This window comes from Miscanthus floridulus, chromosome 18 (genome assembly GCF_019320115.1).
Source record: "Miscanthus floridulus cultivar M001 chromosome 18, ASM1932011v1, whole genome shotgun sequence".
Lineage (NCBI taxonomy): Eukaryota > Viridiplantae > Streptophyta > Magnoliopsida > Poales > Poaceae > Miscanthus > Miscanthus floridulus.
The window spans coordinates 120,796,068-120,866,354 of record NC_089597.1 but is presented as its reverse complement, the minus strand read 5'-3'; the positions used below and the strand labels follow the sequence as shown (position 1 = coordinate 120,866,354).

Sequence of the window (70,287 nt, the reverse complement as noted above, 5' to 3'; positions counted from 1 at the left end):
AGGTATTTCCCTAACCCCCAAACCCCATCTCTCAAGTTCTTTTTGGATTTGCTTAGATCAATCTAGAGTAAATCAATCTGAGCTGAATCACCTCTGCAGCCGGTTCATTCTAAATGTGCCCAAGGAGGAACTGGAGTCATTCGAGCGGATCCTGTTCCTGCTGGAGCAGGCGCACTGGTTCTACGAGGACAACTCTGTCGAGCACAACCCCAACATCAAGTCCCTCTCCTTCAAGGACTTCACCTCCCTCAGTAAGCCCGCCTGTGCATGGATGCATAGGAGATTATGGTTGGATTGGTCGCTGACGCCAGTTCCGTTGCGTTGATATGGTGGATTGGATTGGTGGTGTGTGCAGTGTTCAAGAGCTGCACTGCTCTCAGGCCCTACATCGCGCACTTGGATGATATCTACAAGGACTTCAACAACTACAAGTTCCGTGTCCCCGTGTCCGGCGCCATCATCCTAGATGACACTTATGAGAGGGTAATTTACTGTTTTTTTTGCCCCAACTATTGCATTTTAGGAGTTCCCTGATTGGGATTTGTGAATTAGGAGTCTGAATGTAGGTTGCACCAATAGCATAATCGGTAGGCATACAGTATCCTCTGAGTTATAGTTGGCCTTATATTTTGAAGGAAAAACTGTGACTTCTGATGCTAGGATGTGGTGTTTTCACTGCAAATCTCCTATATATTTTCTTACACATACAATTTCACATGATATTCTGCAATAAAATTATAAACATACATGAATTCTAGATTTTTTTCTGACCCTTTGGAGCTCAATTTTGTTTGGGTGGGGGTGGGGTGGGGTTGTGTTGCTTCTCAAGACCAATTAACTTCTTCCCCTTCTGTACAGTGCTTGCTTGTTAAGGGATGGAAGGCTGGGGCCAGCTGGAGCTTTCCTCGTGGAAAGAGGAATAAAGATGAGGAAGATCACACATGTGCCGTTAGAGAAGTAAACTTCTGCCTGTATCATCTTCCTGCCTGCAGTTTAATTTCCTTTCTGAGTGCACCCTGCAATTTCTTTGAAGCATATTGTACTTGCAGCAATGAAATATATATTAGATACCATTCAACACCATTTGCTGCTTTTATACGAATAGTATTCCCTGCTTGGTTTGAGTTTACAAATTGCAATTTTCATATCGCTAGATCTTTGAATACTTTCATCTCGTCTTCGTGGCAAATGTCTGTTTGGTTAAACATGTATACATTTCATTCGCAGAGGGCATCCTTGTGGTCTGCAGGAGCAATCTTTGTCCTTTATGCTATCAGCAAAATGTATCAATGTTAAAGATAACAAGTGAATCACCTGTCTAACATTTTTTTCCACATGAAGGAAAAAAGTTGATTAAAATATTTAGTTTGTTAAAGGCATTTCCTCTTGAATAGTAGAGTGGGTTTTCATACGATAAAGCCAATACTTTGCATGAGGTACTCGAAGATCCGTGTTGATAATATTTCATCCTTTCTCCAATCTGGAGCACTTCTAATGCTTATATTCGTTAGTTCCTCCTGTTCAGCATATAGTAGTTTTTTGCTAACTAACATCTACTTGAATAACAATGCAGGTTCTAGAGGAAACTGGGTGTGATGTTTCTACATTTTTAAATTTGGATGATTACATTGAAGTTTCAATTGGACAACAAAGGGTTCGTCTCTACATCATAACAGGGGTTAAAAGAGATACTGTGTTTGCACCTCAAACCAAGAAGGAAATCAGTGTATGCGTAGTTCTGAATCTTGTTCGCATCGCTTTTATTGGCAGTGATGCACCTTTACTTTGCAAGGCTTATTGCTGCTCTCCTTGGCCGATTGTCCTTCATTGTACCTTTTCTGTTTCTGTTGTTTTCTTTTCCCTTTTAAAAAGGTATGAAATGATCCACTGAGCTATCTTCCTCTGCAAATTTGTTAGGAAATCTCATGGCACAGAATTGATGAACTCTTACCAGCTAGTGATGACGCAGTATCTCGGGCAGTGAATGGAATGAAGCTGTACATGGTTGCTCCATTTTTGACGTAAGTACCTTGTGATCCACGTTCTACTTTATTTGTTGGGGGAAGATGCTGTTATGGGGGCATTGCCATTATTATAGATGCTCTCAAAAAAGAAGGAAACCAAAAATGTGCTTTTTTTATTCTGTGGCTTGATCTACTTCTAATTATCCAAAGCGTAAAATTGTTGCTTAAACATTGTTGTCTCCTGCCTTGTTCTCTTTCCAGGGGTCTTAAGGCTTGGATTGCCACGCATCCTCCACCACTGCATCAGAAACCAGAGACATCTGCTAGAGGTTTCTTCTGCTCCCCTTTAGGGCACGTTCGGTTTCCAGGTATTCAAGGCCTGGAACGGATCCGGCCAGGAATACTATTGAATTTTATACGGCCATGCATCAGCATCACCAGGATACGTTCCGGCCAGGAATGGCCTCAACCGAACGGGCCCTTACCCATTCTGGCCAAGATTACAAAAATGGAAAAAAAAAACTTTGAATTATTCGTAATAGTTCTTGCTACAAATTCGCCTAGTTTTGATGTCAGAAGTCAGTCAGTTGACGTCTTACTTCAGACTAGCCTAGGTTTTCTCCCTAAAGTCGTGGCATTCATTTGGTTATTATGTGGTGTCCGACAGGTACTGTGTGGAAGGCGAAGAATTCGTCAAGTGGCAGTACCCCAGTGGAGAACCCTGTTGCTAAAGCAGGATCTGACGTGCAGGCGCATCATGTTGACAACCGCCCCGGTCGCAGCTTCAGAAACTTCAGGTTTGACACGGCAAGCATCCTGCAGTCCATGGAGGCTTCCTTCCAACGCACCTAGGATCCTGACGAAGCATGATGAACCCTGCATCCTTGATGTGTTTCATCATCCTTGATGTGTATAAACTGAGGACCAGCGCTATCGGTGTTGTCAATCTGTCTTGGTTTCGTCTCTCTCACTCGTTCCTTGCACCTGTAATCTTCCACAGCAACAGATGTTTCGTCTTGCACGTGGAGTGTGGTATATATATGTGGCGTCCTGCCAGACGGTTGAATCTGATTTTTTTCTGCTGCCCGGTTTCGTGGTGGTTGTCCATAAAGTTCTTTTTTTTTTGAGAAACCGGGAAAACTATATTACATAAATTTCTTAATGTTTACACCAAATCTTACAAAGACCTTCTCAAGAAAAATGAAACTACAATCCAGTCCTTGCAAGATCATGGTCCCCCCCGGTTGACCTTGTCGCCGGTGGTCGGAGCAATCTGCAGCTTGAAGCCGACCCCCTTCCGGACGATAGCTCTTCACAATTTTTTGGATGCCACCATGAGTCGCATATCGAGAGCATCGACATGCTGTAAGCTCATTGAACGTCTGGCCGGTAAAACAAGGAATCTGGCACCTCAAAGGCCACCAGCAGCCCTGACTCACCGGAGAAAGATACAACCCGAAGGGAAGCAAAACCACCAAAGAAGGTGGGATCCAAACCCAACCCGGTTTCTCTACAAGTTGGTAGACAAACCTTCCAAAATTTCTCCATATATCCATTGCCGTATTCTGGATTACAGGTACAACACTATCATTGGCACCATGGGCACCAAGAAAATCACAGAAACCAAACACCAATGCAGAAGATAAAATCGATGACATACCCATCGATGTTGAGATCCTCGCAAAAGATATCACCATCAATCACCACATGCACCTCAGACAGCACCAGGACTCACCCATCACGAACACAGGCAATAGTAGAGAAACTCTAGAAGGGACAAAAGCTTACCGACGACATCTCCACTGGTAAAAAATCCAAAGGTAAAACTACTCTAATCCGCCGTTCCCCAAGCACATCGGCGCCAAAAAGGCCACCGACGGCGAGGAAAAGCAGCGAATCCGGCGGAGAGTCGAGAAATCGCCAGCGCGTCGCCTCTCTCTCTACCAGCTTATTCTCCCTCACAGAACACTATTAAATGATACAAAATCAGCTGAGCTACAGTGCCCGAGTGTACCAGCCGAACACAATGAAAGCTGCAAGATGTGTCTCAGTTTGGCACTCGAAGGGAGCTAGGTGGTGTCTTTTTTTTTTTTTTTTTTGCCATGGCAGCGTCGTCGCGTCGTCTCTAAGGAATCCCGCGGTTTCTCCAGGTAGTTTGTTTAATAGCGTTATGCCACTACTCAATTGCAATGGTTTTGTGCCATCATAGTGTAGCTTCTCCAAAAAATATGCCAATTAACTTCGAGGAGTATACTAGTTGGTTGTGCAGTGGGCGTTAGAGATTCTGTGGTCCATTGTCAGCTATATAGTTCATACTAGTATAACTCTCACAGTCTCGCTATACTTGTTAACAGAGACATGATACCCATCAGAATTCTTATATGATTATATCCTGATTGAATTTAGTGGCATATCTGAGATAGAGTAAAGTCCAATTCAATTTGGCCTCTGAACTTATCGCTGAATTTAAAAGACATCTTTGAATATCGGACAATTTATTCCCCCACCCTTAATTTTAAAATTAAGATAACTTATTCTACTTAAATAGTTTAGAGTGATTTCGATGGTGGTTTTGGCTGATGTGGCATGTGGGACCCACATATCTTCAATTTTTTTAGTCATGCTATCTTTTATTAAATATTTAGGTTCCTAAATAATTCCAAATGAAAAAAAATCAACTAGAAATTTTTAGATCTCTTTAAGCACTAAAAATTTTGTATAGAGCGTGTCTCCATCCCATCGAGAATTTTAAAATTTTGAATTTCATAAGTAGAGAACTTAAGACTAGTACACTGGGGTTTGAAGTTTTGGCAGTATTCTATGTGGATTCAAGTAGTTTTGAATTGCTCGATTCAGTTGGAATCAGAATGATTGATTGCATGAATGTTGCTTCGTTGGATATTCTTCTGCAGAAGCGCTCTGTCCTAAAATATAAAGAATTTAAGTCTGTCCTAAGTTAAACTATGTAAAGTTTGATCAAATTTATAGAGAAAAGTATTAATATCTACCATATCAAAGATGTAAATTATGAAAAAAAATAATTTGTAATGTGTCAATAATACCAATTTAATGTCATAACTATTATTCTTTTTTCTTATTTTGGTCAAACTTAACACAATTTGACTTAGGACAGACTTGAATCCCTTGTATTTCAGGACAGATGGAGTATAAGTTTGTGTAAAAAAAAAGGCCAATATATGTGGTACTATCAATCGGTCCATTTGGCTTCAAAGTATCACTGTACTAATTCTGATGACCTTGCCTGCAGTGAGCACCAATGTTGAACGGGATGTAAGAAAAATCCAGCCCAAAAGCGACCCAGCTAGCGGTTTTGCATAAAAGAAAAAAGAAAACAAAAATAAGAGGCGGTCATCAAGAAAGCAAATCCACTGCAGTACGGTGGAGAAGGGGAAAAAATCAGTTAGAATGGTTCTCTTGGAGTAGCCATAGGTTGGGAGCAAGGGGCACAGGATCGGAGTAGAAGACAGCATGCCTTTGGGCCGTGTCATTAAGATTCCAGTGTTTACACTATGTACCTAAGGATCCCTTCCTACTCTCTCTCTCTCTCTCTCTCTAATCATTTTTATATACATATACGTTTCCGCCAAATTAAGTGTACAAAGCCTGGTCGGTTCGACTTGTCTCGCTTGTTTCAGCTTATTCTCTCTCACAGAACACTATTGAATCAGCTGAAACCAGCCAGAACCAGCCGGTACACAGTAGTTTTGTGTACCAGCCGAACGGAAGCTGTCAGTTTCCTCTTGAAATATATATGCAACACTCTCCTGGTGGGCTTGTCGTTGAGCCTAGTGAAGCGGTGAGCACTCTGGATGACCTGCGGGGAGGCTTGTTTCGTCGGCGTTGCGAGCAGCCCCTACCTCTGCTCTATGGCCCCAACATCCCCATGCACTACAAGAACGTACACTCGACAACGAAGCAAAATCTATATCTTGCTGGCAGACGTATACATCCATCGATCTTGCAGACTTTCGTGCATGAAATCAACTAGCTAGTAACTTGTGTTCAGGGAATTGGCAAGGATCTGTTTAGTTTTGGATGTAATTAACAGTCTGTTGTTGTCTTGAGCGCTTGCACTGTTGAGGCTGAATGGCTGATGTCGATCGTTGCCATGATCACCACCTACTAGTTCTCCCTGTTCGATCTGGGTCAAGTTCGTTTTAGGCTCTTCTTGAGGTGTTTCCTTAGTTTCGTTCTCCTTGTTGTCATTCCGGAGCCTTGGCTGGCGACCGACTCTACGACTCAACCTTGGCGCAGTCTAATCAAAATTCCAACTCTACGTGACACAGGTTTTATATCTTGTGTGATAATAAGTAGTAGTAGAACTCTCTATATGTCAACAAAAAGTTATCAAAAAGAAGCCCATGGACCCTATTCAATAGCCCTTCTCTTCCTCTCCGGGCTGTAGGAAAGTTATCACAAATAAATTGCAGCCAAGGTCTGTGCATCTAATACCTTTGATCGGGCACCAAATCTTCCCCAAAGTCTGAGCAATGCCGTTTGCATGGCCTGGTTTCTCCGCGGATAGCTTCCCACCACATGGAGTTCTTTATCCTTGAAGGTGGCTGGCCCTGAGCAGCGGCGGATCCAAAGGGGGGGGGGGGGGGGCTGGGGGGCTCCAGCCCCCCCCTAATTTCTTGATTTTAAGCCTAATTACTGTAGCAAAAGCTTGATTTCACCATTAAATCTTCATGCAAATCAACATCTCCATTGTTTTAGCCCCCCTTATCCCGCATCGTGCATCCGCCACTTGCCCTGAGGACATAGTCAGGAACATTCCCCACACGGCCGTGCAGCCCGATATGCGCTGGCTTGGAGCCACCACAAGATAAGCCAGGTGCAGCCTAACCTTTTCTTTTTTTTTTTTTGAGATCCGCCTAATCTTTTTCTTGCCCAGTTTAAGAACCTGCGTAGAATGCCATGTCGGGGCAAAAAAACAACCCTGGGTTGTCGACAGAGAAACTGTCCCTGCTTCAAAGAGTCCATCCTGATAAAGAGTTTCAAGATTATTCTTTTAAGAATCTTCATACGACAGTCTAATTTTATGGTATTCCTTCATTGTGAGATCCACAAAACGCCTAGAGAATCTGCTATATGAGGTTGGTGCCATTTAATTTAGACCCGATTTCACCAAATCACCGGCCGACATCTATGGGTTTTGAGCAATTTTTGTATGTTCAAGCCAAACTTGACATCACCAAGAAGGCGGTCGATAGAGTCCAGGTTGAAAGTTTCAAGCAACAAGTGCGAGATGAAGCTCCCCACCCGACTCGTCTGGATCAAATCCCTCAACAAGAGCTCAACGGGGATTTGCTCCTGACGAGTCAACGAGAGGCTTTTCGGCGGAGCGTGGTCGACACAGATTCCGCGCAGTTGTAAACCGACTACGTTACCGGCTGCCCATCAAACAGGCAACTGTTTCCATCAAGCAGCGGCGGATCCAAGGGGGGGGGGGGGGGGGCGGGGGGGCTCCAGCCCCCCCCTAATTTCTTGATTTTAAGCCTAATTACTGTAGCAAAAGCTTGATTTCACCATTAAATCTTCATGCAAATCAACATCTCCATTGTTTTAGCCCCCCTTATCCCGCATCGTGCATCCGCCACTTGCCCTGAGGACATAGTCAGGAACATTCCCCACACGGCCGTGCAGCCCGATATGCGCTGGCTTGGAGCCACCACAAGATAAGCCAGGTGCAGCCTAACCTTTTCTTTTTTTTTTTTTGAGATCCGCCTAATCTTTTTCTTGCCCAGTTTAAGAACCTGCGTAGAATGCCATGTCGGGGCAAAAAAACAACCCTGGGTTGTCGACAGAGAAACTGTCCTGCTTCAAAGAGTCCATCCTGATAAAGAGTTTCAAGATTATTCTTTTAAGAATCTTCATACGACAGTCTAATTTTATGGTATTCCTTCATTTGTGAGATCCACAAAACGCCTAGAGAATCTGCTATATGAGGTTGGTGCCATTTAATTTAGACCCGATTTCACCAAATCACCGGCCGACATCTATGGGTTTTTGAGCAATTTTTGTATGTTCAAGCCAAACTTGACATCACCAAGAAGGCGGTCGATAGAGTCCAGGTTGAAAGTTTCAAGCAACAAGTGCGAGATGAAGCTCCCCACCCGACTCGTCTGGATCAAATCCCTCAACAAGAGCTCAACGGGGATTTGCTCCTGACGAGTCAACGAGAGGCTTTTCGGCGGAGCGTGGTCGACACAGATTCCGCGCAGTTGTAAACCGACTACGTTACCGGCTGCCCATCAAACAGGCAACTGTTTCCACATTCTAACATTAGACCATTGATGTCGAATACTTTCGGCGAACCATTTCACGTCGTAACACATTGTCTTTAATACACATCCCTGAGGGGTGCCTACCAAGTATACAATCACAAAACCATTTTCCACAATGTGCCCTGAAACACACATACACTCTGCATTTCACCCCAAATGGTACCCTACAAACTGCAGAATAATGGGTTTTGACCCTACTAACAACTACAATCGAAAGCTCCGGTATCTGTTTGATCGTCATCCCCTGGTTCCTTCTTGGCACGTGCAACTTCATAGCATCTGGCTTTGTCATCATCAGTCAAGTAAAGAGCTGAGTAGAACAGAATGATCTTGTGATGGCCAGCTATGATGGAGGGCTCACTGAAGGTCTGATCCTCGCAGGCATGCTGCTGAACTCACTGTTTGTAGCCAGTGGATGGTAGAACGTGCGGTGCGGTGTTATGGACATCTTATTCATCGAATACTCAATGTCATCGTCATCGTTAAAATCTATTTCAAAGTGATCATCCAAGCTGCCCACATTCATTCCGGGTGCGTCAATGTCGGCAAGCTCGTCGTCGTCCTCGTCGCTGTTGTTGTTACTGTATGTCGTCTTGACCAAGGACCAGAACTCAAAATTTGGGCGTATATATCTGCAAGGATACAATGGATCATCAGGCAGGAAACACTAATATACTACCTCCGTCCCCCAAAAGAATGCAATTCTAGCACAATGTCACGTTTTAGTACCTTAAGTTTGATCAATTATAGATAAAAAAATATCCATGTTTATGATACCAAATAAATACCATCAGATTAATTATGAAATGTATTTTTTATAATAAATGAATTTAAAGACATAACTATGAATATTATTTACTAAAAACTTGGTCAAACGTGAACCATTTTTTGTGGCACACAACCATAGTTGCATTCTTTTCAGGACGGAGGTAGTACACTAATTACAAGGACAATTAGCTTCTGAATTAAAACACCATTCTGCCGATGCTGGTTGAGCTCATAATAAGGAGAAAAAAGAGGACCCAACAATAGGAATTAAAATTTCTAGCAATATCTGGTATAGATGTTATAGCAATGGTATGACAACAGTTTTATAAAGTTCAGGATTGAATGATATGCAAATAACTATCCTCCAAGAGCACGCACTAGAAGTAGAACATAATGACACTACAACTGGCTAAAAAGGCACTCTTATTGATATTCAAACCTGTCAGACTCTTTAAGCAGATATGGGTCAAATGGGAAGAACATGTCAAGCCTATTAAGTCCTCCAAATGCCTTCGATAGATCAGATTCAACTGCATCTTCATGTGTTGAATTCACAGATGCATGGAACAGACTTGCAGCCCTAGCCTGTCTCAAGAACTCAATCACTATTGAAGGCAAGCACACCTAAGCATCAAAAGGCATACCAGTTACCACTATGTATTTATATAAAGGCAAAACACAAGTGCGTGGCTGCTAAAAGATACAGTGAAAGTGGTAGGGAGTGTGATCCAGACCTTTAATGGCTCCAATGGGTGGGCCAAGATATTTTGGATTCGCATTTGAAAAAGTTGTAGTTTAAGATTTGGGTAGTCCATAATAGATCTTAACCGAAAGCATAGGACATACATCACAGCCTGCAGGTTAAGAAACATGGCAGATAAAACATTCAGAAAGCATATGATGCTAGAACAGGAACAGGGGTGATTGAGTAATAACATGCATTTGACCAACTTCTTCTCTTGCTTAGTTAAATATACATAAAGAATATGGCATAACAAACCTGGCAGCTAGCATAAAATAGTTGATGTTTTATAGGATTGGCTGTCACCCCTTTGTCCAGCTGACAGCCACAATAGTCCCCACACCACTCCACTAACCTAAGCACATAACGTAACATAAATCTCAGATGTACAAATGCATAAAATGTAGATACTGTGTGAGGTGTTCAAAACAAAAATTTTGCAAGTTCAGAGTGTAGCCACCTTTTGAGTACAGCAACAACTTTATTTACGGAAATGAACCTTGCCCGGGACAGATAGCTTCCAACATATGAAACTGCAGACATTCTGCACATAGAGAAACAAATGTGGTCATTGGCATTTCTTTAATCGTCAATTCACACAGGTTGTGTATTAGGTTAGCAACAAATCGATCTCAGAACAAAATATGCTAGTTATTTCGATCACTGAATCTCCTCCAATGATTATATTTGTAAGCCCAGACCTTTTTACCACAGTGCAGTAAACTTTAGTGAAGATAGTATGTCTATAATAAATTATTCACACAGCTACGATGCCAAAATCTCCTAACTCTGTAAGGCAAAGTGTCAAAACAGAGCAAATAGTCAAGGCATGATTACAAGTTTACAACATGCAATGGTCATTATAGAGGTAAGGTTCAAACACTGGTGCCTCCAATCACCTAGATACACGACAGAAAGTTTCCTTACTGGATGTACTCCTTGCATAGCAAACAAGAGGCTTACCTAGTTATTGCATCCTCCTTTTTGTCCTTGTCAATAAAAATATCGGCAAGAAAAACAGCAAACCCATCACCGCAGATCTCTGGATACAGGGAACAAGCATAAAACATGATAAACTGCAAAAGTCAAAATAAATGTGTCAATCCAAGAGGGCAAGGCAGAAAGCAGCTGAAAATACAAGTTGGGTACTAAACATTGTGAATCTACTTTACAGAAGGTTAATCCTTAACCTGTGCAAATTTGGATTTGTGCACCCTTAGCACATGTGATTTAAATATAGCCTTCAAAGTGTTAAATTCCTGTCCAAGTCAAGATAAAACATGAGCAATATCACGACAGAAGTGCTTATATGTGTTTACTTATCATTCACTCGTAAGTCATGAACTACCACAAAATAGAACATTTCTCAGACAGCATTAGATGAGTTGCAATTGACAATTATAAAAACACAATCTCGAAAGAATCAACCCTAAGGATAGAGCACAAAGTTAAATGGCTGTACACAGCTCAGCTCTACAGCGTGCCTTTGTTTTGCATCCCAATCTGCATACCTTTACCTGGTTAGGGCCTTGGTTCCACTCAGGATGGTGCCTCTTGGATTATCTTGTGGGGTTGGGTTGGTCTGGTGGTCCTGACAGTTTCTACTAGCCAGGTTAAGTCAAATACAGGACCAAGACAAAGATCAAATTCCTCAGGGCCTGTTTGTTTCTGCTTTATATTGAGGATTCTGGTTCAAAAAGCTGAAGCTAAATAAATGGGTGCTTTCTAAATGCAGATGTTAGAATCCAACCACATTTACACCACAATCCACAAGTGCATCCCACCAGCTTACAACTTTTAACAACCCACATCTACAGCTAACTTTTAAGAATCCAAAGCTTAAAGACCTTGGATCACACCATATTAAGACTAATAATCCTTAGTGAAAGAAGCTTTGGGTCAACAAACAAAGGCAGCAAAGGGAAGAGAAGCTTGAGCACAAAACACGATGCATCAATAAGCTAGAAAAGGAGAGAAAGCTAAACAAAACTTCGAACGGTTATGAAATACATCTCGTCAACAAGGTGATGGCTGTTGCCGGTCACAGGATAGCCACTGTGTTAAGCTTCAAGCTGTCAGAGAAGCACATCCTGAGATGTCATGAAGCTACTGGCCATTGTCGAAGAAGACAACCATCCAGGAAGCCAACATCTAATACCCCTGAAGGAGAAGCTACCAGCCATACCCTTGAGGCCTTGTTTGGTTTGGTGGGGATTGGAGGGGATTGAAGGGGGTTGAGGGCGACACCAAACAAAACTGAAGAAGCTGCTGCCAATGCAGTCCATGCCACAAAGTAGCTGATGTCCCACTTTCTTTCTCCAATAACACTTTATATGGGATTGAGGGTCCCTGAGTTCCACTGGACTCCTCAGATGGGTTCGGCGGTTTATAACCACATCTAAATAAATTATAGCATCTCTTTCTCAAATTGGATCAGCCCTGTGTCGTAACTGCATACGCATGTTAATTTTGGTTTGGGTTTGGTGAGGGTAGCCAGGTTAACCCTGAGGTTCTGAACCATGAACAGTCATACAAAATATTTTGTGGCAAATTTACAAGGGGGGAAACAAAGAAACCATGCATACCTACATGGGCATATTCATATATTTAACTAAAATTGCCATTAATAAATGACTGTAGTCCTTATTAACTTTTTGTGGCGATGTATCTATCAGTACTATAATTATGTTTTCATATTCCCAAATAGCGTAAGTTATACAAAAAAAGATGACAAATGAAGGTTCAGTTTTTGAGTTAAGATTCCAGCCATGTGCTCACCTTAATTAGGCGATCAGGTTCTTCTGCGCGTGACTTGAGGTGCTCGCACACAACCACCATTAAACCATCAAGTTTCTCGGCACACACATTTCCTCCAAAAAAGACCTAACCAATCAAAGTAGGCCTTAATTTACTCACAGTTAATTATGTAATAAAGTGCATACATTTCCTATTAGAAGTACTCAATTAGTAACGCAAAGAACATTCTAAATATGACAAACCTTTGTTCCTTCTTGACCAAGGTTATCTTCATCCTCATCCAAATCCTCAAGCTCCATGTCAAATATACCTTTGTTGTGTTCATCTTGAAGAATATCTTCCCATGTTATATTAACCTGCATAATTCCAATCAATCAATAAGAGAAAAAACCAGTTCCAAGATAGATTACCTCACCATACAAAAGGAAAGGAGCATACATCCAATTCCGTAAGTAGATAAACAACTTTCTCCAACAATGATGGTCCAATGATGTCCCAAACGTCAGCATCAAGACCCAACATGCACTCGACAAATGATACCATCTTCTGCAAAGACAATCCCAGAAGGTAAGATTGATTGCTCATGAGCAGTGTAAGTGGTGTATGTGTAAAAACTGCACATCAGGAGTGTATGGACATGGTATTATTAAACAAACAGGCCCTCAGCAAGAAAACAAGTTTGTAAGATAGCAGACTGAAGAAAACATGTTAAGTACTAAAAACTGCATAAAGGCATCAAATCAAATAGCTATAACAGCACATAACTTTACACTATGTTCAAACCGGGCAACTTTAGTTTGCATCCAATTTTTTAGTTCCCCCCCCCCCCCCCCCCCCCCCCCCCCCCCTCAACTCAACCCAATAAAGAATCAGAGGAAAGAATGGAGCCAAGGACAAAAACAGAGACATGGAGAGAGGTTATAGTTTTTGTGAACCATACGCATGTCAACTGTCTATCAAGAATTCAAGTAAGTTGGGACTATCTGTAAACAGACATAGCAGCTAATGAAAAATTAGAATAGCCTACAGAAATAACACTTACAGCTTTGTTATCAAACAACTTTGGCATACTCCTATCTATTATATCCTTTAACATCCTTGGTGCTAAGGGCACAGTGTCAGAAATCCTTTTCAAACTCGCTTGCAACTGAGAGTAGATTTCTTCCTTCTTTGCACACCACCTTGGCTCCTCAATGTAACGAATAAGTGGTCCAGGTGGAGTGAAATTATTCACAAGCATCTGCAAACATTCTCTGAGGTACTGGTCTGCCACAGCAGCCTACACAAACACAGATCAATTAGAAACACACACACACACACAAATGCAGAAAACTCTGGATATACAACTGAGGAAGTATACCAATCTGGTTATTAAATCTAAAAGCGCTGCCCTTGTGTAGCTGTTTAAGTACCAGACGCACATGGTAAATATCTGAAAAAGAATAATTTTAGTAACATTTCATTCACTCGACAAAAATAAAGGAATGAGCACTATGGATTACATTACATTGTGTAGAAGTGCGTGATGATACATGGTGTCTATCTTGGATACTCCTTCAGATAGTGCCTTCAAAGTAGTCTGGAAAAAAGTAGGGCATAAGCATGAAACAGAACTAACGAATCAAGTGCGGAAAGGTGGACAGGCTAAAATAGGGCTAAGAGTTAAGAACTTACAACAAACATAGCCTCCTCATCACTACTCCGTTTCTTGGTAGGGTCTACAAGGCCTAGCAGGAAATCATATCGATCTTTGTCCCTTAGGTCAATTAAAAATGGATCCTAAATGATAGATCGACATGTTAATACATTTACATTGTACTATTCTATAAGTAACTCGGGAATTCATTAAAGTAGACAATAGAAGTTTGCTCTGAAGTTCTCATAAATCCTTGTTTGGATGACATCAATAGCAAAATGAGAAATGGAATGAATTCCTTAATGTAGGGGACTGAGTAAAGGCAGTGTACTCAAATCAGCAGACTGAGCTCAGACAAGAAAGGAAAATTTTACACGACATACACTGTTGCTAAATAATTTATGTATTTTGGGTTCTATTTTTTTAAATGACAAGGCATTACTCCAGTCTCCAAGAAGTACATAGCTACAAGAAGCAAAAAGAACACGACTATTACCTACTCTCTAAGAAAGGCAAATAAACACTGCAGATACTTTCATTTGTCCACCTGTTAAAACGTGTATTGTGTACAAGCTTCCTTAATATAGTGGTTTTGAGGTGTAAAAAACAGAAGAATCCTGCATTTGCTAATTAAACACTCGCAATTTGAAAATGATCACCTTTCAATTTCCCTAACTCCACACCTCACATGCATCTGGCGAATTTGGCCATGCCTTCACCAGCAAGCTTTAGTTTCGAACTTGAAAGCAGGAATATAAAGTTCACTGCAAGTCTCGGCTTTGTTCTGGAGAATATGTTTTCCATAACACGATAAGTGAATGCATTATTGCTCTTGTTATTCAGACCGCAAAACTTTAATGTTTAACAAATCTATCAACAGAAACTGGCAAAAGATGTATGTCATTTAATTAGTTGTTAACTTCTAGCAGATAGGAGCAATTTAGACCAGAGATCTACAGAACTGATACACAGGGGCGGAGGCTCATGAAGGGGAAACTGGGCCTCCCCTCCCTCCTCTGGGAGGGCAGTAACTCTGACATTAACTATGACATCCTATAATCCTCATGGATGCTTTGTAGGACTGCACCTATAGTCAAGATTTGAGAAATTTGATAGGTAATACAGTAGTAGCTTTTGTAATTGCCCCTCCTTGCTTTTGGTCGCCCTCCGCCACTGCTGATACGAAACAAAAGCAGAGCCAGAGGGTAACAATTGGTGAATTTCTGGACTTGATAACAAACATACCAAATCCTCACTTGGTTCTGCTTTAGTGTGGTTATCCAGGGGATGCTTAGAAATTCTGAAGATCATGCCCTCCTTTCAAATTTGCAGGAGATACAATGGAGTCAGAAACTGCATCAGTAGTTTTTTGGGGGGTGCTTTCTCAACACAAGGTTTGGATACTGCACTTCTCTATATCACATTCTAACGTCCTAAATCCTAAGAAACCTTGGTGGGAGCACAAGCAGAGCTAGCATATTGCATTTGAATTTATAGTCCAAGTTCAGGGGGTGCAGGTGCACCAATTTACTTGCCAAGCTCCAAAATGAATGCTCAATAATTGAAGCAATGAAGTAAAGTATTGAAAGATTGAAGCTACAGAGTCTTAAGTACTCCCAACTTCCAAGCCCAACGAGAATACTAATCGTCCAAAAGCAAATAAGTCATATTGCACGGCGACGAGCTAAGGATGGAAGGTCCGCACCTTCCGCACGGACTGCAGCACCCCCCCGACATAGTTGAACGCCTCAGAGTCGCTGGTCACCTCCATATCGTCGTAGCCCTGTTCCGCCCCCATCGCCAGCTACCCCCAACACCTCCTCACAGGAAGAATCTCAGCGATGGAACCTACAGAAAACACAGACCGAATCAAGACGAATCCGGGGAAGGAGTGGAAGAAATTCGAGAGGAGGCGATCGGGGACACCCACCGTCTGTCTGTGAGGAGGGAGGCGGCGGCTGGCGGCGGCGTGGCGGGAGGTCTAGGGTTTTTTGTCGGAGCGAGTGAGAGGGGGAGCGCGTGGAAGGGGACGCAAAGTTTATCCGCGGCCAGTGAAACGCCGCGTCGGGGCTCGGGGGCGGTTCCGCCTCGCGGATCCTGGACGGGTTACGGATAATTGCCCGTGATCCCTGACCCGATTTGCTTAATTATGGGCCGGGCGAACAGCGGTCCGGACCAAACCGGCCCATCACGTAATGGAACGAGACAGTCTATTTGGTCGGAAAGGCGATGTGAGCTTAACGGTTTTTCTTTGGAACTCCGTGCAGTGTGATGAACTGATAATTATGGAACGCCACATGATGTTCAGGCCCATGAACAACTACTTATCAGGGTTCCTCGATCAGAAAGAAGCTTTAAGATTGTTCCCGGGGGTGCTTGATCTCAGGACTAAACTTTACTCTCTGTCACATCACATGTTTAGATATTAATTAGGAGAATTAAAAATGAGTTAATTATAAAACAAATTACATAAGTTGTAGCTAATTCACGAGACGAATCTATTAAGCTTAATCAAGCATCGATTAACACATGTTTACTGTAGCATCACATGAGTTAATCATGGGTTGATTAGGCTTATCGATTCGTCTCCCGAATTAGCCACACTTACGCAATTGGCGGTTGTGGACCAGTGAGGTTGTCGACGATCTCTGAAGTCTGAACTTGTTTGACTCGAGCGGGTTGGGTTGGTTCGCCGCCTCGCGGGAGGTGATAAATATCCTAGCATGCCAATGCCAAGTAGACCCACACCACGTAGAGGCTTGTACTTTTTAAGAAAATAGAAAAAAAATATTGTTTTTCATCACAGAATCAGACTAAAATTATTACAAGAGTCACCATCATCCTCACTCAACTCAATCACGATCAAAAATGGATATATAATTTTGCACGGCAACCCACAAAATTAAACCTATATACGGATTTGTAGGCTATCCCACTTACCTCCCTACTTCTGATTCAACCCACGTCTAGCTCGTTTGCTTTATTTTTAAAAAAAAATAAAGATTAGAGGTACAAAAGGATATTCATTGAGAGCTTACAAGTGCATCGCACATAAAAATTGCTTTATTTTTAAAAATAAAGATTAAAGGTATAAAAAGAATATTCATTGAGAGCTTACAACTGCATCGCACATAAAATAGATTAGAAGCTAAAGCATCACAATAACAAGGACAAGACATAATTTCCCTAAAAAAAACAAGGACAAGACATAAAGACGTAGATGTAGCGCTCCCAACAAAAGAACATATGTAATTGATGATGATTTGTAGTCATGGATGGACAAAACATAAATACAGTCGAGGATTTAATCAATCTTATGTTCCATCAAATATATACAGAACACTAATATTTACGATGTGTAATAAGTATTATTAGATTAATCATGAAATGTATATTTCTTTAATAAACCTATTTTGGGGATACATATGTTGAAATTGGTATCAATAAACTTAGTATAACTTGAGATTGATTTACTACTCGAAAAATAAGATTTGTATTTTTTGGATGGAGGGAATATGTATGCTAGCTTGTGATGAGTCTTGAATTTGGTGAACTTACGTACTCCATTCCTTATACTAATATTAATTATTAGCTTGTTAGGAATACGATTGTGACGAATCAAAGTATAAATAAAAAATGAGTGGGAAAATGATGACACTACTAGAGAACAAACTTTAGAACGATGTCCCAATTTGGCATTAACCTCGGCATTTTTTGCCCCCGGGACTAGAAGGCCTTTAGTCCCGGTTGGTGTCTTCAACCGAGACTAAAGGTCCCTGCCCAATGGCTAAACCGGGACTAAAAGTCCTCCAACCTTTAGTCCCGGTTGGTAATACCAACCCGGACTAAAGGTAGACCCTTTAGTCCCGGTTGGTAAAGGTCCCCGGATGGGTTAGTTCAAAAGGAAAGCATCCCATCCATTGTTAGATGTGTTGTGTAGGTGGGGTGGTAAGCTACGCGCGAGACAGTGCATGAGGTCTTGGGTTCGAATCTCACAGGGATGGACTAACACGTACTCACGTTAAAAAAAGAGAGAGAACCCACAGACGATTGATGTATAGTCAAAGCTCAAACAACTACTTAGTACATAACCGTTCCTTGCATTACCCCTCGCAAATGAGCTAAGTTTATTTATTTAATTTATGTTACATATGGTATTATCTCACTCACAAAATAGAGTATATATAAGTGTATTTACTACACAAAGCCTTATTGATATCTTTTCTATGTTCGTATACGTACACACCCATGTACACGCGGGGCAAAAGATGCCAAGTGTAGATTTGATATTCCACAATCAACGATTCAACACCAGCGTCAACTAGTGTATCAGGCAATTAATAGCAAGGGGCATTTCACATATGACGTGGATGACCTGCATGTTTACGCCAGAACCATCTCTAGCTCCAGCACAGACTGTGCAGTCCTGTACGCCCTGGGGTGATTCTTGACCGGGTAGTAGGTATCCATGGCGATGCCGCACTTGCCCGTGGGCGCGGCCACGTTGCGCCTCATGCGGATGTAGCCGGCCTCGCCCCATCTGGTGCCCCACGAGTTCTTCACGATCCAGTAATCCTTGTCATTCTCGCTGCCATAGCCCACCGCTGTGACGCCGTGGTCTAGCTTCGTCCCGCATACGCCGTCGAAGACACCCTGTTGTGTGAAAGTGCGAGGGTAGAAATAAAGTTGAGGGCCGGGGAAGGGGCAAAGTTGCTAGGCTGTTTCGAATGAGTTTCCCAAAATACATTTTTTAAATAAACAAACAAATGGCCTATATGCATGCATGTTGTTTACCTAGTCGTGGCATGCATTATAAGCGACGTTTTTTTTTATTTTTACCGATTTATAGAGCTGGAATGAACGGCCGCCAGCCTCGATGGCGACGCTAACAGGCTGATTGGCCACCGCCGCCTGTAACGCCTTCTCATTGTTGGCTGGCAACACCCTCTTGTACGAACTTATGGACACAACCTTCTTCTTTATCTACATAACAAAACATGTACAAATATCCATCACCATCGACGCAGCGAGCAGGTTAGGTGTTCATGCAAATTTACTGCAGAAACAGAAACTTTTAATTACTTATCATGACAGTACCGTACCGACCTTGTTGGCATCACAAGTGCCGTCACGTCCGGTGAAGGGGTAGTCGGCCTCGGTGTCGATCCCGCCATTGCTGATAACCCACTGGAAAGAGTAATCCATGCGTCCGCCGCTGCAGCCATGGCTCTTGTGATCGCAGTCGATCAGCTCCTGCTCCGACAACTCCACGAGCTTACCTGTAACGATCTTGTTGATGCCCTCCATTGCCGCCACTGCCGAGAATGCCCAGCACCCACCTGCGCGCATCTCCCAGGGGCGCAAAGATCATCCATCAGTCAAATACATACCTAGCTCCATATTCTTACCGGAGATGAGAACTTCATAGCTCGATCGAGCTATGGAGCAACGACGAGCCGACGATCGTGTTTACCGACCGCATGCGCCTTGGTTCCTGACGCTGGTGACGGCGCCGCTCTTGCGCCAGTCGACGGCGGCTGGGACGGGCTGCGGCTCGCCAGCGCTGTGCAGGTCGAAGCGGGTGCTCCGCCCGTCGGCGGCGTCGTCTGCCGTCGTGTCGTTGCGGCGGCTCTGCTGGAAGCCGAGGACGCGGCCGCGGAACTCCTCCAGGGTGAGGTCGGCGAAGGGGGTGAGGCCGAGGCGGAAGCCGTGGAGCCCCAGGTCGGCCTCGGCGTTGTGGGCGTCGATGTAGCGGAGGTTGTCGCGGAACACCTCCAGCCGCAGGAGGTCGTCGTCGTTGCCGCGCGGCGGCCACGGCGGGTGCTTTGACTTCCACGCCTCGTACAGCTGCCGCACCTCCTCGTCCACCCGCTCCCACGGCGCCGCCGAGTGGATGCTGCGGGGCGCAGCGGAGACGTCGACGGCGGCCAGTGCCACGGCCAATGCCACCGCGAGCATTGTGGCCGCCATCGCCGTGGGCGCAGGGGAGCGTGCTGGGTGCAAGGGATGCATGGGCGCTCGAGAGCCGGACTGGTCTCAACTCTCAAGTCTCAAGACATGTGCTGTCGTACGGTCGCGTGGGTCGGCTCGGTGCCTCAAGCGAAAGGGTCAATTTATAGCCACGCGGGACGCCAAGTGGACCATCCGGGCCCACCCACGGCGCCAACCAACAACCGTTGACGCGATTTGTAGAGATAAGCACCACTAGAGCTACGAGTCTACGCCGATGCTTGTTTTGGCACGGTTTCTAGTTAGTTTTTTAAGTAAAAATAAATTACACTATCATTTTCTAAAATATTAAACAATTCTTATCTAGATCCCCAAACTATGAAATTGCATATCTAGGTCCTGAACTATTTAAGTATGTCATCCAGGTCCAAAACAACCACGTCATGGTCCATTAATTAACGTGTCGCTCGCATGAAATTGACATGTGGGTCCATAGCTTATAATTACAGGGACGGTGCCTTAACTATCATGCGATCCTCACATAGGTCCTAAACTATAAAATTACCCATCTCGGTCCCTAATCTGCCAATATAGTTGGATCAAGGGACGCGCCAGGGCAGGCATTGTTGTCAAGTGTGTGCTAAAACACCTCACTCACTCATTGTGAATTGGTGACAGGGAACAACCGGTCAGCAACAACTTCGCGGGTATGTTGGCCGGTTGTTCCATGTCACCGTAGCGAGTGATGTGTCTTACCGCACACTTGACGATATCCATGGTGATGCCGCACTTGCCCGTGGCCATGGGCACCTTGCGCCTCATGCAGATGTAGCCGGCCTCACCCCAGCTAGCGCTCCACGAGTTCTTCACGATCCAGTAGTCCTTGCTGTTCTCGCTATAGTATAGCCCACCGCTGTGATGCCATGGTCTAGCTTCATCCCGCATATGTCGTCGAAGACACCCTGTTGTGTGTGTGTGTGTGTGTGAGCGTAAGTGTGGGGGTGGGGGCAAAGTTCTTCGGTTGTTTTGAATGAGATTCGAAAAATGCATTTTTAAATAAATGGCCAGATGAGTAATTTTATAGTTTGACACCTATATAAGAATCACATGATAGTTTAGACGGTTCCTATAATTATGAGATATGGACGCACATGTTCGTTTCACGCTGGAACGCCACGTCGGCTAATGAACTGTGACGTGGCTATTTTGCACCCGGATGACATACTTAAGTAGTTTAGGAACCTAATCTGCAATTTCATGGTTTGAGGACCTGGATGAGAATCATGTAATACTTTAGGGACCACCGGTGTAATTTACTCTTAATTTTAGTTGCAATAGAGAAAAGATAGGGATCTACGTCAAACTTAAAGAATATTTATATAGAAGATATAACTGGATAACTGAGAAGCGGATGATGTTGTTTTGCTTCTTCTGGAATTTGACATAGCCTAATTGTTTTGACCCCGGCTTCTGCTACATTTTGTTTAAGTGAAGTGCCGTCGTTGTCGTAGTTGCATAAAATTGTGATTATATATATAGGAGCTGACTTTGTGCAAAAACAAAATGTGGCCAAATGATGAAAGCATATATAATAGTGAATTTAAGCCTTTTTGCTTTTAGAAATCAAACATCTTCGATTGGATGGAACCGGATTGCAAGATATGTTAATGGGATCGGTGATGTAATCTTCAACTTTTGTATTATGCATTTGCATGTTTGCTTATTGGAGAAGATTAAGGAGGCGAGAAGATGAACCAGCCAGTATCGCATTCCTTCTAAGACGTGCATATAGCCAAAATCTCTAGAAGCCCTGTTCGTTTCGCTGAAATTTAGCTTATACTAATTTATTGTGAGAGAAAAACGTTGTTCGTTCGCTGAAAAATACTGCTGAAGTAGCATAAGCAACAACATCCACTAGCGATGTGTCTCAACATGCAAACTGTCCACTTTAGCAATACACTATCACATACAATTAAAATCTACTAGCACATGCAATTGTGATATCCACATCAGCAAGACACACAAAGCATTTTGTTGTCCATGTCAACATGACACGCAATCCACTAGCATTATTTTATAATAGTTTATTTCTTCATATAAGTAATTATATATAGTCTAATTTTATTCTAAATTATCCACAATTTATGCAGCAACGAGCGGGCTATGCTTCTAGTTTGTTATATATATATATATTTGGATATACATCGATAATAAAATCTCTAATTTATGGAATTCCTTGAACAGTTGGACCTCAGAAGCAATCCAAACCATCTCATTTAATTCCAACTTCACTGTTGAACGCCAGCCAGCAATCCAGCATCAATCTACATCGATCCAAAGTTTTGTTGCTTGTTTGCGACTGCATGAATGAGAAGTGTACGCCCACTCCATTGCAAAAATATTAAGTGTATTTTAGTTTTATCATATATCATATTTATAACAGATTTGTTCTAACTTTGACAGAGTCTATTAAAAAAATACTGGCATGCACTATGTCAAATAAATGCACTATTGAGGTATATTTCGTAGTGATTTAATGAAACTAATTTGGTGGTGTCCAAGACTCCAAGTTGATGGATTTTTTAGTTAAAGTTAAACAAAATTTAAGTTAAAACACCTTACACTTTTTTGAAGGAGCGGAGTAGGCGAGTACTCACGTGCATGCGTGATCCGAACATTGTTTGGGTTCTGTCGATCCAGGGGCGGTGCATGCCGGTTGGCTTCAAGTCTGACGGCGATTTGTCCACCTCTTCTGACCCAGTGTTGTTCTGTTGGAGAAGCTACCCGAGAGGAGACCATCTCTCCGCAGTCCGCACCGCAGATGTGAGCTAGTTCAGCGAGGGCAGGGCGTCATGGGCTCATGGCTGATTGGTTGCATTCACATTCTTTTTTTTTGTGGGTGCATCATACACACAATCTAATCTAATTGGAAACAGTCGTGGAAGGTGGAACTGAAAAAATTGTTTAGTTGTACTCTCTGGCTAGGCAGAGCAGAGCAGAGTTTCCTTTTGGTTGTCTTATGAGAGAGGGCTGAATGCATTTCAGAACTCTTACAAGCTTTTTTGTTTTTGTTTTGTGTTTATTTTTTCTTCATTTCACAACAACAAGATGCGAGCTTAATATATTTCCATAAAAGGCAAGTACTAACCTGGAGTGTTACCTATTTTTTCCTGATTTTGGATTTAACCACAGTATGCATTAAAAAAATTAGAAGGAAAAAACAGCGCATAAAAAGTCCTCAATGTTCCATCTTAAATTTCTGGATGCCTATGATAGCTGTAGAATTTTTCACAATTTTGGTCATTTGAAACGGTACGGAAATAACGATTTAACAAACTAAATCGCCCTAATAGATAACAAAACACAAAGAATCATGCATGATCCATATCACTATACCAGCATTACGGTGCACCTTTGGTCATAACCTATAGTTCCATACCAACAGACTAATTTAACAAGGAAAAAATCTAATTTACATCCATCAACTATCGTAGTTGTCCGATTTTGCTTCTGCACTACAAAACCAGTAACTTTTAAGAGAGAATTCCTTATTTGACACCAAAGAAATGACCCGTTCCTTTCTTGGCCCTCGAAAAATTTTCGTTCCCTATTTGACACCGAGTTCAACTTTCGTTCCTTCCGTGACACTCGGTCGCGTTTTCCATCCGGCCACCGTTAACTACGCTATGAAAAGACAATTTTGCCCCTGTGGCCCCCACCACCCTTCTCCCTCCTCTCCTCCAGGCCGCTGTGTCCTCCCCCAGTCCGCGGCAGCGCCACCTGAGGAGAAGGCCGCCAGCCGTCCCCGCCACACATGGGCCCGCCGAGCCCATCCACGGGCAGCCGTCGACGCTCGCTGGATCCGCCACCGGGGTGCATCCTCCACCGTCGAGCCGAATCCAGCTTCCCCACCAACAGATCCAGCCGCTGCCACGCCCGTGCCCGCCCTCGATTTGCCGCCGGCGAGCTCGCCAGATCCGTGGGTGGATTCGCGCGCCCCGAGGCCGGATCCGCGCGCCCTGAGGCCAAATCTCGCCGGACTCCATCATCGTCGTCGCGGCCGCCTGCTCCACCGCGCCACCGTCATCGCCGCTTCTAGTCCACCGCCGGTCGCCCGAGGCCGGATCCGCGCGCCCCGAGGCCAGATTCTTGAGCCCCGAGGCTGGATCTGCTGGATCCGCGCGCCCCGAGGCCGGATCCGCGAGCCCCGAGGCCGGATCTCGCCGGACTCCACCATCGTCGTCGCGGCCGCCTGCTCCACCGCGCCACCGTCGTCGCCGCTTCTAGTCCACCGCCGGTCGCCATCGAGGAGAGGGAGGAGCGCGGAAGGGAGGGGCGCCACCGCGCCTAGGGAAGGGAGGAGCGCCGCCGCGCCATGGGAAGGGAGGACCACCGCCGTGCTCGAGAGGGAGAGGGGCTCGGAATGGAGAGTTGGAGGGAGGGAGAGAGAGTGGAGAGAGGGAGAGAGTGGAGGGCGCCATCGGGAGGGACGGGCGCGTCTGCGCGACTGCGGGGAGACGGAGGGAGCGAGGCGACTGCCTGGAGGAGGAGAGGAGGGAGAAGGGCGGTGGGGCCCACAGGGGCAAAATCGTCTTTTCACAGCGCAGTTAACGGTGGCCGGATGGAAAACGCGACGGAGTGTCACGGAAGGAACGAAAGTTGAACTCGGTGTCAAATAGGGAACGAAAATTTTTCGAGGGCCAAGAAAGGAACGGGTCATTTCTTCAGTGTCAAATAAGGAATTCTCTCAACTTTTAAAACCGTTTGTTTTTGCACCTTGAGTGGTTTTGCTAATGTGCTATCACATCAGAGGAGACAAATCAAACTAAGTTGAGAGTTTAAGGAGGTAAACCAAACTAGAAATATTTTTTAAAATCATTAAAAAAATTACCTAAATATTTTTGGATGGAAAAATAATGCAATTAAAATGCTAAAATTTGGTTTATTCTAAGAAAAATTGTTTACCTCAAAAGTTAAATCATGTTCTATCTTATGGTGCCTACCTTAAAATTGTTTGAATATTTATATACTCATTTTGGTGCTTATTTGCATGCGAAAGCTCTTGTTATCTATTATAATTAGTTGATACTGATCATCCGAACTACGTAGAAGAGTTAGTGGAGCATTGTCACGACCATAGTGGGTGTTGGTCCCCTGCCCTAGCTCTTCCGCCTGTTTGATTGGCTGGTTCGTATCGTTGCTGGTTCATGAAGAAGTACTGCTAGCTGGTTTGTGTGAGAGAAAAATATTGTTCCGATTGTAAATTTACGATCATTTACGACAAGCCACAGCCAAATGAAGAGGCTGCTTGTCACACATATGCATGCTCTCATTTGTCTATTATAATTGGTCTACGTTAATGACCAAGTAACTTTGATGACAAACAAGTGATGTAACCACGTCATACTCAATACTATTTAGTAGTTGTGCGGCAGGGTTCATGCAACCACGTAGGTTAGCACATCTACTTTAAAATTTTATCTAGGATATTGAATTGTGGCAGAACCATTCGAAATAGCACGTTTCTAGATGCGCTCGTCTTCCACCAGACACTAAGCACCCCGAAAGCTGGCTACATCAGACGGTTCCGTCGAGCACACTCTAAAGGAGAACTCGAACAATCCACATTTTCCCTCCAGGATCCAATAATGAGAACAAGTTTATAATACTTAATCTATTTCATACATCAAGAGTTCTCAGAAATACATTATTACAATACCAAGTTCAGAGTGCGGAATTTATACAGCGGAATTTAAAATAAACAACTGTCGATAAGATACAAGGATCCGTATATGCCTACCAGAAGAATCCTCCACACAACAGCTACTCCTTAAAATGCACCTGCAACAGGGGTAAATAAACTCTGAGTACACAATGTACTCGCAAGACTTACCTGACTAGTGGGAATAATTTCCCGACTCCAAAGGATATAATAAGCTTTATGGTTTGCTGGGTTTCCTTTTTGCGAAAAAACATTACTAATAGTGAATCCTTATGTATGTGTTTTATTAGCAGTCATGATTAGATCATTAGCTAACCATTCTATGTAAGCATCTGTTCTACTTTCAAGCAAGAGTTGAGCAATCAGATCCATTCTACCATCTTTCATCTTCCAGTTCTTACTACGGTGCTAGATCGTACACAAGTCGTACCGTATTACACGGCGATTCACGAATCAATGTAGCTCAGCTGGGTACCCCAAAACACACGCCCCGTTTGTACCCCAGGTATAAGCAAGACCAACCCACCGCTCTCCTATCAAGGGGTCTAGGTCCCCATCTAAACTTGGACTCTAAGCCCCCACTCCTAAGTCTGGACTCAGTGTGGTGCTTAGACCTCCACCATCTCCGTCTCCAATCAGTCGGTCCGGAAAGAGCCAGAACCCACGACAAGAGAGCAACGAGCCTTCCCGCTCCCATAAGCAAGTATGTGCTCAGGATAAGAAGTATGTGTCTAACTAGAATCCAATGCAATGGTCGATCCTTAACCAACACGGACAGGGAAAACAGTGTAACCAAGCTATGTCCCGTTGGCCATGGGACACAACCTATTACACCCACCAATACCCGTACCATATCCCAACCCGTCTCTATTTCCTTTCACCATTTTATCATGAGAGTAATAATAATGATCACCTATTGCGAGTGACGACAAGTTACTCACGCTACCGAAAAACCTAAGCATAGCAGCTACTCGCGCCTGTACTAGTAGGACTCATAGGACATATATATTTATGCAGGTGGTTTCCATAAAATGCTTGTAACATAAATGCACATTACACACACACACACACACACACACATATATATATATATATATATTCAGAGATTATTCAAAATAAGGGTTATGCACCGGGCTTGTCTTGGACAGGCGCGGTGTCAGTTCAGTCAGTCAGTGGTGGCTCCGAGACCTTCTCCTACACGAGGATCTCCTCCTCGTACTCCTTGATCACCTCCTTGAACTCGTGATCTCCGATGGTCACGATCTTCGCCAACTCGTTCTCTACATGCATGCGGTGATGATGCAACACTTAGCATTTCGACAACAACAACTCTTAAAATAAGAATACACATGGTAAACTACTAAGCTAGCTCTAATGACTAAGATACTAAGCTAACTATCATCTTCATCAAGTAAAGTGTTGGGTTCAACTAACAAACACCTAGCTTTACAAATGAAGGATATATCTTTATTTCTACTAATGATTTAATGTAAATTTGAAACAAAGAGCATTTAACTACCCTTATGTTAAGTCTATTCTAATGATTCCACGACGGCGGGCACCCTGTGGCAATGGCGATGGCGTTTTGGTGAGCCATCGCAACAACAAGGCAGTAGGGTAGTGGGTGAGCAACGACAAATCACTAGTGACCTTACCGAGAAGCCGACTTGGCCGAAGACGACCTGAGCGAGGCTGGCCACATGCATGCTGTGAGGCGAACAATGGACCACAAAGGCACGGCCACATCAGCGGCGACTAGCATGCATATGACGAAGAGGGAGCCAAGGCGAGCTAGTGGTGCAAAGGAATTGGCATGGGGTGAAGTGGTGGAGGCTGGCCATGGCACGGGCGGTGACGGGCCTTAACGGCACTACGGTGGGCAAAGCTTGAAAATTGGAGCTCGGCGTGACATGAGTCAAGGCAGGGTGGGGACGGCTGGAGAGGGGGCATGAAGGCGGAGACGCGAGCATGAGGAATTGGTGAGAGGTGCTCGCTCTCTGGCTTCACCGTGACGCGACACGACGGTGATCAAAAGCAGACGAGAACAAGAGACGGCAAGGCAGGTGGGCTTAGCTCGTCCACGCCTTGGCGGGATGCGAGCGACGAGAACAGGAGACCCATGCACTGGCGCTATGGACAATGTGCGTGCGCGTCCGACCGGCGTGGCCCACGCGACGCAGTGCCATAAATGGCATGACGACGGTGCTCGTTCACGTGCGCGCAGTAGAGGCGACACGCACAGGGACGGCAACAACACAGAGGTGTAGCGGATCAGCGTGGACGCGATGATGATGTGACGACAGCGGTAGCGTCGCGACACGAGTAGTGTCAGCAGTGTGGACACGATGGCAGCGTAGCGCGGCCGCGACGGCACCCAAGATGGTAGTGTGAGGCAGAGCAGCAGGGCGCGGGGCCAACGGCTCACTACGGCCGGCCTTGGCCAAGCCTAGGCGGCTCAACCGGCCAAGCGCGGCGGCACGGTTGACCGCGCGGGACGTGGCCATGTACGTGGCGTGAGAAGGCCATGCGGTGACCGTGCACCCGGCGCCAACCAACCCGAGATAGTGACACTCATGAATTTTAAAGCGTTCAACACGACCAAATGATTGCTTTAGGACCTAAACCATCTTCGCCATGCTCAAGATGGCACATGAGACTACCAAATCGAACTATAACACTACCCCACTCCTTAACCCAATCTGTCACAATAAATTGCTAAACATAGCAGTGTCTAACTGTTGGCAGACTTCAAAATTCCTAACGTTTTGAGCTGAATTTGATTTCTATTTGCGATTTCTAAGCTAGTGGAAATATTAGCTAGTAATATCATTTTTCGACCGCAAGTATTTCATTGTCATCTATAAAGTTTGTACTTCAAACTTTATTTAAGTACCACATACATGTTCTATAGCATTTTTGCTTAATAAAAATTGGTCTTAAACCCTAAGTGATATAACATGTCTATCGAATCAACTTTCGTTTCGCATTCTAGTTGATCGTTTTGAGTTATAGAAATTGATCTACACACTTTATCACGTGCATTAACACATATACATGATGCTCCTGACATATTTTAGTCAATGATTTATGGTGTAACACCAAGGGTGTTACAGGAACCGATCAGCAGCGTCCAATACAGTCTTGATGATGCTCTGTCGGCGCTTCTATGTGGCCCAAATGGTCAACATCGATTAGACATAATAGATAACGAGAGCTTCTACTTGCAAATAAGCATCAAAATAAGTTTCATAAATATTCAAACAATTTCAAGCTTGAGAGAGATAAATTGGACCTTTTTCTTATAGGGAGCGAGTATCAACTAATTGCATTATTTCAAACTCTCACTATCTATTACAATTAGTTGATACCATAAGATAGAGCATGATTTTAGAAAATATCTTTAACTAGTTTCATAATTTTCTATGGCAAAGGAAATTTTCTATTGATTTTCTAAGATTAAATTAGATTTTAGGATTTTTAGTTGCATTGTTTTCCATGTAAAAGTATTTGGGTAACTTCTTGAAAATATATTTTTGAATTTTTGGATAGTGTCGGGTTCATAAACCCGGGGTCCCTCATAGACCTGCTTTCCAATAAAAGCTCGGCCCAGCAGACGATGTTGCGAACGACGCGCAACTCCTGGGCCGGCCCAAAAACCTAACGACTAGCCAGAAGGGCGATCCAGTCTCCGACCAGAAGGCCTAGCCAATGAGAAACGATGCTCGCTTCCATCGCTTCTGACTCTGGCCCGCCTCTCCAACCGGAAGGCCAGGCCAAGGAGGAATGGCGCTCGCTTCTGTCGCTTCTAACTCCGGCCTGCCTCTTCGACCGGAAGGCCTGGCCAAGAAGGAATGGTGCTCACTTCTGTCGCTTCTGACTCTAGCCCACCGCCTCTCTGACCAGAAGGCCTGGCCAAGGAGGAACGACGCTCGCTTCCATCGCTTCTGACTCTGGCCTACCTCTCCGACCGGAAGGCCTGGCCAAGAAGGAACGGTGCTCGCTTCCATCGCTTCTGACTCCGGCCCGCCTCTGTGACCGGAAGGCCTGGCCAAGAAGGAACGGTGCTCGCTTCCATCGCTTTTGACTCTGGCCCACCTCTCTGATCGGAAGGGCCAAGGAGGACCGATGCTCACCTTTGACTCTAGCCGGCCTCTCCAACTAGAAGGCCTGGCCGAGGAGGAACGACACTTGCTTTTGACTCTAACCCACCTCTTCGACCGGAAACACACTGAACCTCTGCTTACAGCTCTTCTTCGATTGGGAGGCCAGAGCCGACTAGGGAAAGACTGACCGGGGACACCCGCTCGGTGAAGACCTAGGAAACAGATAGAGCAAGTAAGGCAGGAAGTTCTAGTCAACCGCAATACCAAGGATCATACCCTGCACACTTGCAGGAGAGTACTATTAGGTCATGTCGGAAGGGTACTTTATAACCTTCCAGACATGTCAGAACATAAACAGTGTTGTAGGCGCCGACATTTATCCTACTATATGGTAGGCGCCGACATTGGCCATACTAGAAGAACGTAGTAGAACCGACCACATGCATCCAGACATCAATAGTGTTGTGGGCACCAACAAACCGCCTTGTATCCAACGGCGTAGGCAACAAGACTAGGTAGCACACACACTCTCTTTCTCTCACACTCTCTCTTGTAAAGCTGTCCCCTTCATCTATAAAAGGGGATGCACTCTCTCCAAATAGAATGATCGATTCACATAGACGATGAGTTGGACGATCGATTCGGATCGAGTCAAACAACCAATGATTCCAACAAACAACATAAGGATCATTCCGATTCTCTCTGCTTGGCTCTAGAACTCTAAAGCCAAATAGAGCAACACTTAGCACATGTCGGAACTCCCATCACTCTTGGCCCTTCGGTTCAGAGTCCGACCAGACCTCTGATACCCCCCATCTTACTCCTTCTTGTTTGTAACCCCACAACAAACTTCAAGCACCTAGGCTCAGGAATAAAGTCACTGACCGACTCAAACTAGACATAGGGCATGTTGCCTGAACCAGTATAAACCCTGTGTCATTGAGTGCTAGGCCACATCCGATCATAATGTACAACAAAACTACAAATATTTACATGTTGGTCACTTTTCGCACCGACAGTTGGCGCCGTCCGTGGGGAAGACACCATATGTTCACACTTTTGGTCATCAGATGGCCCACCTTTCTGCCATCTTTGGCATGGCAGGCTCAAGTGATATGACTCACTTTGGCTCACTGGAGTTTCCCATGCTCCCACCTATTGGGATGTGGGTTCCTCCTATCTTCGAGCCATCCTAGGCCTTCCTCTTCGGAAGCCTGGACTACATCATTGACCGGCTCAGCGTGCTTCGCCTCCGCGAGGAGGCACTTGTCCTGATGCCCATTGAAGGAGGAGCATCCCCCGTTGACTCTAGGACACCCGACGACTTCAACGATGAGGTGCCCATGCTTCACTCCGAGCCTACGCTGGGTTCAAACCCCACTATGAGTAACATACATACTGTTCTTTACTCGCTTCTTTATATTTACCACCGACTCTTTGGAGGAACCCCATCATCCCTGCCATGACCGCCATATGATCGGTTCCCCTATGGCCTCACGTCCCCCATAGACACATACGCATGGGGGCTCCAGAAGATGCTGGCGTCGCCCCCTCTCACATCTGCATTCGTGGGGATGGCGAGCTATGCTCCTGCCTCTTTCCATGACCTTCTAGATGATGATGTCAAGAGCGACGGCTCCAGCATCGGCAACATCATGGCACCTAGCCACCCTCTATCCTAGGAGTGCACTATGGTAGATGCCCTGATATAGCCGCCGGTGATAGCGGAGTCTCTACAGACCCACACCCCTTTGGACCCTTGCGCAGAGGTCGTCGTGTGTGCGTAGGAGCATGGTGAGGAGCTATGACAAAGGCAGCAGAACCAGCCGCCACCTACGCCGATGCGCTCGACACACCACGTTGTGCCCCGCGCGCGTAACCCAGCAAGCGGCACTCGGGGTCGCACCCGCCAGGTTCAGCGCAACATCATAGATGGGGGGAATGATCCCCCACAGTTCGCTCGGGCTGGCCAGAACATCGCCGCGGCAGCGATGCTTCTGCGCGACCTTCCCGAGCCTGTCGACCCACAGGAATAGGCGGTCCACTAGAACCTCCGGGTGCTAGTGGAGACCGCCGCCGTTCAAGTGGCAGAGAGCTCCACGTCGTGACACCGACTCATGGCCTCTCTCCCCACCAAGAGAGTGGGGACACACCAGATAAATCGCTCCATCCGCTCACCACTATAGTCGTCGAGCGTGGAACAGGAGGCCGCAGCGGCACCATAGGCTAACTCGGTGCCCGCTCCACACCGACCCCCTATGCGCGAGCGGCTTGGGCCAAACCGAGATGCTCGCAGTGTCATCAGCAACCGGCGTCGGGCCCGACATGATGATGACGTCCATCGGGTGGCGATGAGAGCATGCAACATAAGCCCTAGCTGGACCATTGAGGGGAGCAGTGAAACGTGTCCCAGGCATGGTCGCTGACCCGATGACCAGAGTCCTAGCTCAGATAGCTCGAGAGACGAATCCTAATATATGGCTCAAAGACTTCCAGCTCGCCTGCTGAGCCAGAGGAGTGGATGATGACCACTTCATCATTCAATACCTCCCCATCTATGTGGGGGAACATGTTCGAGCATGGCTCGAATTCCTCCTGCATGATAGCATCCGCGACTGGGCAGACCTCAAGAGGATCTTCGTCGAGAAAATTTCCACGGGACGTATGTCTACCCTGGGAACTCCTGGGACCTCAAGAGTTACCAGCTAGAGCCCAATGAGTCCCTACGGAATTACATCCATAGGTTCTCAAAATGATACAACTCCCTTCCTGATGTCATCGACGCGGACATCATCAGCGCATGCCTCTCCGGGACAACCTGCGAGTCCCTGACCCACAAGCTTGGCTGCCTGAAGCCTCATACCACCCGCGACCTACTCGACATCGCCACGAACCACACCTTCGGCGAGGAGGTGGTTGGAGCGGTCTTCAATGGATGCTAGGACAAGGGCAAGGCCAAGGGCGAGGGCCCCTCCATGTAGAGGGGCAAAAAGAATAAGAAGGATCAGCGCCGATCGGCCAACTCTATGTTGGTCGCCATAGCTGATCTGTGGGCAAGCAGCCCCAGCAGGGCCAGCCTGACCACTTAAACAAGATCATGGATAGTCCATGCACCAACCATGCCTACCCCATCAAATACCTCTACAAGGATTGCGAGCTCCTAAAACGCTTCCTGCGATAGGCCGGCGGGCCGAAAGAAGGAAAAGACAAGGAGGCAGTAGCCAAGAAAGAAGGCGCAGCGGGCAAGGATAGAGATGGCTTTCCCAACCCCAAGGAATGCATCATGATCTTCAGGGGAGCCGATGCCATCTACTCCAAACGCCACCACGAAGTGCGATATAGAGAGGCATGCGTCATCGAAACGGTCGTCCCCTCCTTCCTTCGTTGGTCAGAATCTCCGATCACTTTTGATCAGAGGGACCATCCATCCCACATTGCTAGACTAGGTCGCTACCCACTCATCATTGACCCCATCATCCACAAGAAGTGCCTCACCAAGGTGCTGATGGACGGAGGCAGCGGCCTCAACATTCTCTACGTCGACACCCTCGACGCCATGCGCATCCCCTGGTCGGAGCTCTGCCCGGTGAGCTCTCCCTTCCACGGCATGATCCTGGGAGCATAGGCATACCCACTCGGGCAGATCGACCTGCCCATCACATTTGGCGACTGAGCCAACTTCCGCTCAAAGGTACTTACCTTTGAGGTGGTGGACTTCCCGGGGCCTTAACACACCATCTTGGGGCGACCATGCTACGCCAAGTTCATGGCAGTCCCCAACTACACCTACCTAAAGTTGAGGATGCTAGGACCGAACAGCATCATCATTGTGGGTAGCACTTTTTGCACGCCTACACATGTGACCGCGAGCATTATGAGCTTGCCACTGCCGTCATCAACTCTTCTGAGCTCCCGCGGCTCGAGGAGTTGTCGACCCCAGCAGTTCTGGACTCAACAAGCCAACCTCCTCAACTGCCTTCAGCCCACTCGAGGAAACTAAGGCAGTGGGGATTGACCCTACTGACCCTACCAAGATGGTGTGGATCGGGACCCAGCTCCCGACCAAATAGGAATGCGAGCTCGCTGACTTTCTAAGCGCCAATCGCGATGTCTTCGCATGGAAACCTTCCGACATGCCAGGCATACCACGGGAGGTTACCGAGCATGCACTACACCTCATCCTAGGCTCGAAGCCCACCAAGCAACGCATGCGTCGCTTTGACGGTGAGAGGCGCAGGGCCATAGGTGAGGAGGTCGTCAAACTTCTGGCAGCCGGATTCATCAAAGAGGTATTCCACTCCGTCTGGCTTGCCAATCCTGTTCTTGTTAAAAATAAGACTAGGAAATGAAGAATATGTGTTGATTATACTGGCCTCAACAAGGCATGTCCAAAGGACCATTTTCCTTTACCACACATAGACCAGATAATCGACTCCACCTCAGGATGTGAAATCCTCTCCTTTCTAGATGCCTATTTAGGCTATCACTAGATCACAATGAAAGAGTTCGACCAGCTTATGACTTCGTTCATCACCCCATATGGTTTATACTGTTACGTAACCATGCCTTTTGGTCTGAAGAACGCTGGCGCCACCAATCAACGGTGCATGCAGCAATGCTTCGCCGATTAAATCGACCCACTCGATCAGCCTGACCAAGTCAAATGGCCAAAAGCAACAATCGCTGTCTATGTTGATGACATATTGGTCAAAATGCCTCAAGCTTGCGACCTGATCGCAAACCTAGCTGTGATGTTCACGAACCTCCGAAGGTTCAACATCAAATTGAAACCTGAAAATTTTGTTTTCGAGGTTCCGAAGGGGAAGCTACTTGGATACATCGTTTCCGAACATGGCATCGAGGCCAACCCTAAAAAAATCATGGCCATCTCCAACTGGGCCCTATACGCAACATCAAGGGTGTACAAAGGTTCACCGGCTGTTTGGCCGCCCTGAGCTGATTCATCTCCCGGCTCGACGAACGGGGGATGCCTCTCTACAAGCTTCTCAAAAAGATAGACGCTTTCGTCTGGACTAAGAAAGCACACTAGGCTTTGGAGAGCCTCAAAGCATCACTGACGTCGGCCCCAATCCTCGTTGCTCCCGAACGGGGAGAACCCCTCCTCCTCTATGTCGCAACAAGCAACCACATGGTGAGCGCCGCCTTAGTCGTCGAAAGGGAGGAGCCTGGACACCACCTTAAGGTCCAATGACCAGTATACTTCATCTAGGAGGTACTCACCGACCCCAAGGTCTGGTACCCCAAGGTGCAAAAACTCCTATACGCCGTGCTGATGGTGACCCGGAAGCTCCTGCACTACTTCACCGACCACGAAGTCTCGGTCTTCACTTCATACCCGCTCGGAGACATCATTCGCAACCTCGATGCCACAGGACGAATCTCCAAGTATGCACTCGAGCTAATGGGCACCAACATCAGGTATATCCCCCCATACTGCTATTAAGTCTTGGACTCTCATGGACTTTGTCATCGAATGGAGGGAGGTCCAGCTCCCAACCCTAGACGTCACCCATGAGTACTGGACGATGTACTTCAATGGGTCCGTAATGGCACCCAACTAGGGGGCTGGAGTGGTTCTAATCTCCTCAGATGAGAGTAGGCTCCGCTACGCAATCCACCTCCACTTTTTGGCCTCAAACAACACTGCGAAATATGAGGCCCTCATCAACGGACTACGCATCACCATCGAGCTCAGTGCTACGTGGCTCTACGTCCACGATGACTTAGAGTTGGTCGTCGACAAGGTCATGAAGGAGTCCTCTTGCAAAAGCCCCCTTATGATAGCATACTATCAGGAGGTGCGCAAGCTCGAGGACAAATTCTAGGGGATCGAGCTACACCATGTCCCCCGAAAGGACAACAATGCCGTCGATTTTCTCGCAAAATTGGCTGCCAGGTGGGTTCCATCTCCGGATGGGGTCTTCATCAATGACCTTCATGAACCTCTACCAGCATCCTAGAAGGTCCGATCTAGACACACCCTGATGCCGACCTAATTCTCGGGGGCTCTGACCCCAGTGCCTCCGTGACGACATTGCCCACCAATGTTGCCATGGTGGCACTCGATTAAGCCGACTGGCGAGTGCCGCTACTCGCCTACCTCATTGAGGAGGTTCTCCCACCCGAAAGGACTGAAGCATGATAGATCGCTCAATGCGCCAAGACATACATCGTGATCGGTAATGAACTCTACAAATGAAGTCCGCCGGGAGTACTCATGAAGTGCGTTCCTACCGACTAAGGCAAGCAGCTCCTCCTTGAGGTCCATGCCAAAATCTACAGACATCACGTGGCCCCAAGGTCACTGGTCGGAAAAGCCTTTCACCAAGGTTTTTATTGGCCCACCGCACTACAAGATGCAGAGGAGGTCGTTCGTAGGTGTGAGGGATGCTAGTTCTACACTCGACAAACACACTTGCCAGCACAGGAGCTTCAAACCATCCCCATCACCTGGTCGTTCACGGTCTAGGGCCTCGACATGGTAGGACCCCTCAAAAAGGGCCCAGGCGGCTTCACTCACCTACTCATAGTGGTCGACAAATTCACCAAGTGGATAGAGGCCAAGCCCATCACCAACATTCGCTTGGAAGAGGTAGTCAGATTCTTCCTCGACATCATCTACCGGTTCGCCATTCCTAACTGTATCATCACTGACCATGGAACTAACTTCATCGGGAAGAAGTTCCTGAACTTCAGTGTTGGATACGGCATCAGGATCGACTGGGCCTCGGTCAGACATCCATGTACTAATGGTCAAATCAAGCGTGCCAATGGCATGGTCCTCCAAGGACTTAAGCGACACATCTTCGACCGACTCAACAAGTATGCCAGGCTATGGGTCGTAGAGGTCCTAGCGATCCTCTAGAGCCTGAGAACGACCCCAAACCGATCCACAGGGTTCACACCTATCTTCCTAGCCTACGGAGCTAAAGTAGAGCTGCCCTCTAACCTCGACCATGGCGCTCTAAGAGTGAAGGCCTTTGACCACGACCGAGCCATGGAGGCTCAACAAGACATAGTCAACCTACTCGAGGAGGCCCATGAGACGACCGTCATCTACTCTGCTTGCTACTAGCAGACACTCTACAGGTACCACAAAAGAAAAATCAGAGGGAGAATCCTCGAGGTCGGAGACCTCGTGCTTCGAATGACTCAATCAACCAAAGAGAAACACAAACTCTCTCCGCCTTGGGAAGGACCCTATACGGTGACCGAAGTAAATAACTTGTATTGGATTGATTGTGTGTTTTACAATAACCGGGGTTTGATATTTATACCCGGAGCCTAAAAATGAATCCTACTCGAGTACGACTCAGTACAATCTTTGGTACAAAGAAAACATTCCTATTTTAAGATAACTTGGACTCTAATCTTTCCCCTTTTGTAGAGTCCGATAAGTTTCTTCTTGATGCCAACCATATCTCACCGTCGTTACCTGCTGACGTCATTTGAAGAGAAACAATCCTAGTGTCACATCCGATCCGGCAGATATCAATCCTTACACAATCGATTCCTTGATTGGCACAATCTTGGAAGCATACAAGTTCCCGTGCTTTTCTCCCAAATTTTGATGTAAACAAAGAGACATTGATGTTTTGCAGGGCCACAATACACCTTGACAGTTGACATGAAGGCCCGATGTAGATATGGCCTTTAAGGCAATACTCATACTCCATGCTGGAGTGTTGGGAAGCCCTTATTCATGGATCCCTCTTTCAAAATATTTGATCATGCATTCAGTCTGTTCGCTGGTTGGTTTCCGGACTGATAAGTCTGGCTGGTGCTGGTTTGTTGTTAGAGAAAAACACTATGGACTAGCTAATAAGACCTGGCTGAACCCAACAAGCTAACAGGCTTATTGATTGACAGAGGTTTAGGCATCACTATAATGGTGTGTATCTCGTCGTCTACCCTTTAACGGCCACCAATTGCATCCAGCAAATCATTATAAAAAACTGCATGTAGCAAACGGCATGACCATCATCATATCTCCTTGGCGAGGTAGCCTATCTGCCTTTTTTCTTTCGGAGAAATTGCGTGGTGGGGACGAACTCCACGACACCACAACGTAATCGCCTCTCGCCACGGGCCCACTGCTTCACGGGACCCTCCTGTCTGGATCTGGCCGCCCCCCTTGTATAAATTGGCACCACCCCCGTAGCCCGTGGGTCGCCCCCTCATCATCCATCTAATCCTCTCGATAAAAAGACTAAAAGTAAGACCATTTTTTTGTGCGACTTTTTTTTGGGTTCGCTCCTCCCTTCCGGCCATGCGATACCCCGCGTCATAGAAAAAGAAACTGTCATCCCTACGATCCCCGCCTGCTTTGAAGGAAACAAATTGATCACCTGAGGCCACATGCATGGAAGGAAACAATAATCATGCATGGAAGGAAACAATTGGCAAAGATCAAGTAAGACTCCTCCCTTTCAGCCAGGCGGTACCCCGTGCGATAGAAAAAGAAACTATCATCCCTGCGATCCCCGCCTACTTTGAAGGAAACAAATCGATCACCTGAGGCCACATGCATGGAAGGAAACAATAATCATGCATGGAAGGAAACAATTGGCAAAGATCAAGCAAGACGACTCAATGAGGTTGACCCTTAATTTTAGTGTTTCTAGCATGCAGACCTGAAATTAAAAAGTGGTTGCTCCTTAAGAACATCAGTGGTGCCAAATAAAAGATGTGCAGGTTATACATAGTGAGACTGGTGAACCTTCTGTAATTTTCTAAACGAATATTCCCACCATTTGTATATAGGTCCATTCCCCTATGTTTCTTCGTGCTCCAATTAGCATATAATATGAAAATATTGTTGTGTTCATCACGACTTCCAGTTGACTACTCTCATTAGCATATACTTCCTCTGCCCCCAAATATAAGTCGTTATGGGATGTGTGCAGGTCAAACTTTCTCAACTTTGACTAGGTTTGTAAAAAATACTGTGCAAGTAATTCATTTGTCCACATATTTAGTTTATTGAAGTTTTTGTTCCTTTTGCATATAGGCTATTCTCCCTCCTGAAAAAATCCTAGACGCATATGCTAATGGTTCCACTGAAGAGCAGGTACACCTGAAACCATATTATCTTGTGTAGTGGTATATTCTAGGAGTCCACGATTCATGCTCCCCCTAATTTTATATCACTCTCACTTTGTTCATTTGTGCAGGCGTTTATACAAAATCTCGCACTCTTCTTCACGTCCTTCTTTAAGGTAAGGTCTTTCTCCCCTGAATACTAGTACTCATCTAGTATAAGATCAATTTAGAGTAATAGACAATTGTTTGTATGGATTTGTAGATTGTTTTCTAAGTTCTGTAACTAATATGCAATATGCCATACTTCAGATTCTACTTCATCAGCTTTTGATGCTTGTCATTTTAAGCACTAGGAAAAGAAAGAGATGATGTATATGAAGATACTCCATAAAAACAAATGAGTCTCCAATTGGTCTAACCCCTTCCCTTTCGTGCTAAATGTAGAATCACATGCGTATACTGGAACTAACTCAAGAAAATGTTGCTGCTTTGCTTATGGGTCTCGAGTACCTTATTGGAATTTCATATGTTGATTTTTTTGAACGCAATGACAGGAGCTCTGCCTTTCAATTAAGATAGGGAAAGAAAGTTTATGTATAAGCAAGGACAAACGAGATTAAGGTTACATCCCCCCACCCCCCATAAACATGTGAGCTAAACGTACTCAAGAGCTCTCTTCCTTTGCTGTATGTCTTCCTTTATCCTTGCGGCTACTTGCGGCACCGTTTCTATCAAGTTGTCAAAAATTCTCCTATTTCTCTCTTTCCATATATTCCAGAAGGTGTAGATTACTATCCCGTTCAGCCACGTACGCTCATATCTTGGCACTTTCGCTGCCGCGTCTTCCCACCATGACTTGATATGTGTGGGGGTCTACCTAGAGCTGCTGTTGTAGTTGAGTGAAGTTTTCCCATGATAGGATTTGACCCCAAACCGCCTTAGCAAAAGGGCAACAAAGGCATAAGTGGATGCCTATTTCTAAGGGCCCGTTGCACAGGACACATTGTTGTTGGTACGGCCACCCTCTCTTTTGTAGGTTTTGTGTCGTTAGAATTTTATCTTGCACTAAGATCTAGGCAAAGATCTTGCATCTGTTCTCCACATGCGCTTTCCAAATCAAGTCCGTGCGGAAGGGGAGTAGCAAACCTCTGAATTGGATTCTGTAGGCCGAGTGGGTGGAGTAATTTCCATCATTGGTCCAATGCCAGGTGATGGTGTCCTGGACGCCTTGCTGTAGGTGCACATCCTATATTCATATCCAGAGGGATACAAACTCCTCTATGTGGGTAGCCGAGGTGATTTTCCTTTCTAGCTTATGCATTCAATTGTTGTTCCGTAGCTCTTTTTGCACCGTTTGGTTTGTCCTTGAGACTAGCCGAAACAAGTTCGGGGCTAGATACTTCGGAGCTTGTCCATGGAGCCAACTGTGGTGCCAAAACTTAGTCTTTGCACCATCCCCCAAAGATATAATGATTGAGGAGTTGAAGAGGAGGCGGTCATCATCAGAACATGGGAGCTCCGAGCCACTCCAAGGCTTGGAATCGTCCACCCATTCTTGCCAAAGCCATCGCAATCGGAGAGCTCACCCAAATCTCTCCAAGTCAGGGACGCCTAAACTACCAAGGTGTTTTGGTCTAGTAACTGTGTGCCAGTTAACTAGGCAGTGCCCGCCATTAGCACTCTCCTTCCCCTTCCACAAGAAAGATCTCCTGATTCTGTCGATCTTCTACTTAGCCCAAGTGGCCAGAGGAAACACTGTCAGTTGGTAGGTTGGCATGGAGGAGAGGACAGAGGTTACAAGAGTGAGGCATCTCGCTTTGTTTAGCCATCTTCCTTTCCATTTGGGTAGCCTATGGCCAATCCGGTCTATGAGAGGTTGCACATGGATCCTTAGCAGTGATCTAATGTGGAGTTGCAGCCCCAAGTATTTGCATGGGAAGCCCCCTCTAGCACCGGTGAAAGATGACAGTACTTGGTCTAGGTCGACGTTTGCACAACCGATTGGATGCACAGAGCTCTTCTGTAGATTAATATGGAGTCCCAAGAATTGCCAAAAGCCTGCAGGATGGTTTTGACAGCTTCTACATCTCTTTTGTTGGGCTGATGAAAATGGCGGCGTCATCTACATACATCGAGGTTCTCCATTTAGCCGCTGTGATTGGTAAGGGGGTGAGTATCCCTTGTTGAGTTGCTAGGTCAAGCAGACGTTGAAGCGGGTCCATAGCTAGGATGAATAGCATCGGTGAAAGCGGATCTCCCTAGCGGACGCCTCTGGCATGTCTAAAGGTGGCCCCCTGTTGCCCATTCAGCATGGGTGTCGAGACGGATGTACATAGGAGGATAGAGATCCATTCACGCCATCGTTGTCCAAAGCCCAGAGCCTGCATAGTCTCAAGCAAGTACCCCCAATGTACTGTATCAAAGGCTTTGTGGATGTCTAGTTTCATGAACAAAGCCAAAATCTTTTGCTTGTGTAGTTTTTTTATCGTGCTCTGGACGTATAGAAAATTATCATGGATGCTTCTCTTTTTTATAAATGCGCTCTGGCAGTTCGAGACGAGGGAGTTGAGTCGGGGGGGGGGGGGCAAGTCTGTTAGCTAACACTTTGGAGAAGATCTTTGCAATGCCATGGACTAGGCTAATAGGTCTAAAGTCAATAACTCTTGTTGCATCCGTTTTTTGGGTAGAAGGATAATGGAAGCTGAGTTTAGCCATTCGAAACCCTGGGCATTCAATGTGAATAAGCTGTTTATGGCTGCCATAACATCATCTTTAATGGTTTCCCAACAAGCTTTGAAGAAGGCACCCGTGAAGCCATCCAGCCCCGACGCTTTATCAGAAGGCATGGAGTATACAGTGTTTTTTATCTCGTCCTGGGAGAAAGGCACCTCCAGATCGGAAAGATCATGTTGATTGTATCCAAGGGATTGCTAGTTGATTGTGGAAGCTCTCAGCGCTGTGGAGCCAATGTGGTTTCTAAAATAATCATATATGACCTTTTCTTTATCTTGATGGGCCACCGCGATTCCCCCATCCGTATGTAGATAATGTATGTAATTCTTTCTCTATCGTGCATTGGCTATACTGTGGAAGAATTTTGTGTTGGCATCTCTACATCAGATGTAAGTTAGCCTCGATCTCTGTCTGATTCTTGATTTTTCAATAGCAGTGAGCCCAGTGCTACGGGCTTTGAGGCGACGACATAGGTGAAGCTCCATGACAGCGAGCACCCTATGCTCTTGGGCTGCTTCTAATTGTAACAATACTTCTTTCACGATGGTGAGTTGTATCCTCGTATCCTCTGTCTTGTCTTTCTTCCAACGCTTGATTGCTTTTGCCACACGCGCCATTTTGATATGCAAGTGCTTCATAGGGAGAGCCGAGGCGACCGGCCTATTCCAAGAACTATGGACGAGGACTTGAAATCCATCCATCTTAGTCCAGTAATTTTCAAAGCGGAAGGACATGCTATGATGGTGGTCAAGCTCTCCCTGGAGTAGCAGTGGGGTATGGTCCAACATGAGCGAGGGGAGGGAGTGTAAGAAACACGTGGGGAAGAGCAGGTCCCACTCATGGGTACATAGTAGTCTGTCAATTCTAGTGAGCGTCGGGTTGTCCTGTTGATTGCTCCAAGTGAAGTGGCGCCCATTTAGCTTGATTTCTTTGAGCCTCAAATGATCGATCGTCGCTCTAAATGCCCCCATTAGGCGCCGGTTGAGGTTGGAGTTGTTTTTGTCTTCCGCCTAGTAAATGAGATTGAAATCTCCCAGGATGAGCCATCTATTGTGGACCGGCGGTGGAATGTTCTTCAATTCTTGGAGGAATTGAAGTTTAGCTGCCTCTCCCTACGGGCCGTATACCACTATGATTTGCCACCTTGTTCCATCGGCCTTCATGTTGATCTGCGCGGTTATGGTGTTCGAGGTAAGTGCAATGTCGGAGAGGTCGAAGAAGTCTTCATTCATCACAAGGAAGACGCCTCCTCGAGTCTGTTTCGCCGGTAGCACAGTATAGGAGCTTACGAATTTCGCTCCGACTGTTCGGCGTACCATATTATGATCCATAAAATGCATCTTTGTTTTAGGTAGACATACGACAGTGGCAGCAGTGGTTCTCACTAACTCACACACCGAGTCCTATCGTGCTCCATCATTCAAGCCCCTGACATTCTAGTTAAGTATGTTGCAATTCAATTGTGCCATAAGGAAACCAACAGGTCCCTTTTTAAAAATAATCTGAGGAGGGGGGCAAGCATGGCGCCATCAAGGGCTGTTGAACTGGCAATTAGCAGTAAGGTAATGACATGGAGGCATGAAGTCATGAGAGCCGCAAGCTAAAGATGCCGATACATCTAAAAGCCAGCGGCCATCGGCAGAGCGAAACAAAGCAAAAGTTTGTACTCACAGAGTTAATGCTACAGCTAGCTGTGAGATCAAGGGTCCAAGCAGTTTGGTGGGGAGACGACTGAAGGCCTCTGGCTGTCGCCTTGCCCAAACACCATAGCTGGACAAACACAAAAGATGTGGAGCTCCCGTAGTAGTGCACAATTACTAACATAGTCTAATAACCTACCCCTGCAACACAGTAGCTATCTAGGCGCTGGTGGTGGGCAGCGTTGCCGCTGCGTCGAGGCCACATAGTGCCGTCAGTGCCTTGACAGTGTCATCGACGAGTGGTCCCTTGAACAGGTTGAAGTAGCGCAGCGTCGCCTTGTCATGGCTGAGGCCTTGGATGTCGAGGATGCCAAGCCTTTTCATAAGCACTTGTCTGGCCTTCGCCTAGGTGTCCCCCCTCGGCCAGATCTTGGCCGCAATGCGCATGCTCCTGTGTGCCGAGACCAGGTGCCTCTTGCGTCGCTATGGTGGGCTGGGCTGGCGCACTAGACCCTGCAAAATGGGTTCAGGCAAAGGTTGTGAGATCCCCTTTAGGAACTATGACCCCACCGCTGTAGTGTGCATTGTGCTCTGGCCAGCATCGTCGTGTACCTCTAGGGTGCTGGTGTGGCAGACGCTGGTCTGGCTCGGTTGCTGCTGGTGTAGTCCATCTATCATGCGTCGACTGCGTGAGCAGTTGGTGGGCGTTCCACGGGCGTAGCGTCTGGAGTAGACGAGGCCAGGGCAAAAGCGCACCACCTGGGTGCTTCCTGCTGGTTGTGCATGGTTCCAAAGCGGGGGGAGGACACATGGCTACCTGGAGTAGACTCGCCCCTTGTGGAAACGATGCTCTGTAGCGAGGCACGATCGCTACGGTGCCGCGTTGTCATGGTCGCTGACGGGAGGACCCTGCAGTTCATTGAGGCAAGAGAGAATCACAGCGGTCGTCATCATCTCGAAAGCTGAGTCGCTCGGTGGCGCGGTCATGGATGGCGCTGCGGCATTAGGTGTGGCGTTCAGCTTCTAGGGTGGGGAAGTTGAGAGCGAAGGAGTGAAAGGCTGGTCATTGAAATGACTTTGAATAGCACACACCTTGGGGGGCTTGGAGATGGGTGATGAGTGTTGCCGTTGCCACCGTTGAAGTCAGGCGACTTGCAGCGCAGGCACGGTGATGGGGACTTGGAGCATGTCATTGAGGTCCTTGGCTCCAAGCGTGCGTGCCTGTGCGGCCTCTAGTGTGGCATCCATTCCCTGCTGCGTCCCCTAGTTCTGCGCTGAACATCTCCCGGGCGGCCAGAGTCAGTGGGCTTAGCGAGTAGCTACCGAGTCTGTGTGTCTGCACCACGTCCAGTAGCGTGGCCTGGGGTAGAATGGCTGGTGCCATGGCCAGCAGTGTCGGTCGACGTAGAATGGTAGGCACCATGGCCAGGAGCGATGTCGTGTAGAGGGCGACGATGATCCTCGTGTTCGGGGCTCTGGTGCCGACGGCCACCGTGCCTCGACTCTGACCGCTCCCGCTCACGGTCCTTAGGCGCCCACGATAGGCTATGGGCGAGGCATGAGTACCAGTTGTCGCCCTGGTGCTCCCGACGTCCATGATGATCGTCGTCGTCGTCGTGGTGGCCGTCGTGGAAGTCAGTAGGCGGAGGGTCATGGCGGTCGGGCGACGTCCTTTCACCATCAACGGCCCCGTAGTCCCACGTGTACATGCGGGGAGCAGCAGCCCATCCATCTCTACCCCGAAGGATCCTCCACCAGATCAAGGTGCACCAGCACCCTAAAGGTGAGCTCTCGGCGTCTGCGCGCGGGCTGCGCGCTGTGGAACTCTGCCTTCCTGCAGGACAATGTGAGCCAGGTTACCTTGGGAATGTCAGACAGATTGTGTGTCCGGGGCCAAACATAGAGTGCCCTGGTGTCGGTGTGGTCCAACGACGCCTTCTCGACGTAGTTGAGGTCGCAGGCCCTAGCGACAGCCCTCTTGGCGATGCTCTCATTCCAGGTGTGAAGGGGGATGCCCTCCAGGCACAGGAGAACTTGGAACTTGAGGTTGCAGATGTCACCATGCATTACTAGCTGCCATGGCCTCGTGTGGATGTCGAGGTTGCGATAGGGGAAGGTCCCCTGCACCACCGCCTCATCGCGGTGGTGGTGGTGTTTGAAGTTGACGAAGAAGTCCTCAGGGGCATGCCTGACGACGGCGACATCCTCTGGGTGAACTGGAAACTGGTGGTAGATTGCCCTCTTGATGACCTCCGGCTCCACCACCGGCCGGTTCCCCCCCCCAGCCATGCCACCATGCCATGCATGGAGAGGCGGTCGAGCTCTTGGTCCATATTGTCGACAGAGAAAGCCACGGCGCAGGTGTCCAGAGGACGGCCAGCGGGTTCCCCGGGCCTGGCCATCACTGCCGCACCCAGAGGCAGGAAGTTGCCATCGTCGAGTGGTGGAGGAGCAGTTTTGGGTGTGGGAGCTTGCTTCCTGGAGGATGGAGGCCTGCTTGTGCACATAAAGCTTTTATGCCCCCAGCGGCCACAAGAGAAGAACCGCACTAGGTCCCTACAGTCCGCTGCAGCGTGGCCAGGGGAAAGACAATGGAAGCATTTACCTCTCATACGCCGCTGCAGATCATCGCTGTGGACGGACAATGCCAATTTGACCTAGGTGGTTGAGGGAGTTGAATGCACCGTGCTTTTGAACTCCGGGAGACGCCACCAGCGTCTCGGGCGCACCATTGACCATCTGTCTTCATCTTCTGACGCGAAGCATGCGCGTGAATGCACCCCATCGGCCAGCTGCCATGGACCGGTGACGGCCTTGAGCCATCTCCCTCGGGAAGGGAAAACACCATCAAAGTCGGGTGCTGCAGACCGGAGGTGGGGAGTTGAATGCTCGGCGGCATGGGCGTCAGCGGGACTCGACACTGCAGCAGATCTGAGGCAGGATTTGGTAGGCGTAGCGGCGTTGGAGTAGTAGCTTCTCACTGGGGGGTTGCAGAGAGGCGAGGTGAACCTGACGCGCTTGCCCGACGTGCTTTTAGTATTGTCGTACCCACCGGCAGCAGCAACATTGGTTGCGATGAGGCGGGGCTCTGGCCCCACGATGACCGAGGGAATAGGGGTCGTGCCGTGAGCGACGACGGACGCAGCGACGGGCACGCGGAGTCAGAGATCCGGTTCCACAATCACCGATTTGGGGGCCGAGCGGCAGGGAGGAGACACCTGGGGTGGGGAGCGTCGGGGGACGGTCTCGATCTGTGGCTGGGCGCCACCGTACGCCTTGCGAGTGGGGTGAGGAGGACGAGCGCAAGGTGGGGAGTTCGCAGTCGCACACGACGACCGGGGGCCACGACCGGTGGCGACAGATCTGGGCTAGGGGGTGGCGTACGGGGACGGGGGCGGGGGCAGAGGAGCGGGGGAGCGTATCGGTTCCATCTATTTAGGCGCTGGTGGTGGGCAGCGTTGCCGCTGCGTTGAGGCCACACAGTGCCGTCAGTGCCTTGACAGTATCGTCGGCGAGCGGTCCCTTGAATAGGTTGAAGTAGCGCAGCATCGCCTCGTCATGGCTGAGGCCTTGGACGTCGAGGATGCCAAGCCTTTTCATAAGCACTTGTCTGGCCTTCGCCTGGGTGTCCCCCCTCGGCCAGATCTTGGCCGCAATGCGCACGCTCCTGCGTGCCGGGACCGGGTGCCTCTTGCATCGCTGTGGCGGGCTAGGCTGGCACACTGGACCCTGCAAAGGCAAAGGTTGTGAGATCCCCTTTAGGAACTGTGACCCTGCCGCTGTAGTGTGCGTTGTGCTCTGGCCAACGTCGTCGTGTACCTCCGGGGTGCTGGTGTGGCAGACGCTGGCCTGGCCCGGTTGCTGCTGGTGTAGTCCATCTATCATGCGTCGACTGCGCGAGCAGTTGGTGGGCGTTCCGCAGGCGCAGCATCTGGAGTAGACGAGGCTAGGGCGAAAGCGCACCACCTAGGTGCTTCCTGCCGGTTGTGCATGGTTCCGAAGCGGGGGGAGGACACATGGCCGCCTGGAGTAGACTTGCCCCTTGCAAAAACGACGCTCCGCAGCGAGGCACGATCGCTGCGGTGTCGCGTTGTGGTGGTCGCTGACGGGAGGACCCTGCAGTTCATTGAGGCAAGAGAGAATCGCAGCGGTCGTCAACGTCTCCGAAGCTGAGTCGCTCGGTGGTGCGGTCGTGGACGGCGCTGCGGCATCAGGTGTGGCTTTCGGCTTCCAGGGCGGGGAAGTTGAGAGCGAAGGAGTGAAAGCCTGGTCATTGAAATGATTTTGAATAGCACGCACCTTGGGGGGGCTTGGAGATGGGTGATGATTGTTGCCGTTGCCACCGTTGAAGTCAGGCGACTTGCAGCGCAGGCGCGGTGACGGGGACTTGGAGCGCGTCGTTGAGGTCCTTGGCTCCGAGCACGCGTGCCTGTGCGGCCTCCGTTGTGGCGTCTGTTCCCTGCTGCGTCCCCTGGTTCTGCGCTGAACATCTCCCGGGCGGCCGGAGTCAGCGGGCTTGGCGAGCAGCTGCCGAGTCCGCGTGTCTGCACCACTTCCAGCAGCGTGGCCTGGGGTAGAATGGCTGGCGCCATGGCCAGCAGTGTCGGTCAGCACAGAATGGCGGGCGCCGTGGCCAGGAGCGACGTTGTGTAGAGGGCGATGACGACCCCGTGTTCGGGGCTCCGGTGCTGACGGCCACCGTGCCTCGACTCCGACCGCTCCCGCTCGCCGTCCTTGGGAGCCCGCGACAGGCTGCGGGCGAGGCGCGAGTACCAGTTGTTGCCCTGGCGCTCCCGGCGTCCACGACGGTCGTCGTCGTTGTCGCGGTGGCCGCCGCGGAAGTCAGTAGGCAGAGGGTCGTGGCGGTCGCGCGGCGTCCTTTCACCATCAACGGTTCCATCTTGATGATACAGAGGTTTTTAAGGTAGGAATGCTGAAGTATATTTGTCATAGAAATATGGTGTAAGGACCACCTTACAACACTGGATAATTTACAGGCCTTCTTATGAAACTTTACAGGTTTGCTTGGATTACTGGAATGTGTTTGTCTTAGAGCTATTTGAAGCACACAATCAAATGGAACCTGCAGCAACTGTAAGCATGATGGGGCTTCAGGTGCTTTTATTTGATTTTTGTTCATCTTTTGGAACATTACCTGAATAAAATGAATAATGACTTTCTACTTTTGTTATCATACATTGTTGTGACATTTCTTGAGCATCCTTTTCCCTTTTTGTTCCTTTAGTTGCTCCTATATAGACTTCCTTTCTTGGGGATCTGTTTTTTTTTTCTTTCTTTGATGCTCTCTAATTATAGTGTTTTGTTCTGAATTCTGAATCTCATTAAAACTATAGGCACAGATGGTTCCTGGAATGGTAGATGGGACTGGAACTGCTGTTCAACAGAGGCGACAGCTTTACTCTGGTCCACTCTCAAAACTACGGATGCTGATGATTTGTCGAATGGCAAAGCCTGAGGAAGTACTTATTGTTAAAGACGAAAATGGCAATATTGTACGTGAGACAATGAAAGATAACGATGTTCTTGTTCAGTACAAGGTTAGTAAAAGGATTGCCTTCCTACCACCCCACCATTCATATGCTCTGTGCTTTATAAGCTTTGTAACCTTCTGACCGACGTGGAAATTACCATTGTTTTGAATAATATCAGATCATGAGGGAAACATTGATCTATTTATCTCATCTTGATCACGAGGATACAGAGCAACAGGTATGCTCACGGATACTTATGTTTAAGAACATATATGTAATTAATACTACAATATGCTTACCTTGCTCAGAAAATAATACTACATGAATGAAGCTTGTAACAATTAGTTAATTTCAAAAGTGGCTTGTGGCGCTTACATTGTAGTTAGTACTTTCATGGTTAGAAGGCCTGATTCACTGTAGCTGTGATGAAGGCGAATTCAAATCCACGGTTTAATAACGAACCGTATTAACTTACCATAACAACTCAATTCCTATCGAATTTCTATAGTAAAGTTCCTATAGGATAGAACGTACACAGGGTGTACACATTATATATGAATGAAACATATTCATTAACTTAAGCTTGGTGAATAGCGGTTCTTGTTCTATTTTTGCTGTTTGTGAATTTAGTCCAGCACTTAGGGTAATTTATTCTGGAATTTCAGATGTTGAAGAAACTAAGCAAGCAATTAAATGGAGAAGACTGGAGTTGGAATAATCTTAATACTCTCTGCTGGGCTATTGGATCAATATCAGGCTCTATGGTAGAGGAGCAGGTTTGTATGTTGTTCTGTCCCTTTTGTTGCTTCTAAGAAACACTTTTGGAAGTATCAATCCTTCACTAATGATAGATGTTGTGTGATGGAATTCTAAAATTTTCTCACGTGTCTGTTGCAGGAGAATAGATTTCTGGTTATGGTTATCCGTGATTTGCTAAACCTCTGTAATCTGTAGTCGATTTCTGGTCTGGCTAGGTCGTCAGGCGATGCTTTTAGGCTTCTATTACTGCTCGCGCTCTGCAATCTGTAGTCGATTTGCGGGAGAGGTGTAGATTCGCGGGCTGTGATGAGACTTTTGACGTTGATCTGTGGGTAGAGGTGTAGATCTGCGGGCTGTGATGAAGTTATTGGTGTTGATATGTGCTCGTGATTTTGCATGTTAAAGAGTTCGAGCACGGGCAGATATGATAGGTTCTACAGGTTGGCTCCCTCGCAGTTAGGGTTGGGCTGATGTTGGCATGCGTGTCATCTTGCTGCCGTACCTGCGTTTTATTGTTGGATCACGATTGGGTTATGTGATTTGGTTTAGATTGTTGATCCGATTCATCTAGATCCTGCTGTTCAGAGGATACTTCCTGATTGCTGGTTGTTCATATAATTTCATCAAGATTAGTGTCTTATTTATGCTCATACGTATGATGTGGCTATTGAACTTGTTTGGTTGCTAACCAGACAACCTTGTCTGGCACACGCAGAATCCCCAGCGTCTGATTTTGGTTGCCTGGGGACAGGGACACGATTGCTGCCTGGTGGTTGGTTGCCTGGGAGGCTTCCAACCAAGCAATCTGTATGCCTGATTATGATAGCTGATTGCTGTGGTAGTATTAAATTAAATAGCTTCATTACGGATTCTATGTCATCGCGTATGTTGATACTGCTGCACAGCTGCACAATTGCTTAATTGGATACTCTCTGTCACTCATGTAGCGCTTTTTGCTAAATTGTCGTAGCCCTGTATATCATGTGTTTCGATTTTTACACTTGATTTTATGGTACTTCAAAGCTATTAAATATTATATTTCTGGCCATCACCCTTGAGGTTGAGTCCTCGGACACCATTGACAATGTAAGGCTAAGATCCAGGACAAGGAAGGCATTCCTCCGGACCAGCAGAGGCTCATCTTTGCCGGCTAGCAGCTGGAGGATGGCCGCACCCTTGCTGAGTACAACATTCAGAAGGAGTCCACCCTCCATCTGGTGCTCAGGCTCAGGGGAGGCATGCAGATCTTCGTCAAGACCCTCACTGGCAAGACCATCACGCTTGAGGTTGAGTCTTCTGACACGATCGACAACGTGAAGGCCAATATCCAGGATAAGGAGGGCATCCCTCCGGACCAGCAGCTTCTCATCTTTGCTGGCAAGCAGCTTGAGGATGGCCGTACCCTTGTTGACTACAACATCTAGAAGGAGTCGACACTCCACCTTGTGCTCAGGCTCAGGGGTGGTATGCAGATCTTTGTCAAGACCCTGACTGGCAAGACCATCACTCTGGAGAGTCCTCGGACACCATTGACAATGTGAAGGCCAAGATTCAGGACAAGGAGGGCATCCCCCGGACCAGCAGCGACTCATCTTTTCTGGTGCCTTGTGGTCTCCCAATTTGGGAGACTGTCTGTCTTCGTGTCCTGTGGTCCGAGTCCTGGTTGAGTCTTGTCTCTTGTTTGCCTGTCTGATGCATAGTCCTATGTTGAGTCCTATGTTGTCTGGTTATTTGTGAACACTTGCTGCTGTGCAGCAGTTTGGTCGAACTATGGAATGAAGAATAAGTGAACCCTGAAGTTGTGGCTATCAGGCTGTGTGTGTTCATGGTTTCTGGATGTATCCTTGTTATTCGCTACGTTCATGCTTGTGAAGTGGATGTATCCTCGTGGCTATCTGATCTTTTCTTGGCATGTTGCTATAGTAATTCTGCTTGTGTTGTAATGCTCGGTTTAAGCCTGGGGATAGGATATTATGCAATTCTGCTACTGAAACCTCGGTCATGCTGGGTGCTCTGGCTGGATTTAGATTTATTGATATATATACACTGTATGTTTCAGGTCAATGTATAGGTGTCTACATGAATTATCATTTCAGTTTGCTTTTCAAGATGTCATTTGTGCTGGCAATGGTCGCATATGTAGTGCCACTGCAATCTTCTGTTGATATGCAAATATGTGCCTACTTGGTTAGTAATTTTAAGTTGTATTTAGATTAGAGGCTGAATTGAGAAAGAAAACAAACTTTGAACATTATGTAGTGCCACTGCAATCTTCTGTTGATATGCAAATATGTGCCTACTTGGTTAGTAATTTTAAGTTGTATTTAGATTAGAGGCTGAATTGAGAAAGAAAAGAAACTTTGAACATGACTAGTTTAGAACAAATATCACTATACCCGAGTATTACACGATTTTCCCTCGTCGATTGTCAGCAACTCAGCATCTCAGATTATTTGAAATGATAGTTCTTGTTTTTCTGGACAAGGTATGAATCCATTGCTTGATTCTGGATTATGTTACGCTGATCTTAGAATTGCTGCCCCAGATGCTTTACGCGCACCAATTTCTGTAGCCAATTTGCAATCTGTAGAAACAAAATTGCTTGCTTTACGTGCACCAAGTTCTGTAGCCAATTTGCAATTTGTAGAAACGAAATTGTCTGCACTTCCTGCATCAGAATCAAGCAGCCCTGAACCCAAGGTGATAGCAAGTCTGAACTCTGATATAGTGATATGCTCATTTTGACTATCTGTTAGCGAAGCGGGTTGCGATTTTTCAGTCTTCTTTTCATCCTATGTCATAGAACTGGATAGGATTGCATGCTTAAGCAGTGCATTGCATTCTTATATGAGGCATCATTTCCAGCCATGCAATGCACATGCACCCAAGGTGGCCGCCGCCGTCGCGGATGGAGAGGCGCCGGCGCGGGGCTTCCTGCCTCTAGACCTGTGACCCTTTCTCCTTGGCTCGGCTAGTCGGCTCCCCTTGTATGCCCGCCGAGGTGACATTTTCCTTGGGCCATGTGGCCTTGCTCCTTATTGGGCTGGTCCCGATTGACACGGTGTCCACAAGACCGCGACGATGAAAAGCCGAGATAGCCCACGAGCACAAACAAACAACTTCATCATTATTTATTTATTTATTTATTTTGTAATTTGTAACTTCATTACATTAGCACTCAAGAAAGATACGTAATAGCACACTATTAACTTACCACGCCATACAAGTTCAACAAGATCCTCGTGCATCACACCTCAGCGCAACGCTAGTAGTAAAAACAAGCAACTTCAGTTTTTTTTTCTTATTTTATATAAGTGATGATCGAAGCGACTCCAGTTGAACCGGCTGCCTTCTCTGCCGGCTAAGCAAGAACCATCTTGAGCACATCCATGGCTGCCCTAGCCGTGGCGGGGAGGGAGGTATCCTTCACCGGGTACGACGCGTCCATGGCGATGCCACACTTGCCCGTGGGCCATGGCACGTTGCGCCTCATGCGGATGTAGCCGGCCTCGCCCCAGTCAGTGTTCCACGAGTTCTTCACGATCCAGTAGTCCCTGCCGTTCTCGCTGCCGTAGCCCACCACCGTGACGCCATGGTCCAGGTTCGTCCCGCACGGCCCGTTGAAGATGCCCTGCGATTGTTACAAGACAACAGTTCAGTTTCTCCTCCAATCTGACGATCATCGTCTGATCTTGGAATGCACCGGTTCCATCTCAACTACTCCGCCGCCTTCCGTTCCGTTCCGTCCCATTCCGGGAGCATGCTTACCGAGCTGTAGTGTTGGAACGCACGTCCGCTTGCGTCGATGGCGACGCTGACCGGCTGGATCGCCACCGCCTCCTGCAGCGCCGTCTCGCTGTTGCTCGGCACCTCCACGAACCCATCTATGGTGGCAACCTTTTCATCGTTCTCCTGCATCGAACAATTAATATACAATCTCTCCAGTATTAGTATTAATGATGAAGCAAGCAGCTTCACTTTTGATGATGACGACAGTACCGTACCGACCGTACCTTGTTGACATCACAGGTGCCGTCGGTTGCGATGAAGGGGTAGTCGGCCTCGGTGTCGATGCCGCCGTTGTTGATGACGAACTGGAAGGCGTTCTCCATCTGCCCGCCGTTGCAGCCGCTGTCCTGGGTGTCGCAGTCGATGATCTCCTGCTCCGACAGCGACACGAGGTTGCCCGTCACGATCGCGTTGATCCCCTCGATGGCCGCCACCGCCGAGAACGCCCAGCACCCACCTGCAACACATATGCATGTTCCACGGCCGGCGCCGGACCAGAAGTCATCAGATAAATAGCTGCAAATTCTCGCCGGAGAACATGCCGCCTAGTTCGGCGAGCTAGCCGTAGCCAGAGGCCCAGAGCAGCATGCACGCATGGTGACGATGCAGTAGGCTACAGACCGCATTGTTGTTGGTCTTTGACGTCGGTGACGGCGCCAAGCTGGCGCCAGTCGATGGCGTCGGGGAGGTCGCCGCCGCGGGGGCGGGGACGACGGTAGCGGGTGCTGCCGCCGCTCCCGACCCTGCTGGCCGCGCTCACGCCGCTGCGGCGGCCGCGGAAGCCGAGGGCGCGGCCGCGGTACTCCTCAACGGTGAGGTCGGCGAAGGGGGTGAGGCCGAGGCGGAAGGTGTGGAGCCCCGCGTCCGCCTCCGCGTTGTGCGCGTCGATGTACCGCAGGTTGTCGCGGAACACCTCCAGACGCAGCCGGTCCTCCTCGCCGGCCATGTCGCAGTTGCCGCGCGGCCGGCCGTGCTTCGACTTCCACGCCTCGTACATACGCCGCACCTCCTCGTCCGCCCGCTCCACCGGCGCCGGAAGGATGGTGTGGGAGTGGCGGGCCAACGCCGTGGCGGCCAGTGCCAGTGCCACGGCAAGCGCAAGCAGCGCCTTGGCCGGCACGGGGGAGCGCAGTGGACGCATGGCGATAGCGCGCTGGACTGAGATCGAGCTCGGCGAGAGATGGATGGGAATTGAGAAGACTATCTGTGACTGTACGTGAACTGCTGTGTGTGTGACTTGTGAGTCTGTGCAAACGAGCCAGCTGCCATTTTATAGCCACGCCAGGCGACGAAGATCGAACGAACTGGGCCACCCGGCGGGCCCACTATTTTTATAGCCTCCACGTCTCTTCACGCCTGTCCTAAACAGAGGGCTGTGGGCCGCCATGCATGCACGCCAAGATGATATCTAGTTACCGTGAGATAACTATAGGTTATTATACGATGATGGCTTGTTACGACACGGCTATAGAAGCATGTAGCAGCCATAACAGTGAATTAATTATGGGATGCATGAATGGCTCGATAAATTATATAAAATAAGATTGACTGAATGGCACTAGGTAGATTGCATTTCTTTTATTTTTGGGATTTTATGTCGTCGTGAAGCTATCAAGATTCCAAGGGCAAATACATCGAGTGATGTAAAGACTTAATTAAAAAAAGTAGTTTTTGACGTGGGTGTATAATAAAAACACACAATCTAGTGAGTATTGATCAGTTGATTAGATTGAGACCCATGTGTCTAGGAGAAAAGCTATTGACCACCCTCACCAACTATTTGTGCCGCTGATACAATCAACTCCTATGGGTACGATTTCTCGAGAATAAACCAAGTACGGAGCATCAGCTAGCAGAATAATAAAACCTGCAAAAAAAGAAGAATACCTTCTTTGGGCGAAGCTACACTATGAGGAGGGAATGCAAAGGCACCCCAAAAATTGTAAAAGCAATAGAATTGGTTAAAATTTCACCATATATGCACCCACTAAAACACATGTCTATGCACCCACAAGGTATGTACACCCTCTTCTAGTTTGCTCTAGCTTCGCCACTGTTCTTTGACATAGCGGCCGGCCTCCCCTAAAAGGATTATCGGTTTTAATTCTTTACTAAAGTCTCCTAACTAATCGCCAAATATGTTGACATGTTACAAGGTTTGGGTAGATCCAACAAAAAACCTGAATTACATGCCATATATGGAACAAGCGAAACGGCAGTAAAAAAAGAGAGAAGTGTTTGATTGTCTCCATCTCAATCACAAAAACACCAAGTTTTACTACCTTACCATTTTCGCTTAGCAAAATTATCTTTTGTAAGCACTACTCAACAAGATTATATTTTTTTCTGAGTTATGAAAATTTGACTTCGGATGAAACTGGAATAACTTGTGTTTTGAAACAGAGAGAATAAAGTCTTAAGATTTGAGCACTCAAAATATCAAACAATTGTGCCCATCAGCATCATCTTCAGTGGAATCTGCAAAAGAAACCCTCACATCATCGTCCAACTTGGATGACAGTATGGCAGTATCAACTAAAACTAACGTCAACTATTATGTTGTTTGGTTGTGATATTGTTTGAAGCACATCCTGTTCTTCTCACAGATATATCGTGGACGCAACTATTCCTCAATTTTTTTAAAAAAAAACTTAAGTGCCACTTTTATGAGGGGTGTGGCATATAATTTGCCACCATATATGGCCCACCGTCAGTGACTCAAGTGAACCCATATATGATATGACACCCGGATCCGTTTCTAGTAAAGATGAGTCTAGATAAACAAATGCAGTAGGTGATAGATCATAGATATGATTATCCCATTCTCGAGACCACTGCAAGCAGGTGGATTAGGGAGCTTGAGTCAGATTATCCCCTGTTCGGCGTCCCATTGTTTGAACCTAGCACTACCTGTCTGGACTGCAATCACCAGTCAATCAGTTAAAAAATACTCCATGTAGTACTATAGCCATCAACATGCTTATCTTAGTGGCCGGTAAAGGCCTCTAATGATGGGTGCTTTGGTACTCGGATTTGGACGATCCCTTAATTTGACATGGTCGCCATGGGTAGGAGTAGGACCGTAGGATTACTACAGCAGCCGCTCGTTTAGCGATCACTAATACTCAAGGAGGCCTGGGGCACACTATTTACCCCAAGTTGAGCATCCTTTTGCCATTATTCTAAACGGCACCACTAATGGCAAGCGCGATCCTGACTGGCACCGTGCACTCTCACCACTCGATTACGCTCAGGCGTGCAACTGCCTGCGTCGTATACCTTGTGCGCCGACCGGACGGTGAGACCGCTTGTCGTACTTGCCGCGGCGGCCGCCGCCGCCGCCGGCGTGCTCCGACTGTGGAGCGCAGCAGGGAGCTCGACAGCTCGTCCCGCGGCGACGCTTTGTTGGGCAACGCCTTTCTACGAGCTCTCTCTTCATTTGTTTCTTTTTGGCGCAAGAAGAGCTCTCTCTCTTTCGTACGCAGAGACGTGCAGTAATTAAAGCATCTTGTCGAGGGATAGATAAGGACAGTTTCAATGGTGTATTGGTGATGGTTTCTATCCTCATTAAATGACCTAAAGCATCTTGTCGAGGGATAGATAAGGACAGTTTCAATGGTGTATTGATGATGGTTTCTATCCTCATTAAATGACTTGCCACGTAGGCAAAACGCTGACATGGCAACGTAATTAATGAAGAAAGAGAACAAAAATCCTAGAAATGGTTTCCTCATGAAGAAATCAAGTCTTCTCTTGACCCAATGCACCCAGAAACCATGTAATCGCCGTTGAGGAGAAACCACCAGTTTCTAGGAGCTCGTGCCGCACTTCCATTGAAAGAAGAAGATAGAGTTGGGAGAGAGAAAGAGAAAATAATTATTACTCATAGAAATCATGAGTTGGAAAGCAATATTTTTTGGTGCAGTATCATATGTTATAGAAACTACTAGTTTTTTTATTGGGACTGTCCTATGAACGATGAAATTAAAAGGCCACGAGGGGCGATCAATGGCGGGCGTTCCGGGCAGGAAACAGGGGTGCTTTTCCTTGCCCATCTGACCCTGTCTCGCATTTGGGCACGCAGCTCTTGACGTTTGCGTCGTGGCTGTGGACGCCGATTCCACGGAAGATTAAACCGGATGCTTCACGCCTGCACGTGGTGATAATGTGATATTTTTTTAAAAAAAATTTGTTTTAACTAGTACTAAAAAACATGTTCACACGTTTCAACAAAATGCATCATTTGTTACGCGGCCACATAGATAACTTGCGATGGCCGTGTTATCAGCTATTCCAATATATCTTAGAATTTAAGTACTGTGTACCTTGGCTAGACAAAGATCATATGAACAAAGATCGTGTGTCTAGGTCACAAAAAAAAGGTGTGCAGAGCATTATTAAAAGTAAAATATGATGAACCAAAGATTCCACTTTGAGGTTAATGTAACTAACGGTAGATAAGCTGGTGGTGCGATATGTAAATCAGTAAATCGTTTTTCCGCATGTAAAGCACTCTGGAGAGCTCCATGCTCAAGACTTGTATCCAAGGTGCTGGCTTCTCCACTTCTTTTTCTATATTGAAACAACATGATAACTATAAGCATAGTGACTCAGTTGGTTAAGTTTCTCGCAGCGGAACTTATTCACCCATGTTAAATCTTCGACATGGCACAAGTGCTTGATTTATTCTAGAAAGGAACTTGTTGCTAGGTTTAATTCTACAATGGAAAATGATGGTGGGAACACAACATAAAAGGTAAGGCAGCTGTCGATGTTTGACCACCGATAGCCTGCCACGGGGGTACTCGGGGCAGTATGTTCGGGCTTCAGCGTATGCAGAACTCGACGGTTAACGCAAAAGACAGTCGATTTATCCTGGTTCGGGCCCTCGATCGTAGATCGAGTAATAGCCCTACGTACAGTCGGCGTTAGCCTTTGCGTTGGATTGATTGTCAAGTGTTGTGTCGTGTACAATTGTTCTCTTCCACTCCCGATTCAAGAAGCCCTGCCCTCCATTCAAGAGTCCTAGTCGGTTTACAATGAGAGTTCCTAGTAGGATTACAGGATAATACTACTACTAAGATTATAGGGGAAGAATCCTAGTCAGGCTAGTTCTTCTCCCTTCCTTGCGGGGTATCCCGTGGGTCCCGCACCGACAAGCCCCAGAGCACTTCATGGTTGAGTTCTGGAAGCCTCGTCTTGTTCCTTCAAGTCTTGTCGAGTAGGAACAAGCGTCATCCGAGTGCTTTCTTGAGCGAAACCGTGTAGCGCTTCGTGAGATCTTCGCGTGGTGTGTACATTTTTTGAAGAAAAAAGTACCCCCATTTGGATGTAGCCCCCGAGCCTCTTGCTGTTTGGCACAAGGAGCTTGAGGGTCTTTTCTTGAAATCTTCCTGATTTTTCGTTGAAAGGTTCCCCGGCTTCCTTGTTGAAAAGAGCTCTGATTTAGCTGTGCTTGGGTTCTTTTTGTCGGAAAGAGCTCGGATATAGCTATGTCCGGGTTCTTTTTATCTTATGGCCTTGAAGTCGTGCCGGTCTTTGTCTTCCTGCTTCTGCCTTCCTTCATCAATTTCTTGGTTATTTTGGGGTTAGTCTTAACCATCTAACTCCCAATGCCGTCCTCCATCTTTTTGTTTTCGTACATCTCTGTGAAGCTTTCCTTGGAATTCCTCCTTCTCTTTCACTTTTCCGTCACTTATTTTGTCTGAAGCCTCAACCCCGCCGTGAAGATACCAACGTTCTTGGCGGCTGTGGGATTCAGTTTTGCTAGGGTCTGAAAAGCAAGTTCTTTGACTATGACCTAGTTGATTCTGTGAGGGATTGGCGTGCTGATTGGTTCTATGCCGCCAATTTGATTCCTTCTCTTGCCGTGCATTTTGGATCTGGTCCCTCGGTTAACGACCGGTGGGAAAAGAACTCCCTAACTCCAGTCGAGCTCCAGGTGATCCAGCCATTCCTTGAGTGGATAAGCACTCTGAAACAGCAGGGCTTGACTGGTTTCAGAATCGTCTCAAGTTTTCTTCGCCGTCATGTCCAACCTCTGAAGGAGCGAGAGAACTTTGGCTTCGAGTACTCTGGGGCTGAGGATCCTTCGCGAATGGTCCCTGCTCTTGAGTTGACCGACGAGGAGGTTATCGAGCGTCTCCAGAAGATGCTAAAGGGGGCAAGCGTTGTCCCGCTTACTGTCTCTGAGTTCTCTGCCAACAACCCACCTCCAGTTGTGAGTAGTTTTCTCTTCGTGCGGGTACTTTCTGTATTTCTTTTGCTGTATCCATTTTTGCTTAATTTTCCTTGTCTTATTGTTTTATTCTTTTCGTAGGAATTGGGGCGCAACTTTGTTGACCCAATCCCTCTTGATGCCCCCCCTGCCGTGGTGAATACTGGGGAGAACCTTGCTGGGGCTTCTGTAACCAGTAAGTTCCCAATCACCACTGTGTTTCCTGGAGTTTCTTCCGGAGTTGTTGATATATATGAAGAATATGTTCCTCGTCCAGTCCCTCGAGGTCCTCGTAGTGTCTCGAAGAGGGGGCGAGCGGATGGTTCTTTATCTGGTTTACCTGCTTCCAAGAAGTCTCGCCAGCCAAGTACTCGTCTAGGTACTCCAGTTGTAGCTAGCATGCTCTTAGGTGAGCATATTAATACACTCTGTCCCTTTGTCTTCTTGTTTTTGTCTTGAACCAAGTACTTTTGTTCTTTTTTCAGCTGGTACTATGGTGGCCTTGGTCGAGACTGAGGAAGAAAAGGGCGATGATGCACCCCTTATCACGCGGCGGTGAGTTATTTTCTTGTTCTGCTGCTGCTGAATCCCTCCTCTTTGTTTTGACTTTGGTCTTGACCTTTTTGTAGTAAGCGGTTGTTAGGCACTAGTTCTTCTGAGGCTCCTGCACTGGGTTCTTCTATGGCTCTGGTGCTGAGTTCTTCCGTAGCTCTGGTACCGGGTTCTTCTGGGGCTTTGGTACCGGCTATGCTGCTCCTGCTGCCTAGTGGCGGGGATATTTTTGCTGCTGTGGTTCCTCCTGCGAGGTCTTCTTTTTGTTTTGTGAAGAAGAAGGTAGCTGGGTGAGTGGATTCTAGCTTCGTCTCTTTGCTTCTGTTCTCCTTTTCTCTGGTTCTCATTGGCGAGTTCTTTTATCAACTTTCAGGCTTTCGTCTTCTCTCGCTTCTCCGTCGACTTCTTGCCAGCCCTCTGTTGTGCCGCCGAGTACTGAGCCTCAGGACTCGCAGCGCACTGTTAGTGAAGTGATTGTGGGGGCGACAAGGCCTTCTGGTGATGATGCTACTACTGTCTTGGTTACCCCGGAGGTGACCGTGGCCATTGCGGTGGACTCAGCTAGGGAAGCAGTCGGGACTTCCCATGATGTGTCTTTAGCCTTGTCTTCTCCGCATCAGTCGTCTTCTCCCTCCGCTCCTCTTTCTGCTGAAGATGTGGTTCATCAATTTGATGCCACTCATCGGTTGTCAGAGTTGACTGCTTCTTGGGGAGAGTTCGCGACCTTTGCGACTTTTTTTGGAGAAAAACTCCAAGTAAGTTTTCTGAAGTTCTTTCTTTGGGTGTTCATCTTTCTCCTGTTCTTATACCTTTTTTCTCTTTCTTTTTGTTCAGTCCTTCTCTCGGGACCATACCGGCTTCTTTTTCTCGTCTGAAAACGAGAAAAAGTTGTCTTCCGAAGTGAGCACCCTGAAAGCTGATCTTGACCTCCTCCGGGCCGAGATGGAGGCTGAGCGTCAAACGCATCAAGAGGAGGAAAAATCTTTTCGTGCCTGGGTTGTTGAGACCGAGAAGCAGAGGGATGCTGCTATCCAGGAGGCTCAAAAGAATTCGGAGGCCATGAAGAACCTGGAGGTCGTGAAGAAGGAGCGCAACGGTATTGCGGGTTCTTTTTGTTTCCTTCTACATTCAAGTTCTCCTTTCTACTGACTTGATGTTTGTTGTCTTGTCCAGCGCTCCGGGTTGAAAAGCAGAAGCTCTCAGAGGGTGTTGATGAAATGAAGACTCTTGTTTGTACGAGTCACAACAAGGCTGAGGAGGTAATTACTCATGCTGAGGAGAAACTTGCGCTTGCTAAGTTGATTAGGCATGGAGCTGATAGAGATCTTGTGTAGGCCCAAAGAACTATTGAAGACTTGTCTGGCAAGTTGGCGACGGCTATAGAAAACTGGAAAGCTTTGTTGAAATCCTTTCGTTTAGTAGCCGACGTTCTCCGAACTCCAGTGGATGATGGGCAATCTTGGGCACAGTTAATTCCTCGAATTCCGACTCGTTTCCAAGAGTTTGTGAAGAGGTGCGCCCAACTGTGTACCAAGAATGTCCTGGCCCAGGTCTGGGTTCTTGCTCCAGCGGCTCCTTTGTCCAAGATAGCAGAGGAAGCTGATAGTCAAGAATACATTAATGCCATTGAGAGGATGGAGCCTGAGGTTGAAGACTTAGCTAGTAGAATTGTAGATAATCTTAATATTGTTATCTCTTCTCCTGATGATAAGGCTTGATGTATTTGACCTTTATGCCCGTGCCTTGTAATATGACATTATACTTCTTTTTGAATGAAGATTTTTTTGTCGATGTCTTCTTTGCCTGGATGCCTTGCTTATTCCTCGGATGATTTGTCCAATTGGTCAGAGTTACTAGACTTGCCGAGTACTTTGTCTTGCTTTCGTCTTTGCCTTGTAAACAATTCTGCGCGCTATCTTGACAAATTTTCTTGATTTGTCGAGTACTTTTCTACCCATGTAAACAACTCGTTATATATAGATCTTTGTGTTGACAACCTTTCTTGATCTGTCAAGTGCTTGTCTGGTCTTCTTTTGTGCCATGTAAACAACTCGTTATATATAGATCTTTGCGTTCTTGGGTATCTCTAGTGTAGCCCCCGAGCCTCTTGCTATTTGGAACAAGTAGCTGGGGGTCTTGTCTTGAAATTGCTGTGGTCTATGCTCAGGCTTAGTTTCAGTTGTTTTGCTTTTTGTTTTGGGTGTTAGCTTGTTAGCTACCCTCATCGGTGGGCTCAAGCATCTTTTCAGCTATTTTGCTTCGACCGGGATGCTCAGGCGTATTTTCAGCCATTTTGCTTTTTATTTCGGGTGTTAGCTTGTTAGCTACCCTCATCGGCGGGCTCAAGCGTCTTTTTAGCTATTTTGCTCTCGGCCGGGATGCTCAGGCGTCTTTTTAGCCATTTTGCTTTTTATTTCGGGTGTTAGCTTGTTAGCTACCCTCATCGGCGGGCTCAAGCATCTTTTCAGCTATTTTGCTCTCGACCGGGATGCTCAGGCGTCTTTTCAGCCATTTTGCTTTTTATTTCGGGTTTTAGCTTGTTAGCTACCCTCATCGGCGGGCTCAAGCATCTTTTTAGCTATTTTGCTCTCAGCCGGGATGCTCAGGCGTCTTTTCAGCCATTTTGCATTTTATTTCAGGTGTTAGCTTGTTAGCTACCCTCATCGGCGGGCTCAAGCGTCTTTTCAGCTATTTTGCTCTCGGCCGGGATGCTCAGGCGTCTTTTCAGCCATTTTGCATTTAAGAAACAACTCGGAGAAAGCCATGATGAGATATATGTTTGTCGAGAGAGAATCATCTTTATTGATCATGAATATTGATGTGTCACAATGATACATATGTTTTTGGTGAGCGCTATCTTTGTTGATCATGAACGTTGATCTCTTATGTCTTGTATACATATTTTCCCTTGAGTTGTTTTCATGCGTAGAATCTTCGTAGCTGACTGATGTGCCATGTATTGTTGACTTCTTTTCCGTCTTCAGTTATGAGCTTGTATGTGCCTGGTCCGATGACTTTTGTGATGATAAAAGGACCTTCCCATGGACTGAGTAGTTTGTGGCGTTCGTCGGTTTTTTGTATTCTTCTTAGTACTAGGTCTCCGACTTGTAATGATCGAGACTGGATATTCTTGTTGTAGTGGCGCCTTAGTTCTTGGAGGTATCTTACTGATTGCAGGGTAGCGTTTATTCTAACTTCTTCTGTACTGTCGAGTTCTAATCTTCTGGTGTGTTCTGCTTCTCCTTCGTCATACTGTTCTATCCTTGGTGACGTCCAAATCAAGTCGGCAGGTAGTACGGCTTCTGATCCGTAAACTAGGAAGAAAGGTGAGTATCCGATGGCTCTGCTTATTTGAGTTCGTAGCCCCCATACTACTTTGGGTAATTCTTCAATCCATTTTGATCCATAGTCTGCTAGCTCTTCATACAGTCTTGGTTTCAATCCGGCTAGTATGAGTCCGTTAGCCCTTTCTACCTATCCGTTGGCTTCTGGATGTGCGACTGATGCGTAATCTATGCTGAAGCCACAATCCTGTGCCCAACTTTTGAATTCTGTAGCTGTGAAGGGAGAACCCAAGTCTGTGATGATTCGATTGGGCATGCCGAAGCGGTGCATAATGTCTTGGATGAACTCGACTGCTTTGGCTGTGCTGTATTTTGTGACTGGTTTGTATTCGATCCACTTGATGAACTTTTCAATTGCCACGAAGATGTACTTGAATCCACCTTTTGCTTTCTTGAGAGGTCCTACTTGATCCAACCCCCAGCAGGAGAAGGGCCAAGCAGGTGGTATGCAGATGAGGTTGTGGGCTAGCACATGAGCCTGTCTTGCGAACATCTGACAACTTTTGCATCTTCTGACGAGTTCTTTTGCGTCTTTCAAAGCGGTTGGCCAGTAGAAACCAGTGCGAAATGCTTTGTCGACTAGTGTTCTTGAAGCGGCATGATTTCCACAGCAACCTGAGTGTATTTTGTCTAGGATTTGTTTGCCTTCTTCAAATGAGACGCATTTTAGGAGTACTCCTGATGATGCGGCTCTTCTGTAGAGCTTGTCTCCTACTAGGACGTAATTCTTGCTTCTGCGAATAACTCGTGTGGCTTCCTGTTTTTCCGCTGGCAACTTATTCTCTTTCATGTAATTAATAAAAACCTGGGTCTATGAAGTGGTGATTACCAAGATCTGGTTGTCTTTGGCTGAGATTTCAGGGGTTATCTCACCGGGTTGTTTGATAGAGGGAGCTGATAGCTCTTCTATGAATACACCGGGTGGGACCTTCGCCCTATCTGATCCAAGCTTGGCGAGGATGTCTGCCGCAATATTAGAATCCCACAGGACATGTAGAATTTCTAATCCTTGGAAATGTTTTTTGAGTTTTTGGATTTCAGCACAGTAAGCACCCATGTTTTCTTTGGTGCAATCCCAATCTTTGTTGACTTGGTTGATGACTACTGCCGAATCGCCGTATATGAGTAATCGCTTAATTCTGAGTGTAATTGCCACTCATAGCCCGTGGATGAGAGCTTCGTATTCTGCTTCATTGTTGGTAGCTTGCCATAACATCTGAAGGACATACTTGAGTTGTTTTCCGTCCGGAGAAATTAGGAGGACGCCTGCACCGGCTCCACCTAGCTTGAGTGATCCATCAAAGTACATCTTCCAATGATCAAGGATGGTGCTTGACACGGGTTGTTGAATTTCTATCCATTTGGCAACAAAATCGGCAAGGGCTTGGGATTTAATTGCTTTCCGCGGGGTGAAATCGATGTTGAGAGCACCGAGTTCGACTGCCCACTTAGATATGCGCCCTGTTGCGTCTTTGTTGTGTAAGATGTCTCCTAGTGGGAAATCTGTCACCACGGTAATCTTGTGGCTTTCAAAATAGTGACGAAGCTTGCGTGAAGTTATCAGTAGGGCGTATAGTAGTTTTTGCACATGCGGGTACCAGATTTTTTATTCTGACAGCACTTCGCTGATGTAGTATAATGGGCATTGTACTTTATACACGCGCCCTTCTTTTTCTCTTTCCACTACTATTGCCGTGCTGACTACAGTAGAAGTTGCCACAATGTATAGCATCATGTCTTCGTCTTTCTTTGGAGGTGTTAGGACTAGTGAGGATGTGAGGTATGGCTTAAGTTTCTTGAAAGCTTCATTGGCTTCTTCTATCCACTCGAACTTGTATGTCTTCTTTAGCAATTTAAAGAAAGGTAACCCTTTTTCGCCGAGTCTTGAAATGAAACGATTGAGTGCCGCCATGCAGCCTGTTAGTTTTTGTACATCTTTGACGCTTCGAGGAGGGCCCATCTCTGTTATGGCTCAAATTTGCTTGGCGCTTGCTTCGATTCCGCGATGACTGACCAAGAATCCGAGTAGTTTTCCTGAAGGAACTCCGAATACACACTTGTTTGGGTTCAATTTCCACCTCCATCTTTTCAGATTCTCAAAGGTTTGTTTTAAGTCTTCAATCAGTGCATCCGGGTTCTTTGTTTTTACAACCACGTCATCCATGTATGCTTCTATGTTTTCGCCGATCTGGTCTCCAAGGCATGTTTGGATAGCTCTTTGGTAAGTGGATCCAGCATTCTTGAGTCCAAACGACATGGTCTTATAGCAGTAGGTGCCGAACGGAGTGATGAAAGATGTCTTGCTTTGGTCCTTTTCTTTTAATGCGATATGGTGATATCCGAAATAGCAGTCCAGAAAGGATAATAGGGCAGATCCTGCTGTTGAATCAACTATCTGATCAATGCATGGTAGCCTGAACAGATCTTTCGGGTAGTGTTTGTTGAGATCTGTGTAGTCGACACACATGCGCCACTCGTCCGTATTCTTTTTCTGTACTAGAACTGGGTTTGCTGGCTAATCTGGATGAAGGATTTCTCTGATGAATCCGGCTGCCATTAGTTTTGTAATTTCCTTTTTAATTGCTACCTTCTTGTCGGGAGAGAATCATCGTAGTCGTTGTTTCACAGGCTTGGAGCCTTCATTGATACCAATTCTGTGCTCAGCCAACTCTCTTGGGACCCCTGGCATGTCGGCCGGCTTCCAAGCGAAGATATCTTTGTTGTCCCGAAGAAAGTTGGTGAGCGCGAGTTCCTATTTTGCTGATAGGTGTGCACTAATGGTTGCCATTTTTGAGGGATCACCGGTGTTCAGGTCGATTTACTTGACGTCGGCTTCTTTTGGTGGTGCTAGGATGCTTGGCTTTTTAGCCGATATCTCTAGTTCTTCTTGACTTATTTCTGCGGCAATAGTGGCTATTTCTTTTCTTTCATCGTTTGCTTGTGCTCTTGCTGCAATTTGAATAGCATGAACATCACAGTCAAATGCGCGTTTTAGATCACTTCAAAGAGAAAGAACACCGTTAGGCCCTGGCATCTTAAGCAATAGGTACGAATAATGAAGTATTGCCATGAATTTTGCTAGTGTCGGGCGCCCGAGGATTGCGTGATATGATGAATCGAAGTCTGCGACTTCAAACTTGATGAACTCTATACGGTAGTTTGAGGGAGTTCCAAAGGTAACCGGTAGAGTGATTTGTCCAAGTGGCATTGCTGTCTTGCCGGGTACTATGCCATAAAAAGGTGTGCTTGTTGGTGTGATCATCCCGACGAGTTGTAGTCCCATCTTCCTTAGAGTTTCTGAAAAAATGATATTGAGTCCGGCTCCTCCGTCGATTAGTACTTTTGTAACAGTCATACCGGCAATGGTTGGATCTAGAACCAGTGGGTAATGGCCTACGTTTCCTACGCTGGTCCATTGGTCTTCTCTTGAAAATTGGATTGGATACTCTGACCAATTGAGATATCTAGGTGTAGCAGGTTCTGCTGCCATGATGGTTCGTAACACTAGTTTTTCTTGATGTTTGCTTCTAGAATCTGGAACCCTAGCAAAGATTACTGCCACTGTTCCCCTAGATTTTTGGAATCCCTTGTCTTTAAGGTTGTCTCCTTCTTTTTTCTGATTGTCTTCTTTATTGTTTCCCTTGCTATCTTTTCTAGTGTATCTTTTGTTGAAGGTGTAGCAATTTCCGATGGTGTGCTTTCCGTTGGGGTGCAAGGGGCAACGTATGTTCTCAATGTCGTCATATCTTCTGGGCTTGGTAAATTTCTTTGATTTGTCAGCCATTGCTACTGTGTTGTCTAGACCACGCTTTCTCTCCTGATGTCTGCTGTTTCAAGGAATTTGCCTGTCCAGGTTGTCTCTGTTGTTTCTATCCAGAAATCTTTCTCGTGTCTTCTCCTCTGCAGTAATCATCTTTTCCACTGTTCTTCTGAATTCTTCATTGTTTCTTGGGTTTTCTTTACAGAAGTCTTGAAATTGCCACCTAGCCATGATTCCATGAGAGAAGGCTTCGATTACTTCTTGTTGTGTGATGTCATGTACTTGAGCTCGTAGTTTGCCAAATCGTCGATAGTAATTTCTGAGACTTTCACCTCCTTTCTGCTTGAGTCCTTTTAACTCTGCGTGGGTGATTGGATGTGTAATAATTCCCGCGAAATTTTCACAGAAAGCTCTTTGCAAGTCTTCCCAATTTCTGATTGATCCTGGATTCAATTTGTCAAACCATTGGAGTGGCATGGTTTCTAGGGCCATGGGAAAGAACAAGGTTTTGATGTCATCGTCTCCTCCGGCCAATTCAATCGATTGTGAGTAAATCTTGAGCCATTGCTTTAGTTCGGTCTTGCCATCATACTTGGAGTGGTTGGACGACTTGAACTTGTGAGGTAGTCATATTGAAGCAAGTCTGTTTGCAAAACAGGGGAATCTATCGTGCGTTCTGGCTTCTGTATATTCTGATTCTGCGCCCCCTTCTTGCCAACTGTTGTCTTGGTGAGAGTAGCTCTGCGTGGCTGTCCGAGTAGGTGCTTTGCTTCTGGTCTTTCTTGGTTGCTCGACTCGGTTGTTTTGACTGTGATTTCTTCGGCTCTCTCCGTTGTGACTTCCACTTGGTCTAAGTCTTTCGAAAGCAGACTTCCTTTGATTTTGATCTTCCTGTTCATGAGATGCTGCCCTTCCATCGTGCGTTTTAAGGACTGTTGATCGGAGAAAATCTCAAAGCTGTTCTTGTTTTTCATTTGGATATGAGGTCGCCCTGAGTTCTTCTAGTGCTTCTCGAATCTTATCGTAGGGTGTATTTGCTGCTCGTCCTTCTTCAACCTCTCGTTCTGATTTTCTTCTATTGTACTCGGCTAGGTCTGATTCATATTTGATCCAAGTGTCCTTTCGCTGCTTAGCACGTCGTTGATGTCCTTGTTTTAATTTGTTCTTTCTTTCTCTTGCTTGCCTCTGACTCTCAGTCTCACCATCGTGCCCCTGGATAAATGGTGATATGTTGGATTCGGATTTATCTAAAGACCTCACGTCAGGTACTTCTAGGGGGATCAATGGTGATCGAGGATGGCGAATCATGAATACTTCTCTAGCGTGAGTTGTTCTATCATCGTCGTTGATTTCCGTACTGCCAGAGCTGTTGATAACTTCAATAGATGTTTCAAGGTCATAGATCGAATCTCCTTCTTGGTAGGGTAGAGTTTTTGTCGTCGTATCGTCGACTAGTTGGGTGCCGTCATCCTTAGGAATGGTACCTGGCCAGTGAACGATACAGTCTTGAGAAGTTATAGTTAGAACGAGACCTTCCTAGGCTCCCTTTAGTGGCATTCTGAGCACCGGATCGAGGAATCCTTCGGGCCATGTCTGATTAGACGTCGCCATGTTGTGGAGTCTGAACGGAAGAGGACCCGACTTCTTTGAAGTATTCTGAGTGTATTCTGAGTAGTATTCTTGATAGGTTGACGTCGTGTTCCAGAGCTTTGTCAGAAAAGAACTCGGTTTTCTGAAAGAACTCGGATAAGACTTCGTCTCGAAAACAGAAATTGAGTCTGAATCGGATGCGTGAAGTCGCGGAATCCGAGCTGGATTAGACATTACGAGCTGCGCGAATCTTCTAGCAAGCTGATCTATCGTTGTCGTCGAAATGAAATAGTCCTGATGATGATCTGAATCTTTGAGGAGACGGCCTTGGAGCTTGCCATCGTCGCCTGCCTCGCAGATCCATGAACCGAAGATGAAGATTGATCCCTTTGAGAAGATCATGTTGTCGAGGTCCATCGAGCTTCTAGATACAAAGTCGCCGAAAGCCCCTACCTAGCGCGCCAGCTGTCGATGTTTGACCACCGATAGCCTGCCACGGGGGTACCCGGGGCAATATGTTCGGGCTTCAGCGTATGCAGAACTCGATGGTTAACGCAAGAGACAGTCGATTTATCCTGGTTCGAGCCCTCGATCATAGATCGAGTAATAGCCCTACGTCCAGTCGGCGTTAGCCTTTGCGTTGGATTGATTGTCAAGTGTTGTGTTGTGTACAATTGTTCTCTTCCACTCCCGATTCAAGGAGCCCTGCCCTCCTTTATATAGTCAGAAGGCCAGAGTCCTAGTCGGTTTACAATGAGAGTTTCTAGTAGGATTACAGGATAATACTACTACTAAGATTACAGGGAAAGAATCCTAGTCAGGCTAGTTCTTCTCTCTTCCTTGCAGGGTATCCCGTGGGTCCCGCACCGACAGCAACCACCCATCATATTAGTTTTTTAAGCTGAGTTAGGCCTGATGCCTTTGTTTGTTATAGACTTTGTTGGATTTGTGTCTAGTGTGGTGCTGGCTTGTGGGTATAACAATTTGCGCTATATCCGTTGTGCAATCTAGGTAGGGTTTGGTTGGGAGACAAGGTGGTATGGGATGGTCCTATCCTGATTTCTAAGACGGGACGTACTCATTTTGTGTTTGATTGAGAAGGAAATGGACCGACTCGTTTTTTGTTTGGTGTAGAGACACAAAAAAGTAGGATGAGAACAAACCTAATCGTCAGATGAGACAAGCCTACACTCCCATCCCACCTAGGATGACTCCGTCCCTTAGTTTTTTAGGGGCAAAATCATCCCACTTCTAGAGGAATATTTCTGGGATATCCCTCACTCTGGCTTGACTTTGAACCAAACACCACTAGAACTGGATTCTTCCCATCCCATCCAACCTTATCCCTCCAACCCTAGGCCTAACTCCAACCAAACACGGCCCAACATAATTGATAGAA

General features: G+C 46.7%; 4 protein-coding genes and 1 pseudogene across 5 annotated transcripts; 2 read left to right on the top strand and 3 right to left on the bottom strand.

Moving 5' to 3' along the window:
* LOC136522541 (mRNA-decapping enzyme subunit 2-like) overlaps positions 1–2,816 on the top strand; it is a 2,924-nt pseudogene extending 108 nt beyond the window's left edge.
* Positions 2,817–8,254: 5,438 nt separating this feature from the next.
* On the bottom strand, positions 8,255–16,242 carry LOC136520850 (uncharacterized). 2 transcript variants are annotated; one of them, XM_066514514.1, is made up of 16 exons: positions 16,106–16,242; positions 15,881–16,023; positions 14,214–14,318; positions 14,047–14,118; positions 13,900–13,971; positions 13,582–13,818; positions 12,978–13,085; positions 12,782–12,895; positions 12,561–12,665; positions 10,973–11,041; positions 10,746–10,858; positions 10,243–10,326; positions 10,041–10,137; positions 9,775–9,894; positions 9,480–9,664; positions 8,255–8,904 (listed from the first exon to the last, which is right to left on the bottom strand). In XM_066514514.1, exons 2-16 carry the CDS (start codon positions 15,971–15,973, stop codon positions 8,616–8,618), a joined length of 1,863 nt encoding a protein of 620 aa, XP_066370611.1. In that variant the 5' UTR covers positions 15,974–16,023; positions 16,106–16,242; the 3' UTR covers positions 8,255–8,615. The 2 variants fall into 2 exon arrangements, with proteins under 2 accessions (XP_066370611.1, XP_066370612.1); XM_066514515.1 differs by lacking the exon at positions 16,106–16,242 and adding an exon at positions 14,835–14,959 and having other exon boundaries at positions 15,881–16,020.
* Positions 16,243–18,368: 2,126 nt separating this feature from the next.
* Positions 18,369–20,197, bottom strand: LOC136522524 (cysteine proteinase COT44-like). Its single transcript, XM_066516335.1, has 4 exons — positions 19,653–20,197; positions 19,282–19,514; positions 19,015–19,158; positions 18,369–18,828 (listed from the first exon to the last, which is right to left on the bottom strand). The coding sequence occupies exons 1-4, from the start codon at positions 20,185–20,187 to the stop codon at positions 18,559–18,561; spliced, it is 1,182 nt and encodes a 393-aa protein (XP_066372432.1). The 5' UTR covers positions 20,188–20,197; the 3' UTR covers positions 18,369–18,558.
* Positions 20,198–38,970: 18,773 nt separating this feature from the next.
* LOC136524500 (protein EXPORTIN 1A-like) lies at positions 38,971–49,831 on the top strand. Its single transcript, XM_066517851.1, has 9 exons — positions 38,971–39,040; positions 39,144–39,188; positions 39,457–39,546; positions 48,292–48,309; positions 48,405–48,500; positions 48,740–48,943; positions 49,056–49,115; positions 49,543–49,653; positions 49,775–49,831. Exons 3-9 carry the CDS (start codon positions 39,463–39,465, stop codon positions 49,829–49,831), a joined length of 630 nt encoding a protein of 209 aa, XP_066373948.1. The 5' UTR covers positions 38,971–39,040; positions 39,144–39,188; positions 39,457–39,462.
* Positions 49,832–52,801: 2,970 nt separating this feature from the next.
* On the bottom strand, positions 52,802–54,646 carry LOC136521024 (cysteine proteinase COT44-like). The gene is made up of 4 exons (XM_066514744.1): positions 54,047–54,646; positions 53,650–53,882; positions 53,405–53,548; positions 52,802–53,267 (listed from the first exon to the last, which is right to left on the bottom strand). Exons 1-4 carry the CDS (start codon positions 54,564–54,566, stop codon positions 52,998–53,000), a joined length of 1,167 nt encoding a protein of 388 aa, XP_066370841.1. The 5' UTR covers positions 54,567–54,646; the 3' UTR covers positions 52,802–52,997.
* Positions 54,647–70,287: the final 15,641 nt, after the last annotated feature.

Bases quoted from the DNA above. Each gene is read 5' to 3' on its own strand.
- LOC136520850 (XM_066514514.1), bottom strand. From the start codon at position 15,973: ATGGGGGCGGAACAGGGCTACGACGATATGGAGGTGACCAGCGACTCT. The intron at 13,086-13,581 runs GTAAGTGTTATT...TTGTCTTTGCAG, and splicing joins AGTTGTTTGATAACAAAGCT to AAGATGGTATCATTTGTCGA. The intron at 9,895-10,040 runs GTTTGTTATGCC...CTTAACCTGCAG, and splicing joins TATTTTATGCTAGCTGCCAG to GCTGTGATGTATGTCCTATG.
- LOC136522524 (XM_066516335.1), bottom strand. From the start codon at position 20,187: ATGCATCCCTTGCACCCAGCACGCTCCCCTGCGCCCACGGCGATGGCG. The intron at 19,515-19,652 runs GTCGGTAAACAC...AGATGCGCGCAG, and splicing joins CAGGAACCAAGGCGCATGCG to GTGGGTGCTGGGCATTCTCG. The intron at 18,829-19,014 runs GTAAAAATAAAA...TTCACACAACAG, and splicing joins CATTCCAGCTCTATAAATCG to GGTGTCTTCGACGGCGTATG.
- LOC136524500 (XM_066517851.1), top strand. From the start codon at position 39,463: ATGCGTATACTGGAACTAACTCAAGAAAATGTTGCTGCTTTGCTTATG. The intron at 49,116-49,542 runs GTATGCTCACGG...CTGGAATTTCAG, and splicing joins ACGAGGATACAGAGCAACAG to ATGTTGAAGAAACTAAGCAA. The intron at 49,654-49,774 runs GTTTGTATGTTG...TGTCTGTTGCAG, and splicing joins GCTCTATGGTAGAGGAGCAG to GAGAATAGATTTCTGGTTAT.
- LOC136521024 (XM_066514744.1), bottom strand. From the start codon at position 54,566: ATGCGTCCACTGCGCTCCCCCGTGCCGGCCAAGGCGCTGCTTGCGCTT. The intron at 53,883-54,046 runs GTCTGTAGCCTA...TATGTGTTGCAG, and splicing joins CAAAGACCAACAACAATGCG to GTGGGTGCTGGGCGTTCTCG. The intron at 53,268-53,404 runs GTAAGCATGCTC...TAACAATCGCAG, and splicing joins CGTTCCAACACTACAGCTCG to GGCATCTTCAACGGGCCGTG.